Genomic DNA, 72,089 nt, shown 5'->3' with positions numbered 1-72,089 from the left:
ATGAATAGAGATACAGAAAAGCGTATTATCCTGCTCAGCGCGACCACTACCGCACTATTCTGGCTTGTCGATTTCACTGCCTTTGCCACGAGCGGTGGACTGACGAAACTACGAGTATGCGGTCTTGGTGAAAAAAGCAGTGCGTTCAGTTTCATTCTGTGAGTTCGACAGCTTGACTAAATGTTGTTATTTCGCCTTACGCGACTTGTTCTTTCTTTCTTTCCTTCGTTTTGTAACAGAGCATAAAATCACAGTATCGGACAGCACACGTGTTTGTAATATGTTCTCAAGTTATAGCTGCCTGAAGTTGGGATGTCATGCTTATGCTGTTGGTGAAAGAGGTTATGTATGTCAGTGTGATAATGAACAGTTCATGCAGGCACAGTGAATTATAGGCAGCTCCAATGATACTATGGAACCCCAAGTTTAAGACCTAGATAACTCAGATTTTCTGTTCATAGGCACTGTAAATGTACATATATTTTAAGACTCCCTCCTTTTTAAGACCTAATGTTCTCAGATCCAAAACACCAATAATGAAATTGAAAAGATGATATTTTTAATTGTGAACCGTTTGAGTTATTTACTTTGTGTTTTATTATTAAAAATAAAACCATATTAAATGCCAACATCGCGTTCGCGACAGACGTAGCTCTGTTTTTTTGTGCCTGTTATCAGACCTGGGAACACACACCATTTCGCTGTACGTTGTACGCATGATTGTTTAGAATACAAGCAGTACGGTCAGTGGAAAAAAATACCATGAGAAAAACTCCTCGACTACTTTTCTTGACAAGCGCATCCCGAAGTCAATCCAGTATTTTGACACATGATTACAGTTTTTGTCAGTAAACATTGAGAGAAGCATTTGTTTTAAACATATTGGTAAACTTAATAAACGGTGCAACGGCTGCATGTAAAACATGCAATCATGGATGTTGAAATGCTGTGTGGAGTAAGTTAATTTTTCTAAAAATACACCAAGTTTGGTTGAGAAAACTCCAAGTGCAAAACAGGGGTTCCCATGTCTGCTTAATACATCCGGTGTCTAAATTTATCTCTGTGGCCTTCTATTATCGCAAGGCTTTGTCTCCTGGAGACGGATGTTCAGCTTTAAGCCTGATCGTACAGAGTGCTTAGAACGCTGAGGTGACTGCAGCAGAAAGATTCAGTTTGCCAATGTGTTACATGTTGAAACATCTGCTGAACCATTTTGCTTCTTTGTGATAAATATATAGAACTGAACAGCTCAAGCGAGCTTTACATTTTTCAGTCATTAACCAGGTCACCTTTTGCATTCATGGCTGTGTTTGCTGTTCATGATTTTGTATGTGATCCTTTGATTGTGAAGGGCTTTTGGTGGTAATGAGTGATTTATAATTACATGATAAAACATAAGATAAAAGTTTCATTCATTCATTCAATCAGTCATTTATTCATTCATTCATCATTCATTCTGTTGTAAATACCTGCTGTGTGAATAAGTTTTTATTCTGTTTCTTTCTCGCATGTTACAAACAACCATCAACGGTTGCAGTTCAACATTTTTTTATTTTTTTATTATATAATTATTTCCTTTTACAATTTGAGGAAGATGTTTTATAGTTTTGTTTCAGTGATATAAACAAAGTATATATATATATATCATCTATGTATTTTTATGCATGAATAAACCGTAAACAATTGTACAGCTTTGTTGTTGTTGAACGTTCTTTTAGTGAAAGTTAACTTTTCGATGTATCTGAGCTAAACATCTTGTCACGACCTGTATTTTTACTAAATGCGAAAAGGAGATTCTAGTATAATTACTGTGAAAACAAGGCGCAGTAGGGTTTAGGGTACCTCCAGTGAAATATTTCAGGGAGTTAACAAATTTGGCTGATAGACCAAAGGATGATAGTGGTCAATAATTATGTAAACCTTTCATGTGGATTTATCCCAGGTCAACTTCTGTGCAGACCTACTAGTCTAGTGCCTTATCCCCATTTGTGTGTACATACAAGCACAAGACCAAGTACGCACGGAAAAGATGCTGTAACCTATGTCAGAATTTGATGGGTTATAGAAACTGCCAAGCGGCATGCATCCCCCCATAATTAACAAAAACAAAACACACACACACACACACACACACAAAACGGTGTGCAAAAGGTCGTACATGTAAAATTTCACCCGGGCAATCCAAGAGGGGACGTGGAAGATCAAATGCAGACCATGAACGTAGAAGAAGACGAAGACCAAAGGATAAAACCACAGGTACATGACACTGGTTTGGTGTGGGGGATGGGGTATGGTCTGCACCTTGCATTATTACAGCTCAGGACATAGCTACCAGACCTCCAACCCAACCCAAAATCAAATCAGTGTTGCATACCATTACCTGAGGATAAACATTTCCGGAAGGAAATACACACAACTCATTTCTTACACGTTAAAACATTGTATATGTGATTGGCAAGAAGAAGAAATCATTTTCACTCCTGCAGCGCATCTCATTCCTTGGAAAAGCGATTATGATCACCACCACAGCTCTCTCCTGTAATAACATCCGACGGCAGCGTCTGCAGTGGCCAAGTGGATAAGACGCCGGTGTAACACGAAATTTTTACTCCACGAAAAATTTACTCCGGAGTAAATATTTCATACGAAATTCTTACTCCGAGTACACTTTTCGTACGAGAAAAGAACTCCCCAAGGCACGAAAAAATTACTCCCTCCACGAAATATTTACTCCCCATTTTTATATTTAGTCAAGTTTTGACTAAATATTTTAACATCGAGGGGGAATCGAAACGAGGGTCGTGGTGTATGTGCGTGTGTCTGTGTGTGTGTGTGTCTGTGTGTGTGTGTGTGTAGAGCGATTCAGACTAAACTACTGGACCGATCTTTATGAAATTTGACATGAGAGTTCCTGGGTATGAAATCCCCGAACGTTTTTGAGTCACTTGAGAAAAAGTGACTCTATGTAATCGGTCAGTGTTAGTCTGTCCGGCCGGCCGGGCCGGCCGTCCGTAGACACCACCTTAACGTTGGACTTTTCTCGGAAACTATCAAAGCGATCGGGCTCATATTTTGTTTAGTCGTGACCTCCAATGACCTCTACACTTTAACGATGGTTTCGTTGACCTTTGACCTTTTTCAAGGTCACAGGTCAGCGTCAAAGGAAAAATTAGACATTTTATATTTTCTCGGAAACTATCAAAGCGATCGGGCTCATATTTTGTTTAGTCGTGACCTCCAATGACCTCTACACTTTAACGATGGTTTCGTTGACCTTTGACCTTTTTCAAGGTCACAGGTCAGCGTCAAAGGAAAAATTAGACATTTTATATCTTTGACAAAGTTCATCGGATGTGATTGAAACTTTGTAGGATTATTCTTTACATCAAAGTATTTACATCTGTAGCCTTTTACGAACGTTATCAGAAAAACAAGGGAGATAACTAGCCTTTTCTGTTCGGCAACACACAACTTAACGTTGGGCTTTTCTCGGAAACTATAAAAGTGACCGGGCTCAAATTTTATGTGAACGTGACTCATTGTGTTGTGAATAGCAATTTCTTCCTGTCCATCTGATGCCTCATATAATATTCAGAACTGCGAAAGTGACTCGATCGAGCGTTTGCTCTTCTTGTTTTCATTTTTTTGATAAATGTCTTTGATGACGTCATATCCGGCTTTTCGTGAAAGTTGAGGCGGCACTGTCACGCCCTCATTTTTCAACCAAATTGGTTGAAATTTTGGTCAAGTACTCTTCGACGAAGCCCGGGGTTCGGTATTGCATTTCAGCTTGGTGGCTTAAAAATTAATTAATGACTTTGGTCATTAAAAATCTGAAAATTGTAAAAAAAAAATAAAAATTTATAAAACGATCCAAATTTACGTTTATCTTATTCTCCATCATTTGCTGATTCCAAAAACATATAAATATGTTATATTCGGATTAAAAACAAGCTCTGAAAATTAAATACATAAAAATTATTATCAAAATTTTTTTTTCGAAATCAATTTAAAAACACTTTCATCTTATTCCTTGTCGGTTCCTGATTCCAAAAATATATAGATATGATATGTTTGGATTAAAAACACGCTCAGAAAGTTAAAACGAAGAGAGGTACAGAAAAGCGTGCTATGCAGCATAGCGTAACCACTACCCCGCTCTTCTTGTCAATTTCACTGCCTATGCCGTGAGCGGTGGACCACGAGTATACGGTCTTGCTGCGTTGCATTGCGTTCAGTTTCATTCTGTGAGTTCGACAGCTACTTGACTAAATATTGTATTTTCGCCTTACGCGACTTGTTTTTACTTCCAGTAAAAATCTCGTACGCAAAAATGAGATGCGGGCGAAGGGATAATGCCAATAAGTGATCTCGCGCACACGAATGTCGCGCTACCCTCCTTCCACCCCTTCCACCACCAAGACTAACAGGGGACAAGGGAGTAAAAATTTCGTACACCTGGCATGGGAAGTTAAATTGCTCGTGTTGGGGTGAAGTAATTTATTCGTTATTTATTTGTCAGGGGAGTAACATTTGTGTACGAAATGTTTACTCGGAACTCACCTGTCTTGGGGAGTAATTTTCTCGTGCAATGGGGGAGTGCTTTTTTCGTAAAGGGAGTAACTTTTTCGTATGAAATGTTTACTCCGGAGTAAAAAATCTCGTGGGAGTAATTTTCTCGTGTTACACCGGTGTGGCGTTTTCATCTTTCGCCGTGTTGATATTTCGCTTCTCGGCCTCGTTGATCTAGTATAAACTCTAAACTGAACAAAAAAACACCCTTCGATAGTACTGATGAGCGACCTTGTGTACCTTACATTCATGGGGCCAAATTTGTGCAACCAATTTGTTTTATTTAACTTAGAAATTTGATTTATCCTAAAATGTTTTCCTTCTTACTCAAGGCCGGACGTAACCACTCAGTACACGTTTTCGAAGAATTCGATTTTGGGGGTGAAATCTATTAAATTTTACCACCAATTTTCTTCACATGCAAGAAACTGACATGCTTTTCGTCCATAAATAATTTCACTTCTTAATTTTACCAGGAAACAACATTTCAGTCTTGAGTATAATGTCAAGGGGGAAATATGTACACAGGCGAAAGATGAAATCGTGACACCGGCCTCCCATGCGGAAGATCGTGGGTTATAATCCCGCCGGGTGGGTTAGGGGTGGAGATTTTTCTGGTCTCCTGGGTCATTTTATGTGCAGACCTGCTAGTGCCTTATCCCCCTTCCTGTGTACACGCCAGCCCAAGACCAAGTGCGCACAGAAAAGATCCTGTAATCCAGGTTAGAGTTCGGTGGGTCAAAGAAACACAAAAATACCCAACATGCTTCCCCTTAAAGCGGCGTATGGCTGCCTGAATGGTGGGGTAAAAACGGTCATACACGTAAAAGATCGTGGGAGTTTCAGCCCATGAACAAAGAAGACAAATTAAGAGCATCCTTCCTCTGGTACTCACCAACAAGTCGCGTAAGGCGAAAATACAACATTTAGTCAAGTAGCTGTCGAACTCACAGAATGAAACTGAACGCAATGCCATTTTTCAGCAAGACCGTATACTCGTAGCATCGTCAGTCCACCGCTCATGGCAAAGGCAGTGAAATTGACAAGAAGAGCGGGGTAGTAGTTGCGCTAAGAAGGATAGCACGCTTTTCTGTACCTCTCTTTGTTTTAACTTTCTGAGCGTGTTTTTAATCCAAACATATCATATCTATATGATTTTGGAATCAGGAACCGACAAGGAATAAGATGAAAGTGTTTTTAAATTGATTTCGACAATTTAATTTTGATAATAATTTTTTAAATATTTAATTTTCAGAGCTTGTTTTTAATCCAAATATAACATATTTATATGTTTTTGGAATCAGAAAATGATGGAGAATAAGATGAACGTAAATTTGGATCGTTTTATAAATTTTTATTTTTTTTTTACAATTTTCAGATTTTTAATGACCAAAGTCATTAATTAATTTTTAAGCCACCAAGCTGAAATGCAATACCGAAGTCCGGGCTTCGTCGAAGATTGCTTGACCAAAATTTCAATCAATTTGGTTGAAAAATGAGGGCGTGACAGTGCCGCCTCAACTTTCACGAAAAACCGGATATGACGTCATCAAAGACATTTATCAAAAAAATGAAAAAAACGTATGGGGATTTCATACCCAGGAACTCTCATGTCAAATTTCATAAAGATCGGTCCAGTAGTTTAGTCTGAATCGCTCTACACACACACACACACACACACACGCACAGACACACACACATACACCACGACCCTCGTCTCGATTCCCCCCTCGATGTTAAAACATTTAGTCATAACTTGACTAAATGTAAAAATATACAGTACAGCTGCTTTCTGTGCAAAGTAAGTATTTTGTATGAATTAATTTTGTGAGTGACACCTATGGCAAAATTAATGTAGGCACAGTAAGCAGCCAGACTAGATTGAAGATTCTTGGTAGTATGTATGTGCCCGAGTCAAATGATGATCTTATCTCATGTAAAGGCCTGGACACATCATTTTTGGGGTACAGATTCAAATGGACATGACGGGTGATTACCTTTAACGATTAAAACGAACTGGTTTTTTTTAAACAAGTATGAGAACAGAGTTCAAACACCTCCGTGCCTAACCAGCATGGCACGGTGCGTGGCACTGATTCCCAACAAAAAGATGGCCGTTTTTCCTGACTGTATCAAGGACACCCGTGTCTGATAAATTTGAACACGAGCTTGTGTCGAGGAAAATTTTTGTGTTGAAGCCTAGATAAGACGAGACAGTTTTCCTTCCCCTGATAACACAGTGACGCTATAATATGTAATCAGGGACACACAAACTGTTATCGAATTTTTGATAGTGCCATTGTGGTGCTCAAACGATATTTTCCATAAATCCCATGATATATAACTTTTAGTCAGGCACAAACAGCACACCAACCTAAGATCTTCAAGCGAAGAGAATTGGCTTTCAGGGGGAAAGGACCAGGTCTGCATTCAGACACTAGAACACAACTTCAGTACGTGACATATGCACACTTGTACATCTTCAGCTAACAAATAAGATCAAAAGTCCAGGACTGAACTGTTACATTAAGAGATATGTCAGAATACTTAAACTACTGAATCTCTCTTTGCGGTTATGTTTTTGTATTCAGCAAAGGAAAAATACTAACAAAAACAACCATTTGAACAATAACTGATGTCGTAGTTTGTCATTTTAATACACAATACGTAATGTGGGCACTTCTAGCTTCATTAATGACGCTAACATTTAATTTTTACCTAAACTCAGAGCGTACGTAACCTCGTATCTAACGAAAACAGTTCATTTACCGCCGTGTTTAGATGTGAGAAAACTCGTAAGTCGACATACGAAGTTTTCATCGGCCAAAACTGAAAAACACGCGAACGAAAAAAAAACTCGTAACTCAAGTTACGTGTAATTTTGGTTCGCGGTTTTGCCAAAATGATATACGAGGTATTTTTGTACCCTTTTTTAACTGACTTCCAGCGATCTCAGGCTTTCACCACAATAACCAAAAAATAGAGAAAACATCGTAGATTATTTTGATGTAGGGGAAGGGCTCCTAATATGGACCGGCTCCTAATATGGACCACCTCCTGTTCTGACAAACAAACGGCGCTAGAGCGCTCAAAAAAGTTGTATTCGCTGTATTCACCCTCTCTGGATAACTTGCACATGTCAAAACAGTTGCAGAAACACAAATCTCAAAACCGTTGGCAGCGTTCACTCTAAATTTGCCGCCTAAAACGGACTCGTTTCTCTCCACAGCCAAAGCTTTTATCACACAAAAATTGCTATATATGACAGCTAAGACCGCATTTGTTACATTTTAGCAGTGTTGACCCCGAGTTTCTACTGCAAACAATAAATAATACATGTAGCAAAATCTCAAAGTATGTGCGAGTCCCCTAATATGGACCACCTTCAACAAATCAAAGAAAATAAAAGCTAAAGGCTATTTTTATTAAATCATTAAGAAGCTTGCTGGAAATAACCTATAACTAGCCCTCGAGATTAAAAAAATATATAACAAAAAGTCTTCTTTTTGTGGAAGTTGATAATTTCACGTATTTTCACTTTGTTTTTGATAAGCTTCTTTAGTTTCCTGGTGTGCTTCAAATAATGCTCTCATCAACCCGAAACAGATAAATCTAAAGCATATTTGAATTAGTCTGACTTGTACACTAAGTTGTATCATGTTATATCAAGTTGAAGTATAGGGGGCTTTTTACAGTGATTCGTGCGTGAAGGCCGCTTCACTGGTCCATATTATGCGCCCAGGCTCCTAATATGGATCATTTGTGATTTTTTCTGTATTTAATTTTTGCTGAATGTCTATCAAAGCTATTTCACTAACGGTTAACCTAAGAGAGAAGGACTACCAAACACAAAATGAAACTTCTCCGCAAGAAAACAAGCTAGTTATCAGCATAAAACAAAAAGTGGTCCATATTAGGAGCCCTTCCCCTAAAAAAGTAGATTTCGCAAAAAATCGAGTTACGAGGTTTCAATCGGACAAGGATGAGTTTCAACACTGGGTATTGTTGCGGACTTCAGCGCACTGTCCACGATTTGTTAAAAGCACGAAATGCATGATGTTCGAAAGGAGTTTTGCCCTACTTTGATACGTGACGTGGTACCTAACTAACAGTTTTGGAAACATTCCTCTGCGTGACTTGTCTCGATAGGGATAGGTGACGCCGGGGTAGGTGACGCAATATCTAAACCTCCCTACTATTTTTCAAACCGGATGTTATCACTGCAAAATTCAAGCGTTGACTGAAGCTCTCAAGGTCATACACGCCGTATAGCCTGGGTTTCGGGTAGCGTTTGCTGTACAGAATTCTGTGCATGATTTTTAGCCCTACCTTTTCAAACTCGTAGCCCCGGAAAGTCATAAATAGACCACAGCTTTAAGATACAAACACACACGCTGAATACACAATTCAGCCTGAGTGAGATATCAGGAATGATATTTAGGCTAAAGCTAGACGAAAGAAGCAGTACTCACATTGACGACTGGATCCACAAAATCTAAAACTCTTTCGACCTTGACGTCTTCATCAGCAATATCTTTCCGCAACATTTTCTTTTTTTACTCACGACCAAAAATCTTAAAAACAAAAGAAACACTCACACCGGCACACACACACGCACGCACTGACATCATTAACAGAAACAGACATACACAGCCACAGAAATACACAGACACACTGTGGTAGACACACTGTCACACACACACACACACACACACACACACACACACACACACACACACACACACACACACACACATACACACGCGATTTTGTTCAACAGAAATTTTAATCAGTAATCAGTGTACCGAATCCTCTTGAACTTAACTTGGAGCCTTCTATCGTTCTCGCAAAATAAATTGATAGACACACTATGCTTTTGACTGGAAGCCAATCACTTTATTGCAAAGAAGAGGCCGACGATGACAAAATAACATTGCACAAAGTTTTATGGTGTTCAAAGTACCTAAAACTGCTGCTAACCAAAAACACGTTTCCAGTTTTGCGAAAATGGTGTGTCACCTCTGTTCAGAAGCTATACATAGGTAATGCACACAGTTAAGGGAACAGGTCCATAGCCCCCTTGATACGGGTCGCACGTGCATGTTTCCCCTGTTGCCAGCTCCACTGTCTCCCCCTCTGCCACCGTAGAGTTGTCAGGGGCCCGGCAGTTGTTCCCTGAAATCAGAGTGATATGTTTCCTTATGGCGGTTGATAGCATTATTCAGTTATTCCCCAGAAAAACAGGGGTTTTTTCGGCAGCATTTCTGTTTTTCCGCAGAATAATTGAATAAAGTCATAATCCACTAAGGATCGGTATGCCCCGATGACCCTGGTCAAACAATCTTGTCCATCGAGCGGTGCGATAGCTGCAAGCACTTTGACGATGAGAGTGACAATACCCTGGTCACCCTAGTCGAATGATATTGTCCGTGGAGAGTTAGCAGTTGATAGATCAAAAAGATGTAAGGGTGACCCTAGTCGAATGTTATTGTCCGTGAAGAGTTAGCAGTTGATAGATCAAAGAGAAATGAAGGTGACCCTAGTCGAATGATATTGTCCGTGGAGAGTTAGCTGTTGGATAGATCAAAGACTGAGAAGTAAGGGTGACCCTAGTCGAATGATATTGTCCGTGGAGAGTTAGCTGTTGATAGATCAAAGAGAAATAAAGGTGACCCTAGTCGAATAATATTGTCCGTGGAGAGTTAGCTGTTGATAGATCAAAGAGAAGTAAGGGTGACCCTAGTCGAATAATATTGTCTGTGAAGAGTTAGCTGTTGATAGATCAAAGAGAAGTAAAGGTGACCCTAGTCGAATAATATTGTCCGTGGAGAGTTAGCTGTTGATAGATCAAAGAGAAGTAAAGGTGACCCTAGTCGAATTATATTGTCCGTGAAGAGTTAGCAGTTGATAGATCAAAGAGAAATAAAGGTGACCCTAGTCGAATGATATTGTCCGTGGAGTGTTAGCTGTTGATAGATCAAAGAGAAGTAAGGGTGACCCTAGTCGAATAATATTGTCCGTGGATAGTTAGCTGTTGATAGATCAAAGAGAAGTAAGGGTGACCCTAGTCGAATGATATTGTCCGTGGAGAGTTAGCTGTTGATAGATCAAAGAGAAGTAAGGGTCACCCTAGTCGAATGATATTGTCCGTGGAGAGTTAGCAGTTGATAGATCAAAGAGAAGTAAGGGTGACCCTAGTCGAATGATATTGTCCGTGGAGAGTTAGCTGTTGATAGATCAAAGAGAAGTAAGGGTGACCCTAGTCGAATGATATTGTCCGTGGAGAGTTAGCTGTTGATAGATCAAAGAGAAGTAAGGGTGACCCTAGTCGAATGATATTGTCCGTGGAGAGTTAGCTGTTGATAGATCAAAGAGAAGTAACCGGGGTGACCCTAGTCGAATGATATTGTCCGCGAAGAGTTAGCTGTTGATAGATCAAAGAGAAATAACGGTGACCCTAGTCGAATAATATTGTCCGTGGAGAGTTAGCTGTTGGCTTAGGGATAGTGACCCTGATTCAGCTATCGCAGGGGATGGTTTTTCTCATGTTAGACTTGATCGGGACTTTGAATCACTGGAAAGAGGAAGGGAGGTGGTGTGTGTGCTTACATCAATGAACAATGGTGCCATCCTAGTCATGTGACTGTGAAGGAGAAGATTTGTTTACCTGACATCGAACTTTTGTGTGTAGGCTTACGGCCTTACTATCTGCCGCGCGAGTACAGCCACGTGCTTTTGTGTGTCGTTTACGTTCACCCCGCAGCCAATGAAAAGACCGCTGCTGAAGTTGTGGCTGGGGTGTTAGCCAACCAGCAATCTGTGTCGCCTGACGCACTGTGTTTGGTGACAGGGGACTTCAATAAGTGTAATTTGAAGAAAGTTTTGCCTACTTTTCGCCAGTATGTTGATTGTCCAACTCGCAAGGATAAGACTTTGGATTTGTTTTATTGTAATGTAAAAGAGGCTTACCGTTGTAACAGCTTGCCACCTCTGGGTAAGTCTGATCACTGTTTGACCCACTTGTTGCCAACGTACACACCCCTTGTCAAGCGTAACCCTCCTGTTGTAAGATCTGTGCAATGTTGGACACCCGAGGCGGGTGATGCACTGAGAGGTTGTATGGAATGTACGGACTGGGATGTTTTTGTTGATGCATGTGAGTCACTTGATGAACTTTCTGAAACAGTGTCTGATTATATCAATTTTTGTGTTGATAATGTTGTGCCAGTCAAACAGGTCACACAGTATGCCAATGTCAAACCTTGGATAACAGGAGAGATTAGAGACTTGTTGAAACAGAAAAGAGCAGCTTTTTCAAGTGGGGATAAGGATGATTTAAGGAACGTTCAGAAAGATTTGAAAAATGCCATTAGAAAGGGAAAAGATCAGTACAGGAAGAAACTAGAAGCAAGATTGGAGAGTAATGATGTTAAGGAAGTGTGGCAGGGGATGCAGAAAATAACTGGTTGTGCAAAGAAAAAGAAAGTGGATGGTTCTGGTACAGGTTCTGATTATGCTAATGAGCTCAACACATTTTATGCAAGGTTTGATGTCCATGATTTTAAGGATGAACAGGATGAGATTGTTAGTTCTGGAAATTTTTCTGATTCTGTTGTACAGGAGCCAGTCACACTGTCAGTTGATGATGTTTGTAAACAGCTGAAAAAGACCAAGGTAAACAAGTCAGCAGGACCTGACGGTGTCAAGCCTAAGGTATTGTCCATCTGTGCTGATCAGCTGTGTAAGATTTTTCACACCATGTTTTCCATGTCTTTGTCTTTGTGCAAAATTCCATCTGCTTGGAAAACTTCTTGTATTGTGCCAGTGCCGAAGAAGCCTAAGGTGTCATGTTTGAATGACTATAGGCCTGTAGCTCTCACTTCTCACATTATGAAAGTTTTTGAAAGACTGGTGTTGACTGTTTTGAAGGTCCAAGTTGCTGCTTTTCAAGATTCTTTGCAGTTTGCATACAGGGCCAAAGTAGGGGTTGATGATGCACTACTGTTTATGTTACATTCTGTGTACACACATCTGGAGAAGAGCTCTGCTTGTGTTAGAGTTATGTTTTTTGATTTCTCTTCTGCCTTTCAGACTATTCAGCCTCATCTTCTGGCTCAGAAGTTACAAAACATGTCTTTGCATCATAGTACAGTGAAATGGATTCTGGATTATTTAGTAGATAGACCACAGTTTGTACGATGGAATGGTACTTTTACATCTGACATGATTAACACTTTCACCGGAGCACCACAAGGAACAGTTTTGTCACCCTTTTTGTTCACCCTGTATACATCTGATTTTAAAGTACAAGGAGAGTCATGTCATCTTCAGAAATTTTCTGACGACTCTGCCGTGGTTGGTAGTATTCTTGAGGGTGATGAGAGCTTGTATAGAGAACATATTGATGATTTTGTGTCTTGGTGTGATTCCAACTTTTTAGTATTAAACGCAAGCAAGACGAAGGAAATGATTTTTGATTTTCGCAAAAAGAAAGACACTGTCCATCCTGTAGTCATCAAAGGTGATGCGATTGAGATAGTCAGCGAGTACAAGTATTTAGGTGTAGTTTTAGATAACAAGCTAAGCTGGTTTAATCATATTGATGCTGTTTTTAAGAAGACGCAGTCAAGATTGTTTTTCCTGCGCAAGCTGAGATCATTTCATGTGTGTAACAAGATGCTGTACATGTTTTATCAGAGTATGGTGTGCAGTGTGATGGTGTTTGCATCAGTGTGTTGGGGAGGGAATGCCACTGCAAGGGACACTGGCAGGCTGAACAGGCTGATAAAGAAAGCGAGTTCTACTGTAGGCCAGAGCCTTGACACCCTTGAAGTCCTTGTTGAAAGAAGGCTTGCCAGTAAGTCCAGAGCTATTCTGTTCGACCTAGGGCATCCCCTCCACGACGCACTGATGGACCTCCGCATCACACGGAACGCTCGGTTTCTCATGCCTAGGTGTCGAACGGAGCGTTTTCGGCGTTCTTTTGTTCCTGCAGCTGTGAGATATTTTAACAACAACCGAGCCATTGTCCTGGCCACAGACTATAAGTGATGCCTTTTAAATGTACCTCTTAGTGATAGATTTAATATGATTTGATGACTGTTTGACCTTTGATCATAACTAGTGCTGTGATAATGAGCTTTAGCACTGTTGTGATGGTGTTGACACTATATTTGCCCAATTGAGTCTAACTACCTGATGGCTAATCTACTGTGATACCTGTGATAACTGATGATGATTACTGTGATTGGTTTTATGTGTTTGGTTGGTCTCTTCTTTTGGTAGTGCAATAGCGTTAATTATGGATTGTTGTTATCATCATTTGCATGGGGACTTGTCTGTTAGTCCAAACAGTGATATGGTTATTGTGATATTCTTGGCTGCACTTTAACATGGAATGTATGTATGTATGTATGTATGTATGTATGTATATATGTAGGTATGTATGTAGGTATGTATGCATGTGTGTTGGTGTGTCGGTGTGTTAAGTGTGCAAGTAAAAAGGGTATTGTAGTTGTACATATATTACTTTAGATATTTTTTTGTTATCATGGGTTTTATGAATTTTCTTCTCTTATTCTTTTATAATTATTAATTAATGACCTATATGTGCTGATGACCAATTTAATTTCCTTTGTTGGATCAATAAAATGTTATGAGTTATGATAGATCAAAGAGAAGTAAGGGTGACCCTAGTCGATTGATATTGTCCGTGGAGAGTTAGCTGTTGATAGATCAAAGAGAAGTAAAGGTGACCCTAGTCGAATTATATTGTCCGTGAAGAGTTAGCAGTTGATAGATCAAAGAGAAATAAAGGTGACCCTAGTCGAATGATATTGTCCGTGGAGAGTTAGCTGTTGATATATCAAAGAGAAGTAAGGGTGACCCTAGTCGAATAATATTGTCCGTGGATAGTTAGCTGTTGATAGATCAAAGAGAAGTAAGGGTGACCCTAGTCGAATAATATTGTCCGTGGAGAGTTAGCTGTTGATAGATCAAAGAGAAGTAAGGGTGACCCTAGTCGAATACTATTGTCCGTGGATAGTTAGCTGTTGATAGATCAAAGAGAAATAAAGGTCACCCTAGTCGAATTATATTGTCCGTGGAGAGTTAGCTGTTGATAGATCAAAGAGAAGTAAGGGTGACCCTAGTCGATTGATATTGTCCGTGGAGAGTTAGCTGTTGATAGATCAAAGAGAAATAAAGGTGACCCTAGTCGAATAATATTGTCCGTGGAGAGTTAGCTGTTGATAGATCAAAGAGAAGTAAAGGTGACCCTAGTCGAATGATATTGTCCGTGGAGAGTTAGCTGTTGATAGATCAAAGAGAAGTAAGGGTGACCCTAGTCGAATGATATTGTCCGTGGAGAGTTAGCTGTTGATAGATCTTCTTCTTCTTCTTCTTCTTCTTCAGCGTTCCAGAATTTTCTGGTTACGTGTGAGCTCGTTTGCCCATTTGGGTTCCCCACACTATACTCTGAGAGCATAGTCAGCTTCACTCCGATTTCGTTGAGTAGGCATGCTGGGTAGTTTCGTGTTTCCATAAGCCACCGAACTCTGACATGGATTACCGGATCTATTCCGTGCGCACTTGGTCTTGTGCTTGCGTGGAGAGTTAGCTGTTGATAGATCAAAGAGAAGTAAGGGTGACCCTAGTCGAATGATATAGTGTTCGCGGAGCGAAAGCTGCAAGTAAATGATGAGAGGTGATATGTTCTGTTGACCCTGGCCGAATAATATTGTCCGTAGAACATCAGCTGCAGACAGATGAAAGATAGGTGATATGTCCTGGTGACCGTAGTCGAATACTATTGCCTGTGGAGAAATGGCCGCACATAGATTAAAGAGAGGTGATATGTCCTTGTTACCCTAGTCGAATACCGTATTGCCGGTGGAGATTTAGATGCAGATGTGCCTTTCCAAAGTGTTTTATGCAATATTTTGCACTATCAAACTAAAGTCAAAAAGGCCACGACATCGCTCACAACTCCAATGTTTGTGAAGCTGTTGGAGAGGAACTCTTCCCAAAGATTGCCACAGATGTGATCAAGCCGTGCCAAATTTCAGGCGAATCAACATTCAAAGGCTTGTGCTGTGATCGATCACAAGTGTGACGGAAGAAAAAAGGCTTTTTTTATGACAAAGATAGCGAACGAGGAAGAAATCATTTAATGGGTGTCAAGAACTATTCCTTCAAATGAACTAAATAATAACAAGTCGCGTAAGGCAAAATTACTACATATAGTCAAGCTGTGGAACTCACAGAATGAAACTGAACGTAGTCCGCCGCGAGTGAAAAAGGCAGTGAAAGTGACGAGCCTGTTTGGCGCGGTAGCGGTTGCGCTGTGCTTCACAGCACGCTTTACTGTACCTCTCTTCGTTTTAACTTTCTGAGCGTGTTTTTAATCCAAACATATCATATCTATATGTTTTTGGAATCAGGAACCGACAAGGAATAAGATGAAATAGTTTTTAAAACGATTTCGGAAATTTAATTTTAATCATAATTTTTATATTTTTAATTTTCAGAGCTTGTTTTTAATCCGAATATAACATATTTATATGTTTTTGGAATCAGAACATGATAAAGAATAAAATAAAAGTAATTTTGGATAATTTTATAAAAAAAATAATTTTAATTACAATTTTTAGATTTTTAATGACCAAAGTCATTAGTTAATTTTTACGCCTCCATGCTAAAATACAATACCGAAGTCCGGCCTTCGTCGCAGATTGCTTGGCCAAAATTTCAATCAATTTGATTGAAAATTGAGGGTGTGACAGTGCCGCCTCAACTTTTACAAAAAGCCGGATATGACGTCATAAAATACATTTATCGAAAAAAAGAAAAAAAACCGTCTGGGGATATCATACCCAGGAACTCTCATGTAAAATTTCATAAAGATAATAATAATAATAATAATAATAAAGTGTATTTATATTGCGCCTATCCCTTACAAAAAACAAAAATATTTGGCTCTAAGCGCATCGGTCCAGTAGTTTACTCTGAATCGCTCTACACACACACACGCACAGACAGACAGACACACACACAGACACACACACACACACATACACCACGACCCTCGTCTCGATCCCCCCTCTACGTTAAAACATTTAGTCAAAACTTGACTAAATGTAAAACCATTCCTCCAAAAGAAGTCAATAAATGATATAAAAACAATATATAAAAATACCAACCATTGGGGCAGACAGGGCAGCACTGCTCAGGGTCATGGACCCAGTCGACACAGGGCGTGTAGAAGCAGTCGACCAGGGCGCAGTTGACTTCTCCGCCCCTACATAAGCACGAGCTACAAGGGTTGAGCCAAAATTCTCCTTCTGGGTACGTCTGGCCCTCGTACTCACACACCTCTCCTGCAGGGACGTCCGTTCCCTTCACACCCGTCAAGCATACGATCACCACGGCAAATACAAATGCTGCTTTCATGATTCTAGCTTTCTTCTTCTCTTCTGCCGTGAGGTTTGAATCTGAGTAAATTAATTTCGACGCGATTGTAGAGAGATTGTACGGATTATAGCAGCAGTTTAGAAGGCCGGTTTCATGCGAGCCGATTTTTTTCTCTCTCGCAGAAACAGCCATGTACGCCAGCCGTTATATGGATGGAATACAGGCAAGTGACATATGTTAAAAACAAAGAATAAGCCTTTCATAATTGGTAATTGTCAGCAATTTTATTTATGATGGCCACAGGTAGTAAACTGCAAGTAGTTTTAAAGGTCTGGTTTGCAACAACAAAAATGCTCATTTACTGCTGTAGAGGTTGAGATTCTGATTGGCTAATTTGCTTTCGTTGAACGGTGCTCTCAGGTGGTTTATTTCATGGATATTACCGTATATCCCATGATCTTTCTTATTCGTCTCTGTTATTCTAGGGAGCAAATATTACCCAATATTGACGGACTGTGTGATGATATCTTCTGCTATGGTCTGTTGAGACAGTGATATCAAAATCGAGACCTCCGGTCTCGATTTTGATATCACTGTCGAAACAGACCAATAGCAGAAGATATCATCACACAGTCAGTCAATGTTAGATATTTTACTAATTCTCTGGACATTTTGTATTTACTGTAAAGAAATTACAAAAGTATTTGTCTCAGTTTTGGCTGTTCCATATCCCTCCCTCTGATTATTATTTCTTTTTGTTCACTCTTTTCTTGTACTTTTCAGTATTTTAAAATGTCTTTCCTATCAAAAAGTCTTTAGTCACTTGCTCAACTAAATTCTGGAGTAATTACATTTTCATATATATTTGTTTGTTTTTAAATTTAGGTGTTTTTGTTTTTGAAGTGGGGAAGCAATAAAGAGGTCGTCGATATCAAAACTGATATCGACGGAAATGTCGTCGATATCACTTTTGCACTGAGCTCAGTTTTGCCCAATTGACCAATGGAAATACACGTAACATATGAAATAGGAATATAGCGCGATATTTTCTCAGTAGGCCTAAACTTCGGCCATAACCTAGGCATATAACTTGCGCAGCCGCAGTAAGGAGAAGAAGGAAATCTTGAATGAAATGATGACGTTTCGAATGAGAGCCAGGCAAATTTGACCTTGATTCCGACCATGAACCCCTCTGTTCACAAGGCGGTGATGGAAGGTCGTACCGATTCATAGTTTTAACCTACAAACTGCGACCTCATCTGTGTTACCTTCCTTCAACAATGCATGGAAGCTTTTATTTCAAAGCCTTTTGGCTCGTTTTGACATACATTACACGGATGAATTTAACCGTACAGACAGTTCATTTCTGCAGCGAACTGCAAACGTATCATTGCCCACTTGTTGGGTGGTGTTTCTTTACAGAAATTACTTTCACAAGGTAGATTCACAGATTTTTTTCACGAAACCGTCATCAACAAGAACAAAACGACCGCAGAAGCAAACTATGTACCTACACGACTGAGGCAAACAAGCAATTGTTTCACAGCTGTAATGCCAAAAGAAAACGAAAAAAAAGAAGTGTTCGGTACTATAACGCCGTGACCAGTCTAACCACAGACCATCGCCATTTACAGGACGGAGTTGATGGAACAAAAACAAATGACGTCAAAGACTCTTTCGTTTTGCGTGTATTTTCATCATGAAGTATTTTTATGACAGCATGCGCGTCAAATGTTTGTCGTTTCCGTTGTGTCTGTCTTTGGCTGTTCACAACTCTTGTCTTAGGCCTAAAAAAAAAATAGGTGTGGTTACGGTAACCCGACCTACCCTATTTTTGGGGGCCGACCCTATAACTTTTTATTAGCCTACATTTGTCAAAAAAATACCCCAAAAAACAAGTAAACGAGTGCAGAAAACGCAATGAAAGCGAAAGCGCCCGAGTCGCACACTTATTTCCCTGTGGCAAGTAGGTTTAATTTGTACACATTAGAAAAAAAAGTTTAAAAAAAAAATAAAAGTGATTGCCTACCTTCCTACCCTATTTTTTGTGGCTATGTTACCGTAACCACACCTATTATTTTTTTGGGCCTTATCATGTTAGAATCATATAGACGCTAATGCGGAGCAAACCACTCGAAAGTGGCAGCTAAACCGGTGACTTGAAACAGCTAAAACACTCTTATGGGATGCTGTTACAATGTTAACAAATAAGTGAAAAGAAGAAACAAGGACCAGTGGCAAAATGACAGCGGATTGTGCTTTTTTGATGGTCAATGAAGGGACGATTGGAGCTTCTACACTCAGTGTCCAGCACCAGAGCCAGAGACGACAAACAGTGATGACGATTTTGACGTTATAAATTATTTGTTCGTTGTTAAGGCATATCAAAGCAAGAATTAGCTTTGATGGGTCATGGGATATATACGTTACATCTCCGATTCATCCATTGAACCGCGTGGTATCTTGTCTAGACGGGGTGAATGAATATAATGACGTCACTCTCGGCTATCATATTCATTGACCCAGTCTCCACAAGATACAACGCGATACCGCGTGGATGGACGGAGGTGTAACTTGTACATGCCATATGCCTTTTGGATCTTAGAGTATTATCATTTGGGAGGTTTTTTTGGCGGCTGATGTTAGCTAAAAGGGAGAATTTGGTTATTTCCCTTCATCACTCGACTCGATGATGTCAGTTGCATGGCCGCTGGGTCTACCGATGGTACAACCGATGTAAAAAGACTAAAACTGTGTTTAAACGGACACGAGAGGAGCAGCACCAGGTTGCTCATTCACTCCCTTTGATTTGATTAATAAGCATACTTTTGGCTCTTATGAGAAAATCGTGCCATATGCTTCTAAATTACAGTACAATAGATTCCCCAAACTATTCAAATTCGAGTGAAATTCCACCAAAACGCCGGTCAGGTCAATAGTATCCCTTTAAACAGCATTTCACCTTTTCCATTATATAGATGGGATCCAGGCGGTAACCATAATGTTCTAAAAGGTCATCTAATTATCTCCTGTAGGCTATCTGTGTCAGCCTCTTCAGTTCTATGCTGGCGACTCGGTATTAAATAAGCCAAACAAGCTAGGACAAAAACATCTGCCGTTTTTTGCGTCGTGTCAGTTACAACCGGCAAATCGGTGGCCCATTTTCTTACGGTTTGCCATCATTGAAATTGTGCATGCTTAAGAAGTGGTTGTATCCCTATACGTGTCTTAAGTTTCAAAAGCATTCTTTCTCGGGATCAAAAGTTGTGTCCGTTTCAAAGGATACACAAAATCCTATGATTGGTGAATTTTTAAAGGACACTTTTTAATGATTTCGTCGCCCGTCTTCCGACAGGACGTATATATATATATACTAGATGAATACCCGCTTCGCCGGGTACGGCTTCGCCGGGTACGGCTTCGCCGGGAAGAAGTAGAGCCGAATACCCGGCTTCGCCGGGACCCGGCTTTGCCAGGTGTACGCCGGCTTCGCCGGCGCCCCGCACGAAGGAAGGGAGATAAACGCGCAAAACACTGGAGAAGATAAGGAAGAGTAACAGTGACCTTCTAAAAATAGTAACGGGAATATGGATTGAGCGTTGTCGACAGTGACCTTCTAAAAATAGTAACGGGAATATGGATTGACGCCACACGAAGGAAGGGAGATAAACGCAAAACACTGGAGAAGATAAGGAAGAGTTACTGGGAATGGATCTGGGAAGATGAACAGAAAAACTAAAATCGGTTCAGCGCTGCGCGCTGAGAGCACGTGTTGAACATTCTCATCGACCAGGTTGTGTCCGGGGTCTACCTGAATATGCCCACCAAATTTGAAGCAGATCCATCGAGAACTTTGGCCGTGCATCGCGAACACACACACACACAGACACACACACACACACACACACACAAACACACAAACACACAGACACACAGACACAAGTCGTATATATATATAGATATATATATATAGATACGACCGTCACAGACAATGGACAGCTAGCTCATATACAATACAATACAATACATTACTCTCGCGAAAAAGTTGAATGGCATGGAAGACATATAAATATACTTTCTAAATTGTTTTGTTGTGGAACTGAGCAGTAGCAGCGTCAATTCACAATTCGAAAGCAAAACATCCCAACGACACTGAGCACAAACAAGTTTATTAAACAAACACACGGAGGAAAGACATGCAGAGCTGTTGTTCACTGTTGCTATTATCTTTCATCTTTTTCTTTTTACATTTAGTCAAGTTATGGCTAAATGTTTTAACATCGAGGGGGGAATCGAGACGAGGGTCGTGGTGTATGTGTGTGTGTGTATGTGTGTGTGTGTGTGTGTGTGTGTGTGCGTGCGTGTAGAGCGATTCAGACCAAACTACTGGACCGATCTTTATGAAATTTGACATGAAAGTTCCTGGGTATGATATCCCCAGACGTTTTTTTCTTTTTTTCGATAAATGTCTTTGATGACGTCATATCCGGCTTTTTGTAAAAGTTGAGGCGGCACTGTCACACCCTCATTTTTTCACTCAAATTGATTGAAATTTTGGCCAAGCAATCTTCGTGGCTTAAAAATTAATTAATGACTTTGGTCATTAAAAATCTGAAAATTGTAAAAAAAAAACAATTGTTTTATAAAACGATCCAAATTTACGTTCATCTTATTCTTCATCATTTCCTGATTCCAAAAACATATAAATATGTTATATTTGGATTAAAAACAAGCTCTGAAAATTAAAAATATAAAAATTATGATCAAAATTAAATGTTCGAAATCAATTTAAAAACACTTTTATCTTATTCCTTGTCGGTTCCTGATTCCAAAAACATATATGTCTGTCCGTCTCTCTCACTCTGTCTCTGTCTTTCTCTCTTACTTATTTAATTACCTCAACTCTCTCTCTGGCACTCTCTCTCACACACACACTCTCTCTCTCAGTCTCTCTCTCTCTCTCTCTCTCCCTCTGTCCGTCCGTCTCTCTCACTCTGTCTTTCTCTCTTACTTATTTAATCAGTTACCCCAACTCTCTCTCTCTCTGGCACTCTCTCACACACACACTCTCTTTCTCTCTCTCTCAGTCTCTCCGGCTCTCTCTCTCTCTCTCTCTATCTCTTCCTCTCTCTCTCTCTCTCTCTCTCTCTCTCTCTCTCTCTCTATCTCTTCCTCTCTCTCTCTCTTTTGCTATTCTTTCTCATTTTTTTTCTTCTTTCTTTCTCTTTTTTTTTTCAAATAACACGGAGGAACTGTTTTAACGGTTTCTTTTATCTCTATTTCTTTCTTTGTCTGTGTTTTGGGTTTTAACTGTGTGCTTATCTGTCTGTCTGTAGGCTGTCTGTCTGTCTGTCTGTCAGTCTCTCTCGCAGGTTACTTCCAAACACTATGCATACAAGCAATAATCTCAGTAGTGCTGCTCATCCCAGTTCTTCTTATCTCTTCATTGTTCTCAAACTTTCGGTCTGTCTGGCTGTCTCTGTCTGTCTGTATTTCTCTCTGTCTCTATGTCTGTCCCTCCTGCCCCCCCTCCCCCCCCCCTGTTTGTTGGTCTGTCTGGCGGCCTTTATCTATTTCTGTGTGTGTCTCCCTCTCCCTGTATCCCTGTATACTGCTGACTGTCTGTCTGTAGTTCTTAGCTTATCCCCGAGTACGCGAGTACTTGGGCTCAGCAGACTTTAATTGTGTGTGTGTGTGTGTGTCTTTCTCCACTTAACAGCTTATCTGGGGGGGCAGGAGGGACAGACATAGAGACAGACAGAGACAGCCAGACAGACCGAAAGTTTGAGAACAATGGAGAGATAAGAAGAACTGGGATGAGCAGCACTACTGAGATTATTGCTTGTATGCATAGTCTTTGGAAGTAACCTGCGAGAGAGACTGACAGACAGACAGACAGACAGACAGACAGACAGACAGACAGATAAGCACACAGTTAAAACCCAAAACACAGACAAAGAAAGAAATAGAGATAAAAGAAACAGTTAAAACAGTTCCTCCGTGTTATTTGAAAAAAAACCGAGAAAGGGAAGCTACTGGGCGCAGTGTTATCACGGTCTTTGTCTGCTTGTCTCTGTGTCTGAGTCTGTCACTCTCGCTGTCTCGTACACACTCTGTCAGTCTATCAATCTGTATGATTATCTGCCTGTCTGTCTGTCATTGTCTCTCTTTACACCCCTCTCTCTCTTTCTCTCTCTGTCCCTCTCTCTCTCTCGCGCACGTGCGCATTCTCTCTCTTTTTCTTCTATTTCTTTTCTTCTTCTTCGTTTTCTTCTTCTTCCTCTTTTTCTTTTTTTCTTTTTGTTGTTCTTTTTCATCTCTCTCGGTTTATTTCCACAGACTATGCAGAAGACAAATTCTGCAGAGCTGCGCTTCACTCAACTTTTTTGTCTGTGTCTATTTATCTTTCTCTCTATGTCTCTGTCTCTCTCTTTCCGAGTCTCTCTCTTTGTCTGTCTGTCTGTTTCTTTCTCCGTCTCTCTTTCTCTCTCTCTGTCTGTCTGTCTGTCTGTCTGTAAAGCTGTCATAACTGTTCCTTTTATTTCTATCTCTTTCCTTGCCCGTTCGGCATTCACGACACCGCCCTCTCTTGGTTCCGGAACTACCTCCAGACGGAACCGCTCTCAGACTGTCACCACTGATTCGTTCTCTTCTCAGCCTGTCCCTGTCCGCTTCGGCGTCCCACAAGGGTCTGTCCTCGGCGCTGTCCTTTTCACCCTGTACACTCAACCCCTCTCCCTGGTCATCGAACGCCACGGCTTGAACTACAACTCCTTTGCCGATGACACGCAGCTCCAGAACAGCGCCAAGCCGGAGGACGTTGACCATCTCCTGGGATCCATCTCCAGTTGTTTCACTGACATCAAGAACTGGATGACTGAGAACAAGTTGAAGCTGAACAGTGAGAAGACGGAGGCCCTTCTCGTTGGAACACGACAGAAGATTGCTTCCCTCACTGTGACCGACCTCCAGCTGGATGACGCGACTGTTCCATTCTCCCCTGCTGTCAAGAGCCTTGGCGTCTTTCTCGACTCCACTCTCTCCATGCAGACACACATCTCCTTCATCATCAAGACCTGCTTTTTCCACCTACGACGCATCGCCTCCATCCGTCGCTACCTCACCCACCGACGCCTGTGGAGTCAAGCTGGTTGTCTCCCTCATCTTCAGTCGTCTGGACTACTGCAACTCCCTTCTGGCTGGCCTCCCCGCCTCATCCATTCATGGCCTACAACGAGTCCAGAACGCTGCTGCCAGGCTGACGTTGAGGAAGACGAAGCGAGACCACATCACCCCCCTACTTCGCTCCTTGCACTGGCTCCCTGTCAACACCCGAATCTCATACAAACTGTCCACTCTCGTCTACAAGTGTCTCAACGACTCTGCTCCCGAGTACCTTCAATCCTCCCTGGACCTGTACACCCAGCCCTCCGACCGTCCCCTTCGTTCTGCTGCTGACCCACTCCGCCTTCACATCCCTCGCTCGAAACTCGCATCTGCTGGTCAGCGTGCATTCCCCTCCGCGGGCCCCTCAGTCTGGAACTCCCTGCCGCTTGAGCTTCGCCAGAGCCCCTCTCTTGACGCGTTCAAGAGTAGGTTGAAGACTCAGTTCTTCCCGTAGCTGGCTGCGACTTTCATGTTCGACGTGATGTGTTGTGCCCCAAAAGACATTCTTGTGCTGTGCTCTGTGAGAGGTGTTTTCTTTGTGTTTAATATTATTTTGTTTGGACCTAACTATTGATGTATACATTATTGTTAAACAGTTGTTTGTTGTATGTTTATCAGGGTTTGCTAGTGTGTGATAGGGTTCATGTCCGTCTGTAGATGTTAGTTTCTTTGTTAGTCCTGTGTTGACAACTCTTCGACAAGCGCTTAGAACAGTACCCACGGAATACGCGCTATATAAGCTTCATATTGATTGATTGATTGATTTTGTTTCGAATTTTGACTGTGTGCCTATCTGTCTGTCTGTCTGTCTGTCTCTCTCGCAGAAATCTGTAGTGCTGCTCATTACTGTTCTTCTTATCTCTCCATTATTCTCATTGGCTCTCCATTGGTTAGTCTGGTTGTCTCTGTCTATCTGTATGTCACTCTCCATCCATTCGAGTCATCTTTTAAGTCCAATTTGAAAACTCACTTGTTCCAACAACATTACGGATAGTTCCTTAGCATAGAGTCTGGGGATGTGAGATGTGCATGTGTTGTTTGAATCTGACAGTGACTATGAATTTTGTATACATGTACATGTATTGTTGTCATGCGCTTTGAACTTCTGATAAGGCGCTTTATAAATGCCCGTTATTATTATTATTATTATTATTATTATGTCTCTCTCCCCCCCCCTCTCTCTCTCTCTCTCCCATCTCTCTCTGCCCCCCCCCCCCCCCCCCCCTCTCTCTCTCTGTCTGTCTCTCTATGTCTCTGTCTGTCTCTCTCATTTATTGTCTGTGCCTGCCTGTCTTTCTGTTTTTACACCCCCGGTATAGGGGTGTGTATAGGTTTCGGTCGATGTGTTTGTTTGTTTGTTTGTTAGTTTGTGTGTTTGTGTTCGCATATAGATCTCAAGAATGAACGGACCGATCGTCACCAAACTTGGTGAACAGGTTCTATACATTCCTGAGACGGTCCTTACAAAAATTGGGACCAGTCAAACACACGGTTAGGGAGTTATTGGTGGATTAAAATTATACAAGGACTTATAGAGGGACATCTTAATGGTCAAAGGGAAATAACCATTCTCACTCAGTCACTGCCACCAACTGAGAAGGTTATTTCCCTTTGACGGGGGTGTTTTTCCTACCTCGGAGGAATTTCTTGTTATATCTGTCTTACAATCTGCCTGTGACTGCCTGTTTGTTTCTCTCCACACCCCGTTTAATACTGATACTTATACTGTTTACAAAATGGCCTCAGTTATGGCTGCTGTCATTAGCACATTAAGGTGGTGCCTCCTTTGAAAAACAACCTGCCTGGTGAGCACAACGAAGGTAATTTATTTGTTAATGGTTCAGGACAGTTTTTTTTTTTAGAGATTTTTTTTGTATTAAAGGTGGTCGTCAACATTTTTGTTTTTTTTCAATAATCTTATGGATAGATTTCGATAAAAAGTTATGTTAGATGATGAAAGAACCATGTGGAAAAAAATTACAGAAAAAAATATGTGTAACAAAAGTTTATTTTAGGGTATTGTGTCTCTGACACTTCCAATATTTTGTTTTCCGTTTGCTGAGAACATGTGCTTTGCCTAAAACATCGACCAATTAAATTCTTGTCACTATGCTGACAGCCACACCCACACAATCACAGCAACAGTTTGACACTGGGTATTGGAGCGCTGTCCACGATTTTTTTTAAACGAACGAAATGCACGGTATTCGAGAGGAGTTTTGCACTCGGCATTTCCCAAATAAGAATATCTTATTATGCTGAAATACTACAATGAATTTTCAAACGGCTACCCTTGCTTCGTCCTTCTAAATCGAAGGGGGGTGTATTTTTGATATTTGTAGGGAATAGACTCTGCATTTTAATGGTCAAATGGAGATTTCTTTATAACAAGAAGAGCAAACGCTCGATCGAGTCACTTTCGCAGTTCTGAATATTATATGAGGCATCAGATGGACAGGAAGAAATTGCTATTCACAACACAATGAGTCACGTTCACATAAAATTTGAGCCCGGTCACTTTTATAGTTTCCGAGAAAAGCCCAACGTTAAGTTGTGTGTTGCCGAACAGAAAAGGCTAGTTATCTCCCTTGTTTTTTCTGATAACGTTCGTAAAAGGCTACAGATGTAAATACTTTGATGTAAAGAATAATCCTACAAAGTTTCAATCACATCCGATGAACTTTGTCAAAGATATAAAATGTCTAATTTTTCCTTTGACGCTGACCTGTGACCTTGAAAAAGGTCAAAGGTCAACGAAACCTTGACGGGCGCTGTGGCGTGGTGGTAAGACGTCGGCCTCCTAATCGGAAGGTCGAGGGTTCGAATCCCGGCCGCGGCCGCCTGGTGGGTTAAGTGTGGAGATTTTTCCGATCTCCCAGGTCAACTTATGTGCAGACCTGCTAGTGGCTTATCCCCCTTCGTGTGTACACGCAAGCACAAGACCAAGTGCGCACGTAAAAGATCCTGTAATCCATGTCAGAGTTCGGTGGGTTATAGAAACACGAAAATACCCAGCATGCTTCCTCCGAAAGCGGCGTATGGCTGCCTAAATGGCGGGGTAAAAACGGTCATGCACGTAAAATTCCACTCGTGCAAAAACACGACTGTACGTGGGAGTCTAAGCCCATGAACAAAGAAGAAGAAGAAGAAGAACGAAACCATCGTTAAAGTGTAGAGGTCATTGGAGGTCACGACTAAACAAAATATGAGCCCGATCGCTTTGATAGTTTCCGAGAAAAGTCCAACGTTAAGGTGGTGTCTACGGACGGCCGGACAGACTAACACTGACCGATTACATAGAGTCACTTTTTCTCAAGTGACTCAAAAATGTAGACAAGGACCTTTAACTATGGTTGTCTTCCTGTATGATAGGACTGATCTTGCACACTGTTATTGACAGAGAGCAGGCTGAAAAAGATTTGAAGTGTTCATTTTTTAAATTATGTTCCAATGTTTTAAGATGAAAACTTAACCTTGCATAACTTTCCGGAAGCTCTCTTTCTCTCTTGCTTGCGCGCTCTCTCTCTCTCTCTCTCTCTCTCTCACTCACTGCTTTTGTATATGTTTACTGTCCTTGTGTTTTCCTCATGTTTGACTATATTACATAAGCAGTGTGTGTCACTGGAGCTTCATGTTTGCAATACACTTTTAACCAACCTACAAACACACTCAGAGTCCAAATTGTCACGTGGTAGAAGAATCTTGAACAGCTGAACATTACTTCTTCTTTTTTTTAATCATAAATGTATAAACATTACATGAACACGCTATGTTCATTTCCATCCTTTCCATCAGTTTTAATAAATGCTTACATTGTTACATAGTGACAATGTTAAAAACATCTCAAAGTATTTCACGGTTCACTCCACTCAAAAAGCACAAATCTGACCCAACAAAAGCTGTGAACTCTCTTATCTGCTAACCCTTGACTGAAATTTACCAGAACAAAAAAAATCCTCAATCATTAAAACTTTATCACAGATGTAGAAAACCCCTTTTTTGATTAGCTTTTCAATTTGGTAAAAATCCCACAACAGAGACAAAAGTTCTGAACCAAAAATTCATCTAATTCACCAATCACCACAACAACTTCATCAAGAAAAAACCGCAAGTTACAGCATTCTGCTACCCTGTACTAGCAAAAACCTCTCACAATGGTTCATTTAACACATACAAGGTTAAAATATACAATATTGTTACTAATTACTGACGAAAGTAATACATGTAACAGTACAATGCCAAGGAAACTGTTTTTGCAATGCTGCAAAAAGTGTTACAAAAGTTCAAATGGGAGTGTTTAGTTTCACAAACAGAGATTTGTTCCTTTTCCTTTTTTTTCGACAGCACTCAAGGAAAGCAATATATGTGTGCTGACTCAACTGTTCAAAAACAACTGCATGTATTCACAACAGGGAAAGCAGATGTGTCCCATCTATACACAACCTCAAATACAACACATATAAAATGCATTAAAAATGCATGTTGGTGGGGTAAAACTAAAAACAACAACCTTTTCTCATACAAATCTGACACCAAGAAACACAAACTGGTCCCATAATAACGATTAATATCAAGAATAACAAACAACAAAATGTCTCCAAAACTATGATTTTGTCATACCCATGATTTTGTCAAGCAACCAGGTAACTTCAAACAAAACAAACATTGAGTGCAAGAAAAATTGCACATATACAATAAAATGCATTAAAAATGCATATTGGTGGGAAAAATGCACACAAAAGAACCCTGATGAAAGACAAGCACAGAAAACCTAAAACAAAAATTACTTTGGACCTGCTACAATGTTGAATTAGTGTTGTGTCACTTTATTTTAAACAAAATACCATGAACATCTGAAGATTCCTAATCTGTGACAGTCGAACAGGAATTATATCATAATGCAAATAATTGCATCCATTGGTTAATATCTTAAAAATAAAAAAATTGAAAATTAGAAAATTAACAGTCCTGAAAACATACTGCCTTTCAAAGCAGTCACAAGCAAACAAAAAAACAAAAAAACAAAACAAAGGAAATAAGCCCAAAATATATGAGTATTGCGATGCTGGATGGGATCCAAACAAAGAAATTTCAAGCATTGTGGAAAATGTAAAAGCAGGGGGAAATAGCTTGGTTCTTGTAGCAATTATTACAGAGCTCCTATCACAGAAAAAAAGGCCCAAATTCTTTTCATTGTGAACAGTATCAGGGGTTCTATGGCGGCAAAGTACCTTTGCATTCAATATGTGTAGTAAATACAAGAAAAATGCATCAATAAATTGTATACACGCTGCCTGGCTTCTACAGGGCCACTGAAGCTACTATAAGTACTTTAAAAAAAAATCATGTTATAAACAAAGTATTGTGAGGTATGTGCATACATTTGTATGAGGCTATACAAGTATTAAGTAACAAATAAACTTGTTCTTCACTCCAAAACAGACACAACCTTTTCAGATAAAAAATGTATATCTTCCTAAATATCTGGAAATGATCACAACCAAAACATTTTCATCAAAATAGTCCAGAATGATAATTTTTCTTGAAAAAGCTTCAAGACAAATGTGCTTAATTTCAACAACAACAGCAAAAACAACAGTAACAACAACAAGAACATCACCTAGCTGTATCAAAACCAGACAAGGTGTGTTTTATTCAAATTCTGAACAGAATTGTGAGGTCTACTGCTTTCAGTAATGCAGATTCAGTTTCTTCATACAAAGACTTCTTCAAGCAGATTCAAATTACTTACTCCTGAGGAAATATAAGCAAAGAGAAAGGGAGAAAAATGCAAGCAGAAAAACAAAGAAATACCATCAATACATTTCATTTTTAGTGGCTTGTTTCTCTGACCGTGATGCACAAAAGTGTACAGAAACGTGACAGAATCTGGCCTTTGGTCAAATGAGTTGTCAAAAACAAGAACTAAACCACCCAAGAAGAATCCTATACCAGCCAAAATCACGCTGTTTCACCGTAACAAATTATTTTGGCCTGATGAAGTGTACTTGTACAGAATCAGACAGAAACATGGGATTGCATCTGGACTGATCAGCAAAACGTTATACCCTGTACTAAACAAAAGGGAAAGCCTAGAGCAGCCAACAAATAATACACACAAAGACCTGCATCAAGCAAAAGAACCACTCATAAGCCTCAGAATTCTTTGGGCATGACGCAGTTCCTAGGTGCAGAAATGTGTAAATCTGGTTTGCAAGGTGAAATGCTACATCATAAAGTAAGAAGATCTTGCATCTGACTTGACCAATGATCTTCATCCCTTAGCAGTTCTTCGTGGACAATATAGTCCACTGGCATTGAAATGCATGTCCCTGATGTGTGACAGTACAGTGAAATATCAAATCATTCAAAATATTTCCTCTCCAAGGTTTCTAAAGTGCCAGGAGACTTTTCACTTTGACTTCTAATAGTCTCTTTCTTGTGTCATCATTTTCATCTCATTTCTGAGAAATTATCTTGCCCAGTGCCAGATCAACGCACTTCATCTTCAAGCAGTTCCTTGGGCACAACATAGTCGACGGGTGTGGAATGCGGCCCCGATGTATGGCGGAATCGAGGCTGAACGGTGAAACGATACGTCCTGGCAGGCAATAGCCCGTGGGTTACCGTCGTTAGCGTGTCACCGGATACCCGCACACGCAGCGTCTGTTCGGCTTCCACGTCTTTTCGCACTAGGATGTAGTCTGTTGACAGCAGAAAGCATTGGGAAAAGTGATGAGAACCAAAACGAGCAGACACATAGCCTCACACAGACTGATGAAAAAACAGACATGCAGACACAGACATACACATTTACACTCACACACAGACAGACACACACACATGACATCCACACATACGCTCTTCTCGCCTCTTCCTCCCCTTCGCCCCCCCCCCTCTTTTTCTCTCAAAAGACTAACAGCAATACTGACGCTGAATTCTGCGATTGCCCTTGGAAGGAGGTTGCCAGCTGATAATGGCAGAGTAGGGGTCATCAGGGGAGGTAGCCACTGTCACATCTTCCACAGGGCCTCCATGCACTGAAATTGCAAAATGTAAGGTGAGAAAATTGAATGTGTCATGCAAAAAGTTTGTGAGAGTAGTCTTCTAAGTCTTCTAAGACTTTTAAGATGTAAGATTTTACTCCCCCATGTGACCCTGTGGGGACGCAGAACAAGATGCAGCCCACATCCTGCAGGAATCTCCAACCCCTGAGGAGAGAGATTTGGACCAAGCCGACGACCCTCCACGAGAAGCTGCATGGACCTGTGGAGGCTCTACATAAGACCACCAGCTTCATAACCAGAGCTGGACTCCAAGTGTAAAGGCGAACGGCAAGAAGAAGAAAGAAGACTTCAGTCAGCTGAAAACTAACATCTCTTCCACTATCCTGCTAAGTTTCAAATTACTAATACACAAGTATACAGAAACATTATAGCTGTTTGTGGCACTACTACTTTGTACATTTTCAGCCAGCTTTATGTGAGAGGTGAAACAGAACTGTAGAATGGGGGGAGGGTTCAACTGTAGTACATCGGTGTTGAAGTCTGTCTGTTCCTCTTTGTCTGCCTGTGTAACTGCTTATTTCTGTCTGAGTTTGTTTGTGTGTTCCGGCATGTGCTTTTACACCCCCCGAGTCAATTATTAAGAAAAATCTATCTGCCCTCTGAACATCTGATGGTCGCCCTACACACACACCTCGGCCCCAATCCCCAACCCCCTAAAAAACTTCCTGCTCCTAGCCTGAGATTCAGACATATCATATAAATCAATGGAGCCTGCAATACAGTGGGCCCCGAAAACACACCAACCTTTAGGGGTCTTATAGGGAACGACTCGTGATAGAGGACCGTATCCTTTGACGTTTCGAGCCTGCACCTTGAAGAAATACTTGGTGCTGGGCGAAAGGTTACCGACGGTGAGTGAAGTCTGCTCACCGTTCATAGCTTTCACCTGCCACTCACCGATGGGCTGTTTGCGGTGAATGGTTGAGAACACCAGGTACCCTGTACATTGAAAAGTGTATGGAAATAATACTTGAAAAGATCAGAATAAAATGTCAGGAGCGGAGAGAATCATCACAACTCTGTATCCTTTTAAATATCGCAAACAATCCTTCTCTTTCAAACCTTCTAAAAAGCAAAGAAAGTCGCCTGCTTTGTACACACTTGCAGCCTTTCATACTCAGAAGTGGAGTACTTAGGATCGAAAAACGTATCTGTTTCTTTCTATTCTGCTTTTCTCCTGTGTGAAAAAATGCAGGCAGAGAGCATTTGAATGTGATAACAGAAAATTCATTATTTTGAAATCTTTAAACTGATAACAAAATAGTCATGATTTCAGAAACACAGGTGTAATATGAACAAACACCTACAAAGCACATCTAATATCAAGCAGTCTTACCAATAATTCTTCTTCTTCGTTCATGGGCTGAAACTCGAACGTTCACTAATACTTTTTGCACAAGTGGGTTTTTACATGTATGACCGTTTTTACCCCGCCATTCAGGCAGCATATACGCCGTTTTGTGGGGGAATCTTACCAGTAATGATGCCATTGGGTGTTGGTGGGGGGTTCCATGTGATTTTGGCCACTGCAGGGTCATCTTCTGCCAGCATCACAGTCACATTCACAGGAGAGGTTGCAGGTGCTGTAACATCACATATCATGTACACTGGACTGGTAACACTATACTACACAGTGGTATAGTAGAACCCCTGTTTTGACCCTCCAATTTAAGACTCCCTCTCTTTTAAGACCTTGTTTTCTCAGATATTTTGTTCATAACCTCTGTACATTTACCCACATTTTAAGACTCCCTCATTTGAAGACTCCCTCATTTGAAGACTCCCTTTAAGACTCCCTCATTTTAAGACTCCCTCATGTTAAGACTCCCTCATTTTAAGACTCCCTCATGTTAAGACTCCCTCATTTGAAGACTCCCTCATTTTAAGACTCCCTCATTTTAAGACTCCCTCATTTGAAGACTCCCTCATTTGAAGACTCCCTTTAAGACTCCCTCATTTTAAGACTCCCTCATGTTACGACTCCCACATTTTAAGACTCCCTCATGTTAAGACTCCCTCATTTAAGACTCCCTCATGTTAAGACTCCCTCATTTTAAGACTCCCTCATTTTAAGACTCCCTCATTTTAAGACTCCCTTTAAGACTCCCTCATTTTAAGACTCCCACATTTTAAGACTCCCTCATTTTAAGACTCCCACATTTTAAGACTCCCTCATTTTAAGACTCCCTCATTTGAAGACTCCCTTTAAGACTCCCTCATTTGAAGACTCCCTTTAAGACTCCCTCATTTTAAGACTCCCTCATTTTAAGACTCCCACATTTTAAGACTCCCTCATTTTAAGACTCCCACATTTTAAGACTCCCTCATTTTAAGACTCCCTCATGTTAAGACTCCCTCATTTTAAGACTCCCTCATTTTAAGACTCCCACATTTTAAGACTCCCTCATTTTAAGACTCCCTCATTTTAATACTCCCACATTTTAAGACTCCCTCATTTGAAGACTCCCTCATTTGAAGACTCCCTTTAAGACTCCCTCATTTTAAGACTCCCTCATGTTAAGACTCCCTCATGTTAAGACTCCCTCATTTGAAGACTCCCTCATTTGAAGACTCCCTCATTTGAAGACTCCCTTTAAGACTCCCTCATTTTAAGACTCCCCCATTTTAAGACTCTCACATTTTAAGACTCATTTTAAGACCTGATTTTCCTAGATTTGTATATATGTCTTAACAGGGGGATTTCACTGTAGCTCTGATGAGACGAAAGCCTTGGGACCAGCCAAATGTCCCTACGTGCTGCATGTGTTCTCTCAAGGCAGATGGACTTTAGTCGGGTAAATAAACGAAAGGACAGCAGAAGGTGTCCTTTCTTAAAAGGTGTCATCTCATCGGAGTTACCACTGTACTTTTTTTTAACCTGAATTGCTGGCAATGATTTTTTAATTTTTTATTTCCAAACAGTTGTGCATGCATAAGTATATTTTCCCAATGACAGAGAAACAGACTACAAAAATCATAAGTGTTTCATTATATGTATTAGACATTGCCCATTTTAAAAGAATACCAAAGAAAATGACATGGAAATAAAAGCACCCATGAATTTATGACTGAGAAAATAATGTTTAGAAACATTAAAGATAAAGAACATGTCTTATAACCGTGAAAAAAGCTAGCTAGCATCAGGTGACATTAAGCATTATAATATCCATCATGACGCGCCATCATTCCTTACTTTTTACCAACCTGAAGAAGGTAGCAACAAGATTTTAAAATATTGATAAAGAATGTACCAAACCTGGTAACTGTTGTGTTCTCATTTTGTTTAAATATTAAGCCTTTTTGTATAATTCCAAACAAAACTGTGTCTGTGTCAACGTATGACACTAAGAATAGCATCTGAAAGTCACCAAAACAAAGCATCTGTGCAACAACAAAAAACTGTTTCCCTTCCGACCAACCACAACCGAATCTTCCACTCACCAGCCTCCAAAGTCTTGTTATACACAGGTATGCTCCATTCGCTGTGCCGATCCCCTCGATTCAGGCGCACAGCAAACTCGTAAAAGGTGTTTGGCACCAAGTCCACCAGGTAAAGGCTAGGGAAGAATGGAGGGCTGAGGTAGGTGTAGTTGGAGACATGGTGACTGTTGCCGCTGCTGTTGACCACTGCGCCGTATCGGACGGTGTAAGTGGACGACGCATCGGAATTGCCGTCAGTGTAGCCAATCCCGTGCATGGAGTCACGCCAGCTCATGATGGCGGATGTGGAGGAGAGGATGATGACTTTCAGGTCTGTGGGAGCTCTCAGTTCTGCTGTTAAGTCTGTTGAATGAAGGAATGATTGGAAGTGGTCAGGTGAAATTTGGATTCCAAATATTTCATTGGTTGGGGAGTATGTTTAGATGTAGTACGCACACACACATGCACCCCTGCACGCATGCATGCCTGCGTCCACACACACACATGAAGCCACATAATACTTTATTTCTAGTTATCTCCCCTCTGTTGCACTCAAGCCTACCTCTAAATCTACACCCTGCCTTCTCTCTATGCAGAGTGTGAATGTTTCCTGCACTGACTTTATCAATGACACCTACATCAATCTGCAGAATTAATTCATTAATAAAAAATCCCCACTCTGCACAGGCAGGAACCAGCTTGTTGATTGTTCATACATGTGCAAGTGCAAGGATACTCTTATCCAATGCGAATGTCAGGACAGATGAACACAGCATGTAAGGCCTAAAAAATAAAAATCTGTTTACGGTAACATAGGCCCAAAAAATAGGGTCGGTAGGTCGGGATTTTTATTTATATATTTTTTTTCTTCCAAATAACCATATTTTTTAGTTATTCTGCCAAAAAACAAAGACTTTTTTATTTATTTTTTTTCCCAAATGGCAAAAAAAAGTCTAGGGTCGCGCGAAAAAATAGGGTCGGTCGGGATACCGTAAACAGACTATTTTTTGGGGGGGCCTAAGGTATCTTTTAACTGACCAGCAGGTACAGTGTAGCGAATGAGGTGAGAAGCCGGTCCAAATCGCGTGTCCGTGCGCGCCTGGACCTTGATGTTGTAAGCCGTGCTGGGTTTCAGTTGGTGCAAGACCAGGGAATTCTTCTCCCCTTGGATGCCTTCTGCTGAGAACTGCAGGGACTGCTCCTTGCTGTATAGCACAATGTAACCTGTGGGGTAAAAAGAAAAAATTCAAAACAAATCATGGATTAACATGTGTCACAGTCCCGAAGGAGAATGAGGTGTTTGGCGAACGGAGCGAGGCACAGGCAACAAACCAAACAAATGTAGAATGGGAAATAACGAACGAGAAAGAATAAACGTTAACAAGACTTTATTTACAAATTATCGATAGAAAAGAAACCTACATAAACCTACCGTATTTGACGGATTACAAGACGCACCGTTGTATAAGCCGCATCCCCGACTGTTAAAAAAAAAAATTGGGACGAGCCACGTATAGGCCGCGTCATTATATTAGCCGCCGTCAAAAACAATATAATCAGATCGTGTCAATCAATCAAAACATCCAGTCAAACGAAAGTACGGTATTTGGCAAAATCGGTTCCGAGAATAAACAAGTGAAACAAAGAAGAAAAGTGAAAAAGTTTGAAGAAAAATATCACACACACAATTGAATTTGTAACCAACACACACATGTAGTCCCGCCCGGAATTAGCTTTTTTGGGATGATTTATGACTTTTGCACACATTTCGAGCAGACGAAAACACAACATGGCGGCTCTCGCTCCTCCAACTATCGGCGAGACACAAAAAACCAAAATCTCACACACGCGAGATCCTGATACATCCGGTGTTTCTCTGAACGCTATCTTGTCACGACGACTTGTTGACAAACGAAGATTCGCGAAAGAAAGAGAAAAGTGCCGACTCTTGAGTAGAGAGCTAATAAAGTATCGGTAATCGCTAATCGAGCAAAATGAAAATCCGCGGCGACTTCCATTAGGTGAAGGCTATTCAAGTTTAGGTAATGTTTTAGCCGCATCTTTTTATAAGCCGCAATGCGATTTTTTTTGAAAAAAAGTCGCGGCTTGTAGTCCGTCAAATACGGTAACCTAAGAGAGAAAAGCCTACCAAATGAATTAACCAATGAAAGCAAAGAAGGCAAAATAAGAAAACAGGAGTGTTAGTCTAACCTAAATATTCTACCATATACCCTACTGCACATCCATACCTTTCGCTGTCCTAGCCTGCACTGATTCCTACACAGCTCACACACATTTCATTCGCAAATCATTCAACCACGACTATACACTAATTCATGTGCATCCCGAATCTCTCCTCACAAGCGTACTCTGATCACAGGCGGAAGGTATCGTCCACTGGACTACTACTATCACAGAAAGACTACAAGGTCTGTCACTCACCTTCGAGTCTTCTGTGTTCTTGGAGTCGCTTCCTGGGGAAAAATATTGTTCAAGACGGTTTGCCTCTTCCTACAGTCTGTGTAAGGTCAAATAAATACAGTTGAATGATTGTTTGAACTATTATGTGCCTTTAGTTTTCAGCTTTCGTCCGCTGCAGGTTGTTATTATCCATCATTTGGACGAATCTTCGTTCGCGAGCCGCTAATCCACTTGGGGGACAAATCATGTATCCGCACCGAATATGCATACCAGCGCTCATTGGTCTAAAACATATGTAAATATTGTGCAGCAAAGGGAAGCTACCCATGAGAAAATAATCATCGAATATCCTGTTATTAACCAATGAGCGCTGGTATGCATATTCGGTGCGGATACATGATTTGTCCCCCAAGTGGATTAGCGGCTCGCGAACGAAGATTCGTCCAAATGATGGATAATAACAACCTGCAGCGGACGGAAGCTGAAAACTAAAGGCACATAATAGTTCAAACAATCATTCAACTGTATTTATTTGACCTTACACAGACTGTAGGAAGAGGCAAACCGTCTTGAACAATATTTTTTCCCAGGAAGCGACTCCAAGAACACAGAAGACTCGAAGGTGAGTAACAGACCTTGTAGTCTTTCTGTGATAGTAGTAGTCCAGTGGACGATACCTTCAGCCTATGCTCTGACTCAGCAAATTCATACCCCGTTCATTCCTAACACAAACACTTGTGACAAAATGTTTTAAATGAAATAAGAAACAACATTAAACAACAAAATACAGAAAAAAATACAGTTTTATGAATGACTTATCGAGTAGGTCAAGCAAAAAGAACTTTTTGTGTTTGTACCAACAGAGCAGACAATAAATTTGTATCGCATTGTATGGTTCTCAATGTCTTGTATTGTATTCACTATTGTACATGTATTGCACTATATTGCATTGTATTGTATGGTGTTGTTTAACATTCTAGAGGATACCAACCTCCATTTCTGACTCTCTTCTCAAGCACCTGAACTTGTCATCATAGGGCTCTGTCAGTGCATGTTAGCAAATCAGTGGAATTTAAATCAAAAATTTTAGTAATAAATTTTCATTTGATTAATATACTTACCCAACTCACATATAGCAATTAACCCTAGTTCAGTGCTGGTAACGCTGTACGCGTCCCCTTGGTAACAAGGAAGGCGCCTCTAAAAAAAGAGTGACATGAGACCCGTAAGGGTGTCTAAGCCAGCCCGGAAACGAGACTGCCTTCCGTATGCGCGCGCATACACCGCCATATGCAATTCATTCTAAAGCGAAGCCCAACTCACTCCTTTTTTAGACCCAAACACCCACCACAGCGGGGAGGCGGGAGGGAATAAACGATGTGAGTTGGGTAAGTATATTAATCAAATGAAAATTTATTACTAAAATTTTTGATTAAATTACATATCTTACCCAACTCACATATAGCAGATTGCTACTATAGGTGGCGGGTATATAGAGAAATCATGAAATTAGAACCTGTTCCAAGGCTACCATAACCGGTAACGCGGAACTGCCGTCCTGTCCCAAGACGTCTCTGAGGGAGAGGTTAATAAAAACCTCCTCAGACCGCCCGTAAGCCGACTCCAGTACTTCAGCCAAACGGCCCGACCAGAGGACTGTCAAAGAGGAGGCCCAAGGCCTTGCCTCATACGGTGAGAGGCAAAACTGCCCTAACATCTCCAGACTGTGTTAATCACCAGGTAAGCACCTGTCTGATCAAAGTGGAGACTCACTTGGTTAAATAAACTTTCGCAATATCCTTACACCTTGCTGTGCTAAGTGATATCATAAAAGCTTCAGATTTTCTGACCCAATGCCGAGTCCGTGACAGGTACCTTCTGAGAGTCCTCACGGGACAAATAACCACATCAAGCTCCCCAGGAGCAAGAGTCCAGTGTAGCAGTCCATCTAGGTAAGGTTGACTTCAAAAAGTCATACCCCTACCAGAGTAGATAGACCTGTACCCACCCTAAAACAGTGTTTAACGTCATTTCCAACCGTTCAAGGTTAAATCAAGACGGAGACGAAAGATAAGGCAAATGGCCTTTAAATCAACGATCTAACAAGGTCCGTGAAAGTCAGAAAATTTTTCGAAAATCGAAATATTAAAAGAGCCAAACCTGACTCTAAAGGAGCCAAAATCTTGCTTCCTGAATTGAAAATACAATTGGAAGCTGGTTTTCCCCGTTTTCCGCATAAAAGCCAAGGTAGAATCACGATGGAGATGAAAGATAAGGCAAGTAACCTTTGATTCAATGATCTAACAAGATCCGTGCAAGTCGGAAAAAACTTCGAAACCCGAAAAGTTTTAATTGACTAAACGTGACTCTAAAGGAGCCACACCCTTGCTTCATGAATTGAAAATGCAACTCGAAGCTTGTTTTCCATTTTTGCTTAAATGCCAGAAAATTTCGAAGGAACCCAAAAGCCATAGATCAGTCTTTCTTGAAAAGATGTCCATATTCAAAATAGCCAGAAAGTATGCTTACTCCCACTTCTCACAGAAGCTACTAGAGTAAGCTTGGCCGTTTTCCGTGTAGATCCGCCAGGCTAGCCTTGAAACGGGTTAAAGCAACGCTGCACCAAGCCGTACCAAAGTGACAGAAATTACATAAAGTCTTAAAAATAAGACATGAAAGAAAAACGGAAACCCAGAATAGGTGGATCGCCACCTCATTACACGTAGAGAAGAGGAGTTCATTCCGTAAGAAATAAGCGCTTCGAACCAAGCCAGTCTAAGTGACAAGCGAACAAACACGCCCAAAACCCCTATAAAGACTCTGAATCAAATCCAGAGTTGAGGCGGAAGCCCCTAAGTATCCCAAGAATATCCTTACAGAAGACATCCGTGTAACTGGAATGTGAGAAAGCAAAGACGCCTTCTTGCCAGCCTTAAGAGGTCTGGAACCAAGATAGCAAAGACCCGTACTGTGCGACCAACAGGTCGCCAAAACGATCTATGAGAAAGATCCTGTGAAAGCGAGGGTATAGAGCCAAAAGCTAAAGTAGATAACAGCCAGCCTGAAGCTTTTCGTTTGGAAACAAACGACAGCCAAGGCCTGCCTTGCGCTTCCCTTTTACCGTGAGCGTCTCTTAGATAGATAAAAGCCCGCGTGCATAGAAGGGGTCTCAAAAAGAGACCTTTCAAACAAGAAAGAGATTAAAGCCTAGCCAAAAGAACAAAACTTTAAAGGCAGAGGCTTACCCTCAGGTAAAAAACCGGCAAAGTTAACTCCTTTGTATCTGCGTCCTGTCAGACCACAAAGATATCCAGTTAGAACGTAACCACCCAGGCGAGAGTAAAAGCGCGTTTTGTTCAAACGAGCCCATCATAAAAACCCGAAGCCACAAACTCCCCGAGCTAGGAGATCTTGATCTTACAGACACTTTCTCCTAGCTATCCAAATCCAGATGGATTTTAGCCAAACCCGAGGGCGGTTCCGTAGAACAAAAACAGAGAACCTAAGTTCTTAAGTTTGGAGTTAACCGAAGCCTACAGAAAGCGCTCCGCGAGTGACACGCTCTTAAGCGTAAGACACAAGCTAAAGCAACGCCGCCGCAGGTATAAAGTCGAACGTTGTCTACACAGGTAGTGGTGACAAAGAAGACTCGCTTGTGAAAACTCCACAAGTACAAAAAACCCCGCCAGAGGATCTAAGAACTTAACACTCAAAGATTCTCCTCAGAAGGCTCAAATCAACCTCAAAATGCCGCGAACAGCGACACAGCTGAAGTATAAGCCTCCCCTCGTTCAAAAGCATCATAACAATCATCGAAATGATGAGAACCAGTCACCAATCCCGATAAGGCAATACTTGCCAAAAATCGGAAAAGTTTTGAAAAAATTCAACACCGGAACTCCATGACCAAAACTCCATCCACCTGTCTCCTTCCAGCGGGAAAACTGGAAAAGGAAGTGGACACAGCCTGAATAACAGCAAAGGAACCGCAGCGACGGAACCGACAGCCAAAGGCTGAAAGGTGCCGACTACCAACACCCCAGTGTTAACGGTAGAAGGCTATCCCATCCTGTACCGGAAGCCACAGCCACAAAAGCGGAAGCGAACCGGCCGTGGATTAGTAAACATCAGAACCCACAGGTAGCATAAAAACACACCGGACGATCCCGTAGTCCTCAAACCATTTCAGCTGCGAGCACCACTGCACTTGCTAACATGAAACGGAACCTAAAATCAGGGCTCTTCAGTAATGCGTAAGCACCTTCATCTGAACAGCCGTCAAGCACAACCGTGCAATCCGGAAGCTGACTCCCTGTTTGACTTAACTGTCCAACAAAGAACCAGCCCTCCGTTCGCTACCTGCCCCCCGTTCCTGTCAAAACCTAAATGCCGTTTTCCACTGACCAGGCCACTGCGCTGGACAACTTAAACGGCAAGTTAAGCTGGGTGTCACCCACCACCGTGGACACACCCTCACAATCCTCTCCTTCCTACTTGGTTACAAAGTTAGGAAGGTGACCCCCAGAGAGACTTGCATGGTCAATCCAAGAATCACTCAGACCAACAACCTCCTGCCCCCAGGGCGGAAGCTTACGTTGCCCAGCCACGAAAATGCGTGCCACATTCCTCCTGCGAACGTACACCACTTTCACCGGAGAACCCGGCTACACGCGGCCAATTGCCAACTCCAGGGCAATGGACAACAAATCCAGGAAGCTGAAGAGAACATCCTGTTCCTCCGAACTTCCAGAAGTCGGAACCAGATAGAGGTAGAGTAAGTTACCCCTTTGTTCTCAACCACCCCTTCCGGTCAAAACTTAAATGCCGTTTTCCGCCGCCCACGTCACTGCGCTGGACAACTTGAACGGCAAGTTAAGCTGGGTGTCGTCCATCCCCGTGGACGCACTCGTTATCCTTTCCTTCATGCTCGCAATGGCAATCAGGAAGGTGACCCCCGGAAAGACGCTCCCGGCCAAGCCGTTCGCGGTCGATCCCAGAATCACCAACTTCCACAATACCTAAATGCCGTTTTCCGCTGCCCACGTCACTGCGCTGGACAACTTGAACGGCAAGTAAGCTGGGAGTCGTCCACCACCGTGGACGCCCCCTCGTTAACCTCTCCTTCATGCTCGCAATCGCAATCAGGAAGGTGACACCCAGAAAGACACTCCTGGTCGATCCAAGCACCACCTAGTTTCGCACACAGTGCCTAAATGCCGTTTTCCGCTGCCCACGTCACTGCGCTGGACAACTTGAACGGCAAGTAAGCTGGGAGTCGTCCACCACCGTGGACGCACCCTCGTTAACCTCTCCTTCATGCTCGCAATCGCAATCAGGAAGGTGACACCCAGAAAGACACTCCTGGTCGATCCAAGCACCACCTAGCTTTGCACACAGTAAACCAGTCGTCTTGCACTACCATGCAATCCGAAAGCTGACTCCCGTACTGACACCATTGTCTAGCAGAGAACCAGCTTTACTGTCTACCCCCCGCCCAGAGGGCGGGGTCGGAAGCCACACACACTCGCCCCCGTCCCCAGACTGAGCAGAGTGCAGTGGAACTTCCTTACGTGTACCAGGGCTCTTACTCCCCACTGAAAGGCCGCCAAAGCGGGTTGAGTCAGCCGAGAGATAAGAACTTTCGCCCGGCCGCCATGCGCCTGAGGCTACTCGCTCCTGACCACGTGCCGAGTTTTGGCCGGAGAACCCGGTTACTAACTCAGCAGACATACCTTGTGTACGAGACGGAACGCCGGAATGCGAACCCAAAAGCGGACACGGCACAATCTCCTCATCCTGAGAGGCATGCACCTCCGCTCTCGTGACTGTAGTGGCAGGAGACGAGCGAACGCTGGCAAGCGAAGAGACGCCAGCCACACCCGAGGGAAGAGAACGAAGCTCCGCTCTCGTCGAAGTAATCTCGGCCGCTAAAGTAGACACCTGCGAACTAAGAGATAACAACAAAGCAGCAACATCAGCGGATGCCAACCCCGGCACCACAGGGGGAGAATCCCCCTTAGCAGGTTTATTCACGTGAGCGGTCTTGTCAACCGGCTTAGCCGACAAAATGGCCGCTGTCTTGTCTACCGGCTTAGCGGGCAAATCAACAAACACATCAAAAGATTTTTTGCAAGAGTATCTTCACCAGAAACGGATTGTTTAGTCTTCCTAGAAGATTCTTTAGAAGAAGTGGGCGCAGCAGCTACCTTTTAGGCGTACACCTCTTCTTGGCATTGTCGGCCATGACACAACAAAGACTCACGAAAAATTTTTGAAAAAAATTTTGCAAGTCCAAAAAGCGGCCAACAACGCTGCCAAAATCAAGAATAAACAAGAACGACCTCACCCCAACAGCAGTAGAGAAGTCCAGATGCAAGAAGATACCAAGAGGAACAACAAAGTCAAAAGACTAAGTCAAAACGGCTGAAACAGCCGGAGCGTACATCAAATGCGACCAGTCTCACTGGCGCTGAGCTTTGGAATGAATTGCATATGGCGGTGTATGCGCGCGCATACGGAAGGCAGTCTCGTTTCCGGGCTGGCTTAGACACCCTTACGGGTCTCATGTCACTCTTTTTTTAGAGGCGCCTTCCTTGTTACCAAGGGGACGCGTACAGCGTTACCAGCACTGAACTAGGGTTAATTGCTATATGTGAGTTGGGTAAGATATGTAATTTAATCATTCTTATCGGAGGTTTTTTTTTTTTAGTCTGGGTTGAAAACTTATTTCCATTCCATAGAATTGTAAAGCAAAACACTCTCCAACAATTTCAGCCTGAAAGCCTTTACACCTTTGCATTAGATGTCCTCTGCACATTGCAGACAAATACTGAAACAGTGACTAAACATACCTATGATGGGCTCTCCCATGTCGAGAGGTGGTTTCCACTTGACCACAATGGCGCCAGGAAGGTTGGGAAATTCCGTCACTGACACATCTCGGGGAACAGAGGGCGCCACTGGAAAAGCAAACAACCAGACCATCATCACACCAACGTCAAAGTCAAGAGAAAAAATAAAATAATGAATTATACATTCCTCTTCTTCTGCCACGCACGTTAATGATTTTTTTGTAAGGTTTTACGTGTGTGACCGTTTTTACCCCGTTATTTAGGCAGCAATACGCCGCTTTCGAGGGAAATAAATTATACATAAAAATTATGACTGTCTTCCGATTACCCATCTGAAAATCACATAGAAAATCAAACACTTCACTCACCATCAGGCACAACGTGAGAGATAGGGTTGGTTGTCGGGCCCAAACCAGCCTTATTCTTAGCCTGAAGTTTGAAGAAATATTTGGCGTTAGGCTGGAGGTCAGTGATAGTGTTGTTGAGAAGGTCCCCTCGGACACCATGCACAACCCACGATTGGTCCGGCAGGTTTGGGTCATCCGTGTAGAAAATGACATAACCTGTGGTACAGCAGGAATAGCCATTAAAAACAGTGTGGTCTGACCAACAACAAAAATGAGACATGATAATAGAGGGAGTCTTAAAATGCGGGTTCTTAAAGCAAAGGTTTTACAGTATTTGTTGTTGTGTTACTATTTCTTTACTCTAATTTACGGCACTCTCTGATATCGGATTTCTGATTTCAGTGTTTTCAATTATTAAATGTTCCCTGTGCCATTCTTGTTTTGTGACCCTCCATCCCAATTTGAAAACTTCCACATTTAATCCTCTGGGTACAAAGCAGAGAGGGAGAGAGGGACGGAGAGAAAGAGAGAGAGACAGGGGTGGGGGGTGGGTTGGTGGGGATTGAAACACTGACCGGGCGGGGATGTAGCCCAGCGTGCTGGATTTGTATCCAGTTGGCCGCTGTCAGCGTGAGTTTGTCCCCACGTTCGGCGAGAGATTTATTTCTCAGAGTCAACTTTGTGTGCAGACTCTCCTTGGTGTCCGAACACCCCCGTGTGTACACGCAAGCACAAGACCAAGTGCGCACGAAAAAGATCCTGTAATCCATGTCAGAGTTCGGTGGGTTATAGAAACACGAAAATACCCAGCATGCTTCCTCCGAAAACGGCGTATGGCTGCCTAAATGGTGGGGTAAAAAACGGTCATACACGTAAAATTCCACTCGTGCAAAAAAACACGAGTGTACGTGGGAGTTTCAGCCCACGAACGCAGAAGAAGAAGAAGAAGAAACACTGACCAGTAATAGGTTCCAGAACTTTCTCAGGTCTTTGCCACCTCAGCATGACAGCACTAGGGTTATGCTTCAGACCTATGGATGTGAAGTTTCGAGGCACCGACGGGAGCACTGGAAATAAGGAGAGAAAACCCAGATTTCATATGATATGATATAATACATTTTAAAGATCAAATGATAATAGACAATGTAAAAGAAAACTTTGCATGCAACACTGCCATACCAGATCGCTTAAAAACATTTCACTTGCAGCAGTGACTGAGTTCACAGCACATCAAAACAAACACAACCAGATGAAAATGTAAACTACATGATAGAGAAGATAAGTTTTCTGTACATATACCTGATCTTATTGTTTACATTTTTCATTTGGTCTCTAGCCAATTACCCACAACTGTTACCTCTTTTGAAAAATGTAACGGTCTTGGCAGAAGACAAAGGTCAAAACACAATTTACTATGAATTTTAGAACAATTAGCAGTTTTGGATTTTGATCATTTAAAATTTCATTTTGCGTGAAATATTGTAAGATTCTCTTCCTCTTCAGTTTGTTGGACTAGCTGCTCTAAATATCACAGTTTTGCTCGGGCGGGGATGTAGCTCAGTCGGTAGCGCGCTGGATTTGTATCCAGTTGGCCGCTGTCAGCGTGAGTTCGTCCCCACGTTCGGCAAGAGATTTATTTCTCAGAGTCAACTTTGTGTGCAGACTCTCCTCGGTGTCCGAACACCCCCGTGTGTACACGCAAGCACAAGACCAAGTGCGCACGAAAAAGATCCTGTAATCCATGTCAGAGTTCGGTGGGTTATAGAAACACAAAAATACCCAGCATGCTTCCTCTGAAAGCGGCGTATGGCTGCCTAAATGGCGGGGTAAAACGGTCATACACATAAAAGCTGTGGGAGTTTCAGCCCATGAACGAACAAACAAACAGTTTTGCTCACCATCTGGAACAGTGACAGTCACAGGTGTGGTTGTGGGCCCAACTCCCTCATGGTTTCGTGCCTGAATCTTAAAAAAGTAGGCCGAGTTGGGGTCAAGGTCTTTGACCAAGGTGAATAGTCTGTTGCCCTTGATGACAGAAGTCGCCCACGCAGCGCCAGAAAGTATTGGGTCCTTGGAATAGAAAATGACATAACCTGCACAGAATAAAGCATGCATGCGTCACACAAATTATTGCGAGATGAAATGGCAACATGTACTGCATCAAATCCAAATGGTCAAGCTGTTCAAGGCCATATAGTGTGCCTGCTCAAGCAATGATTGTCATATTGTTGATTTTTGTTGTTGTATTTTGTTTTTTTAATTCCCTGCAATGGGATCATAGTAATGACATTCATGAAACTGAAAATGAAATGAAATGACCATGAATTTTTACCACTAATCATTCTGCCGTCTCAAAACTAAAAAAACATTTACTTTGTAGCCAAAACAAAACAATTGTCAAAATCTTCACCAGCTTTTCCTGGGAGTAAAGTCACTACCTTTTAAAAAGTTAAAATGTAACTGTCAGTGATTTCAAAACAATCAATGAAAGCCAACCTGTGATTGGCCCATTTGGCTTCTCAGGGGGCTGCCATGTAAGCTTCACTGTGGTTGGGTCAGACTGATCAATGTCTGCAGTGAATTCTGCTGGCTTGGAGGAGGGAGCTGCAACCCCCAAATAATACTTTTAACACATTCATGTATTCAAAAAAGCACTTGATACATATGTGTCTATTTCTGAATGCAGCATAGCACTAATTACAAATGGAACCTAAAAGTATATGTGCAATGATACAAAAAGTCTAAATATTTTCTTGTTTTCTGTTATTTACCAAATACATGTACAGCAATCTTAAGTTTTTACCACAAATTGCGTAAAACTACTGACTCATAAAAACAAGAATCTTATGCCTGGGTAAAAACAGCAGTAGCCTCATATTCCTCCGAGTTCACAAACAACAGAAACACATATTAATTATAATTTATTTTAGCTAGCCCTTTTCACAAAAAAACAAATAAACTTAGCCTCAAAATTAGAAACGGGTAAAATAAAAATAAAAGTCGTGTAAGGCGAAATTACTACATTTAGTCAAGCTGTAGAACTCACAGAATGAAACTGAACGTGGTCCGCCGCTAGTGCAAAAGGCAGTGAAAGTGACGAGCCTGTTTGGCGCGGTAGCGATTGCGCTGTGCTTCATAGCACGCTTTACTGTACCTCTCTTCGTTTTAACTTTCTGAGTGTGTTTTTAATCCAAACATATCATATTTATATGTTTTTGGAATCAGGAACCGACAAGGAATAAGATGAAATAGTTTTTAAAACGATTTCGGAAATTTAATTTTGATCATAATTTTTATATTTTTAATTTTCAGAGCTTGTTTTTAATCCAAATATAACATATGTATGCGTGAACAGCTCAGATCATGGGTAATTTTAACACCTTCACATTTAAATGCTTATTTTATAGCCATCCATTGAATTGAGAAGAAAACAAAGCATACTAAACTGCTAAGCATGAATCAAACAATAAGAAAATAAAAAGAACCAACAGCATCGTTTTGTATGTGTGGGTAGTAAACACGTTTTATTTACAAAACACGGCGGAAAATGGCGACAAATTTGTTGCACAGCGACAGGTCACTTTCTTCAACCAAGGCCAGTACTTTCATACATGACAAAGGAAAGCAAATATGGCCTGAATAATAAAGTTATAGTGTTCCTTTGCGTGTCTGAGTGATAAGATGTTTTAACCAACTATCTTCTGAAACGTAATTGCACTCAGCAGATTTGTCTTCCGCTCATAACTTTCGTGTCACACGGTCTTTGCTACAAACAGATAGATCGCATTCTCGCAGAAAATCATTGACAACACAGACCAGTCATTTTTAGCATTGCATTTGGAAAGGGCTACTATTATAGTGTGTTTTAAGAAAGAAAAACATTACAGTATCGGCAGAACACGACCAAATGAGTTTTCGTGTCATAGCGTTATGGGCGTGAGATTGTGTTCTCACACTGTAGCAAAATCATTGACAACACAGACAAGTCAGTTTTAGCATAGACATTGGGAAAGGCTACTATTATAGTGTGTTTTAGGAAAGAAAAACATTATAGTATCAGCAGAACACGACCAAATCATGACAAATGAGTTTGCGTTTTGGGCGTTATGGGCGTTTTTTCACACTGCAGATCATATCTCAAAAACTACGGAGTGGATCTTTATGAAATTTGATATGGATATTTTTGACTGGATTTTCTCATAGAAGGTTTTTCCGTTTATTGATAGGACAGTTTGATGACGTCATATTTTACCGTTTGCCAAAAGGTCGAGGCAGCACTTTCACAGTTACAGTTTTTCATCAATTTGATCGAATTTCTTATCACACAATCTCAGATCTAGGCCGGATTATGGGATTGCATTTCAGTTTGGTCACTTAAAGTTTTGTTATTGAAATGTTTGTTCGAAATATGTCATTTTTTCAAATTTTTAAAAACTAATATTTGAAACAAAAAATTTATATTAGTGTATTCCCTATTGCGTCCTGTATCTAAAACTATATAGTTTTGTTGTTTTGTATTGATAATTATGCTTAAAAATGAAGAAAACCGATAAATAACCACTATCTTTATTTATGAAAAAAGACACTTAAAAACAACTTCTATCTATTCCTTACCATTTTCTGATTCCAAATATATATAGTTTCATGGTGTTTGACGTTGAAAATAGGCTAAAACTTAACAAACTCGGATCGTTGAATGGAAATTATACTTCCAAGCTCCGTGCAGCTGACAACATGATAAAAACACGTCATTTCAAGTGTGGAACACGCTCATGACGTCATACTGAAAGGTGATGAATTATGGCTTCACCTTGCGATGTTTCATTTCAAACATGGTAACATTTTTAAAGGGGTTTCTTTCTCAGATTTCTGTTTGCCCTCTGTCTGTCTCTCTATGTCTCCGTCTGTCTGACTGATTCAATTAAATGTGTAATTACTTAGTTTTGCAAAAGTCAAACTAAGTATGATATACCTAATTGATTCAGGTCTCTAAATTCTTATTGTAAAATTGTGAGTTTTATTCAAAACAAATTTAATTGGTGTTTTAAACTCAATAATGGGGCATGCTGTGATGAGCAGAAGAATGTGTGTTTACGAGCAGAAAAAGCCCATCAAAGTCAAGAATCGTGTTTTTCTTTTTTCTATTTTCACCGTGTAGCTTCCTACAGACACTAAGCAACAGTGTGGTACCACTTACAGTGCAATATCTTGTACTTTGTTTTTGACGTCTGTGCAACACTTCATTGACCCATGATCTGAGCTGTTCACATATGTTTTTGGAATCAGAAAATGACGAAGAATAAGATGAAATTGTTTTTGGATCTTTAATAAAAAAAATAATTTTAATTACAAGTTTCCAATTTTTAATGACCAAACTCACTCATTAGTTTTTAAGCCACCAAGCTGAAATGCAATACCAAACCCCGGCCTTCGTCGAAGATTGCTTTGCCAAAATTTCAATCAATTTAATTGAAAAATGAGGGTGTGACAGTGCCGCCTCAACTTTTACAAAAAGCCGGATATGACGTCATCAAAGGTATTTATCGAAAAAATGAAAAAAACGTCCGGGGATATCATACCCAGGAACTCTCATGTCAAATTTCATAAAGATCGGCCCAGTAGTTTAGTCTGAATCGCTCTACACACACACACACAGACAGACAGACACACACACCACGACCCTCGTCTCGATTCCCCCCTGTGTTAAAACATTTAGTCAAAACTTGACTAAATGTAAAAAAGGAAAGAGAAAAGGAGATGCAAAGGGCTGACAGACAGGACTTGTACACTTTATCAACCAAGGATTGTAGCATTATATATCGGCAGAAGTACATTATAATTAGAAGCAGTCTACCACCATTACATGCAGTCAACGCGCGGTGATACAATCGGCCATTGGGCTTTTCCCAGAAGCAGATGTTACTAAAAAATAGAATTTTTAATTCTTGGAAATCATTAACTGAAGCACTCGATAATTATGCAACCCTTTGATAAATTTGATTTTCAATACATCACTCAAAACCTTTGGACTTAAATAAAATTAAAAAAATACAAGATATATGAGTTCAGAAAATAAAGAAATAGTTGATTTTTTTTTCTAAAGTTTGAAAAATATTATTACCAGTTAAAGGATTTGAACCCATGATCCCGTCTTACAGATAGTTCCTGCTAATCCTAATCTTAACAGAGAGGGAGAGAGGGAGAGAGAGGGAGAGAGAGGGAGAGACAGAGAGAATGAAAGATGGAGAAAGCATTCTACCTGAAGCAAAAGTGGTATTGGTAACTGCCATGCTCCAAATGCTCCTAGCTTCACCCTGCGAGACTCGCACCGCAAACTCATATCGTGTGAACGGCATAAGACCCTCAACCAGCACGGAAGAGTCTGTCGTGTTGATCATCACAAACTTGGGCTTGGCGTCTTCACTGAGGTGGTTTAATTGCATGAAGCGCACCGTGTATATTTTGCCTGCAGATGCAGAAGAATCGTATTCATTACAGAAATCCCCCCAAAAGAAAAACTGCCAACGTTCCAAAATTCAAAGACCTTTGGGTCGACGTACTAGTAAATGTAACGTTTTGTTTTGTCAATAATATACATTTCAATTAACTACCATTTTTGTTTTTTTTATTCTGTATTCATTACAGGTTTCATGCTTGTTCAGGGGTGGGACTCTCTTGTGATGAAAAAAGAGGAAATCCCGTTTTTCTTGGGGGGTTCGGGGGCATGCTCCCCCGAATTTTGTTTAAATGGTACATTAAAATCTGTGCAATCTAGTGCATTCTGAGACTTAAATTCAACTCGTTTGGATCGGGTAAAAAAGACATTCTCCACACACCCCCCACACACCCCCCAAAAAACCACTTTCACACAACTATGGTAACATTGTAATGGTGCATACTTACGTAATGAACCATAATCCAATACTGGCAATAGTATGATCCAAGTGACGCCCCAATGCATTGAAGCTCAACATGACTATTACAGGGCCTAGCATTGGAAAAAGTGAGTTCAGCTTACAAAGGCGGGGGTCTGGAAGATCTTTTAGAGATTTTTTTTACCTAAAATGACCCCCCTCCCCCAAAGAAGATTGAGCAACTAAATTATGCCATAGTCCATATCGGCACATTACTTCTTCTGACTTGCCTTCCGCCTTCGGAACGAAATCCAGCCATTCCCACTTCCAGGAATACCTGGATTCTTTGTCACTGAATGGCTGACCACGTTCAACAATGTCGCTTCGAGACATTATTTCAAGTCTAGAGCCACAAAACACCGGCACAAAGCATGCTCGCACGATGCCAGAGGAAGTGCGTGCTCAAGCAAACTGTCAAACCGATTGAAAATTGAACTGAACGGTGCACAAAACGAAAGCTGGGACTGTTTGGGTTTACCGTTTGGGAATAACAGGTTTTTGCATTTCGGCGTACACCAAATCGAGTTCCGCGTACTGGAGATGTTATTTCGGCGTAAAGTAAGCCGAACGGCTTACAATGCTAGGCCCTGCTATTAGTTATCAGGAGTTTTCAGTCAGCACAATTTAACTCTCAAGCCTTCAGTGTTCTGTTCCATCTTCACTTCTCTCCATATCATTCAGTCAACAAGTTATAGATACTGTGATGAAATGGGACGCGGAAAAATAGATTACTGCAGCGGAATTCGTAAGTTGTGTCCACGGAAATCGCAGAAAAGTCCCAGCCCTGCTTGTTACAGGGATGCATTATCCGCCAACTGAAGTAAAAGCTTTTCATGAAAACCCTAGTGCAGTCTTGCAAAGCTTGTCAAGTGTTACAGTTGTTCTGCAGGAGATTAAAAAAGATAACTCTTCTTCATAAGCACTACACCCTCACTGATTCTTTCTTCCAGACTTTCATGAAAAATTATTGTGCATAATTTTGTATCATGGTATAACAAATAATGTGTCCATTTCAAAGCATATTGTTTCCTGTCACTACTGAGCTTCTGTAGGTAATGAAGTTTGTTTGTTCGTTCATGGGCTGAAACTCCCACGGCTTTTACGTGTATGACCGTTTTTACCCCGCCATTTAGGCAGCCATACGCCGCTTTCGGAGGAAGCATGCTGGGTATTTTCGTGTTTCTATAACCCACCGAACTCTGACATGGATCACAGGATCTTTTTCGTGCGCACTTGGTCTTGTGCTTGCGTGTACACACGGGGGTGTTCGGACACCGAGGAGAGTCTGCACACAAAGTTGACTCCGAGAAATAAATCTCTCGCCGAACGTGGGGACGAACTCACGCTGACAGCGGCCAACTGGATACAAATCCAGCGCGCTACCGACTGAGCTACATCCCCGCCCGGCAATGAAGTGAAAATCCTTCAAGATGTCTACAAATCTGAGAAAATCAGGTCTTAACAAGAAGGGCAAAGCCCATACGACTCACATGCTTGACCTCGACCTTTAGGGTAACTAAACCTAGCAATGACATCATACACTAAGAACTGCTTTACACATTTTTCCTACCAAAATACATGTGACCTTGACCCAAGGTCAAGGTCATCCAAGGTCATGCAACACAAAGCTGTTAATTCAAGACATAGGAAGTACAATGGTGCTTATTGGCTCTTTCTACCATGAGATATGGTCACTTTTAGTGGTTCACTACCTTATTTTGGTCACATTTCATAAGGGTCAAAGTGACCTTGACCTTGATCATATGTGACCAAATGTGTCTCATGATGAAAGCATAACATGTGCCCCACATAATTTTTAAGTTTGAAACAGTTATCTTCCATAGTTCAGGGTCAAGGTCACTTCAAAATATGTATACAATCCAACTTTGAAGAGCTCCTGTGACCTTGACCTTGAAGCAAGGTAAACCAAACTGGTATCAAAAGATGGGGCTTACTTTGCCCTATATATCATATGTAGGTGAGGTATTCAATCTCAAAAACTTCAGAGAAAATGTGAAAAATGTGAAAAATAGCTGTTTTTTAGGCAACATTTATGGCCCCTGCGACCTTGACCTTGAAGCAAGGTCAAGATGCTATGTATGTTTTTTGGGGCCTTGTCATCATACACCATCTTGCCAAATTTGGTACTGATAGACTGAATAGTGTCCAAGAAATATCCAACGTTAAAGTTTTCCGGACGGACGGACGGACGGACGGACGGACGTCCGGACGTCCGGACGGACGGACGGACGGACGACTCGGGTGAGTACATAGACTCACTTTTGCTTCGCATGTGAGTCAAAAAAAGAGGGTGTCTTTAAATGGAGATAAACTTCAAAGGCTATGACACAGACAATCTGAGAAAGCAAGGTCTAAAGGGAATCAGGGGAGGGGGTTCTTTGAAGAGGGTTTACTGCACTGTCTGTGATAAATGACACAGAAGCCAGAGGTACTGAAATTCACCAACAAGAAGAAAGCACCAAATTGAAAATAAAATGGATTTCCTCTAAATTTAAACTCAATAGTGTGGAACCTACCTTTACTGTCTTCCATCCCTCCTCTCAGCTTGAGGATGGAGGAATCAGTCCAAGACACTTCAACGCGATGTGCAGACACTGTGCTGGCCTTCACTTCCACTGGGGCCAGCAAAAGCTGTCCTGAGTTGCCTGTATCTGAACAAATGTACACATTGTTGCAAGCTCAATTAACCCTTGTTTGAAAGGAAGAAAGAGCACACCTACAGTCCTTGTGTGTTAAAATACATGCACAGACACACAAATGCCCACACAAACACCACCACCATAAAATACAACACATGAAGCATATCTGTTCAGCAGCAGCAAGCCCCCTTAAGTAACAACCAAATCTATGTTTAAAAGTCCAAGATGCTAAACCTTTAGCTCTGCCGGTTCTCACAGTTTCAAACGTTAAAAGATCAGAGGAAAGCATGACAGTAGAGTAAGAATCTTTATCTGGATATAGTACCTTTAGCTCTGCCGGTCCTGACAGTTTCATACAGAGGGCTTCCTAGGCCAGCCTTGTTCCTTGCTCGCAGACTGACAATGTATTCTTGCTCAGGTTCTGAAAGGGAGATAATGACAAACTTTTAGCTCTACAAGTAAGGAAAATGAAGAAGAAAAAAAGAACAAAGACAACAATAGGGGAAGAAAAAAAGAAGTCACACTAGAAAAACAACTCAAAGAAAATGTCAGGAAGAGGCATAAGACAAAACAAAACACAAGATTGAAAGGAAGATTTAACTGCATCTACAAACACAATTTGTTTACTCTCAACTGTTAAAAAAAATAAAAAAATAAAAAAATTCACTATTACAACAAATATGAGAGAATTCAGATTTACAATCATTTTCCACAAAACCGTAAGTATCACTGTACTGATGTCAACAATAAATACAATGGAACCTCCCTTTTAAGACCCTCCAATTTTTAAGGCTTCCTCCTTTCTAAGACCTTGCTTTATTAGATTTCCTGTTCATAACCTCTGTGAATTCACCTCCAATTTAAGACTCCTCCTTTTATGACTTGATTTTCTCAGATTTGTTTTAGGTCTTAAAAGGGGGGTTCCACTGTATGTTCAACCCTGCTCCCTCTTTTCCCCTAGCCTGCAACACTCACCCAATCCCTGAATGATGTAATGGAGCACAGTGGCATTGACATCAGTTTTGTAGACATCAGGGATGCTGATTCCATACCCGACCTGGTAACCACGCACCGTACCAAGGTCTGGCGGCTGCCACGACACTTCCACTGACATTGACAATGGCCACACGCGCATCTCTGTCAGTTTCGGAGGAGCGGCATAGAAATTTGCTGAAATATATGGAGAAAAAAAAGAAGAAAACTTTGGTAGAGAAAACTTTGCTGACTAGCTTAAACTTTCATTAACCAAACAAACCCACTCAAAACAACAATCCCTTAAGTAGTCTAATTTTTCAAAATGTCCAAACTGCCTCTAAACTTCAAATCAGAGTAATGTTTGTATGACAGGGCACTACCAATAAAAGGATGCACTGAACTATATGTATTTAAAAAAAAAAAAGAAAAAAGTTGTCTTCAAATAAGATGCTTTTATGTATTCAGCATTGTTCTCAGGTCCCGGTCTTTGGTCACTGATGCATGTTGTTTTAATCTAATGATTTTTCTGAGCCCTGGCTGGTCAACCATATAATGGTTTTGACAAGTAGGAGGTCTTCTGACAGTACTCTTCTTATGTGCAAGGACATTTGAACCTCTACGATATTTTAAATCCAGGTCCAACTGATCTATTTTTCTCTGAGTCTGGGACCAACAGTGAGTTTAAGGTGCACTACATGACGAAGATTTCAGTCAAGTAGATGTGCACTTTTGGTCAACTACGGTACTGCATGTGCGATATATGACGGATGGGGTTGTAATCAGCTGTGGAAGTAAGCAAAGCATGCAATACCAATTTAGTCACAAATTAGATGCAACAAAGTATAAAACACACTGTTTAGGATGGAGGAAAAAAAAGAGGACATGCCTCACCTCCTAGTCAAAAAGTTACGGTACTTTTGGTTCAGTCTTTTTTCACCCTGATGATGATTATAACAAAATACAATGTGATTTTAACACAGTGCACCTCTGCTCTAACAAAATACTCACCAGCAGAGTTTTTCTTCTTCTTGTGTTTCCTCCCCTTCTTCTTGCTTTTGCCTTTACTTTTACTCTTGTTCTTGGATTTGGACTTCTTGGGGTTGCACTTTTTTGAAACTTTTTTCTCTTTCTGGCATGACGACGGACCCCTTTTCAATTCCAAGGTTCGAACCTTCTTTCCTGCCAGTGGGTCGCAGTCACTCCATTTCCCCTTCTTGTACCTGCAGTGCCTTTTACCTGTTAAAAAAAAGAAAAAAGAAACAAAATTAACATCCGCATGAAATAAAAGTCACATTTGAAACTTCTGTCCGGTCTGATTGAAACTCCCGCAAAATTATTCGAAAACACACATGGAAATTTGATTTACCCTTGAATTTTCTCAGGAAATCTTTATTTGATAAAAAAAAAAAAAGGAAAGAAGGGAAAAGGAAAAGGCTACAACCAAAATTATCAGACTTCTTTAAAATAAAGACAGAAAAAAAAACCAGACAGTGAAAGACAAATACAGAAAAAATACACACACAGACAAGCTATCATTTTAACAATTGGACCCTCTAAATCAGGAGCGACAGGGAAAAAAATCAGCTGTAATCATGTTTCTGCTGCTCCTCTCCTCATTCACAACCCTTATTCCTCCTCACCTTTACGCTTTAATTTCTTTTCCTCCTTATTTCTTTTGTCCTTTTTCTTTCTCCTTGCGTCTTTCGAATGACCAGCATCTTTCCCACAATCCTTGCTCTCTACCTCATTGTTGTCACAAAGATCGGAGGTACGGGATTTCAGTTCCAAGGTACGTGTGGCTGTGTTGGTGTTGGGGTCACACTTGCTCCATCTGCTGACCGGAACGTACACACAACCTGGAACAACAGGCGCTATCATCATAATTCAAGCAAGTTTGATTTTGTTATTTATAGTATTTGGTACATGTAATGATGTATACTTAATGTCCTTAATGTCCTAACTGGATATAACGTCAGCGTTAAACAGAGCCTCCAGCCCCTGAGGAGTGAGACTTGGCCCAGGCAGATGCCCATCCAAGAGAAGCTGTATGGACCCATGGAGGCTCTACACAAGTGTAAAAGGTGATCGACACGAAGATGTCAGTGTGCTACTGACTGAGCTTTGAATCCCTATCCTCTGTTAATTCCATTCACAAGCTTACAGCATCTCAGATCATTTTCAGCTTAGTAGCTAAGCATTTTTTCGTTAATTTGAACAAGTTTGATTTTATTCCTCTATTATTTCAATTCTCCAGTTACTAGAACCCCAGTTTATTTTCTCCTTTTTTTCAATTACTTTTGGTTCATAACAAATAGATCCATGTATGCCCACAGAATCTCAGTTTATTTTCAATTTTATTCATTACTTTTTGTTCATAACAAACAGATCCATGCAAGCCCTTGGTAAACCAAAATATTGTCTGTTCCCTTCATCTTCCTCTGCCATATTCTTACTCTCCTTTAACCTTTGTTTCCAAATCTGGTTTAGTCCGTGTAGTTATAAGTTGCCAAACTCTTTAAAGTCTGACATTATTTTTTCAGTCATCTGAGCTTAATTTATATTTCTCTCACATAAAGCCAAACACAATGTGCACGTGTATATATATAAATATATGTGTAAACCACAAAATCTATCCACCAAAGTCTTTCTCTTCCAGGTTACAAAACAATTCAGTGAAAAAGGCTCATAAGAAAATACAGTTTTTGAAAATCCTACTTCAAATAACCTCTTCTACTCCCAAACCCGGCGCTCTCTTTAAAAAAAAAAGGTGTAATTATGCCGGGCTACTTGAATTACGGCCAGATTAACTGAAAGAGAAAAATACAAAATTGTCAAATCATACCGTTTATTTCTCTACCAGCCTTGCAAGGGCGGGTAATGGTTTTGGTCTCCGGACAGCCTTCTTTTCCCTTGCGCAGAGGGGCCGACTTGGTTCGGACATGAAGGACAGGGTCACATGATGACCACTCGGCCCCCTTCTTGTCATACTTGCAACCTGAATAAGGAACGATATAGCATAAAGTGAAACTAAACGCATTCCCTGACAACAACACAAATGCTACAGGCTTTCATTTACAAATAACAACACATACACCCTCTGTAAAATTCTCGCCCTAACCATTCGTTAAAAAACATGCCACCTGGCTAAACTCACAAAAACCTAGTTTTCTTACATGTGAAAAAAAAAAGATATCTCATGTTTGACTGTGCAGGTAAACTCACAGTCAAACTCCCCTTTTAAGACTCCCTCCCAAAACCACTTTTAAGAATCTGTTTTCTGAGACTTTCTGTTCATAAGCTCTGTAAATTGTTCAAGGTGGTTGTCTACATTTTTGCTTTTTTTCAATAATCTTATGGTTAGATTTTGCTAAAAAGTTATGTCAGATGATGAATGAACCATGGGGAAAAAAGTTATAGAAAAAAAAATACATGTAAAAAAAGATTTTATTTTTGGGTAGCGTGACTCGCGCTTCCAATATTTTGTTTTCTGTTTGCTGAGAACATGTGCTTCGCCTAAAAATACTGACCAATCAAATTCATGTCACTATGCTTATAGCCACGCCCAAACAAGTGCAGCAACAGTTTACACTGGAGCGCTGTCCACGCTTTTTTTTAAACGCACGAAATGCACGGGATTTGAGAGGAGTTTTGCGCTTGGCATTTTCCAAATAAGGATATCCTACTATGAGCACTACGCTGGAATACTACAATGAATTTTCAAACGGCTACACTGGGTTCGTCTTTCCTGATTGAAAGGGGGTGTATTGATAATTGTAGATAATAGACTCTGCATTTTAATGGTCAAATGGCGATTTCGGTATAAAAATGTAGACAAGGAACTTTAAGACCTTTTCCTTTAAATACCCGATTTTCTCAAATGTGTGGCTGTCTTCAAATTAAAGAGAATACCTATGCACCTACGTAAACATACTTGTGAAAATCATGTTCGACTGTGTAGGTCCACTCATTTCTATTACTTACGCTTTCCAGCACTGACTCCATCAGCAACACAGAGCAGTAGCAGTGTTAGAGCTGCCACTGCAGCCTGAGACAACCTCATTGTCTAGCTTCGTCCCATGACTGTAACAAACACAAGAAAAAAATGTGCATAAACATTACTTTGTTAAAATGTAGCCTTTAAATTAAATGCTTGATATAGTGTGAACCATTTTTTTCTTTTCATAAGAAGTCTCCTCCCTGCTATGCAGTACATGTAATACAATGTTGATTCTTTTAAATCCTTGCCATGTAAAATGATCGAGACCTACTCTTTCTATCTTTGTGGTATTTGGCATGCATGGATCAAATGGTTTTGTTATTTGTTAATTGCTTGATACAATAGTACCCTGTATCATTCAAAACTGCTCTGCTTGTCTCAGAGAGAGAGAGAGAGAGAGAGAGAGAGAGAGAGAGAGAGAGAGAGAGAGAGAGAGAGAGAGAGAGAGAGAGAGAGAGAGAGAGAGAGAGAGAGAGAGAGAGAGAGAGAGAGAGAGAGAGAGAGAGAGAGAGAGAGAGAGAGAGAGAGAGAGAGAGAGAGAGAGAGAGAGAGAGAGAGAGAGAGAGAGAGAGAGAGAGAGAGAGAGAGAGAGAGAGAGAGAGAGAGAGAGAGAGAGAGAGAGAAACTCGAACTCGAAAACTTTATTACCGAGGGATGATAGCATTAGGTCCATAATTATGTTCCTTTCTTAGAGCTAGTATGAAGAATAAAAAGAAATCAAATAAAACACAATCATGTAGGGAAAAGTATAACCAAATTTATAAAAAAAAAAGTGTGCTTGTTAATGTAAGCATACTATACACTTTCTCTTTCACGCATCCCCACTCACACACATTGTACACCGACTTAGTCGTTAGAGAGGTGCTTTTGGAGCTGTCTTTAAAGGCACAGTAAGCCTCCCGTAAACCATCACAGAGCTCCCCGAGCGTCTAAATACAGTACAAGCATACTTCCATTTGAACGCTCACCGAACGGGAACATCCTGGCTGCTTTCTGTCGAGCGTGAGACATTTTCAAAGAATTTATTTTCGTAGACTTGTTCCGTTAACAACAACGGCGCCTCGTTTTTGCGCTAGACCTAACTTTTAAAATCTATATAATAAATTGACAGCTTGTTACACAAACATTCTTTAATCATAAAAGAATTCGTTTTTCATCAAGACAAGATCAGAACAATTCGAAGTTGTGAAAGTTTAAAAAAAAGAAAAGCCCGGAAGCAGGGTCACGCAAGGGTCGTAGCAGACGACGGCCGGTTTATCAGTGCAAATCGCCGTTCCTCTCAACAGTCAAAAGCCATCGCTAGAGTTCTTGTGAACCACAGCCGTTGTTTCGTGCATAAAAAAAACGTGCTATTGTAGATAAGCTCACGTCGAGTCGCATTCAAACGACTAACTATGACGACTGCATTGTGAAAAGGGAAAACTGGATCACACGGGTTCACGATGGCTCAGGGGTAAGATAAACCACGCAAAAATAAATTCTTTGAAAATTGTTCGCTCTTTACGGAGGGCACCTAGGATGTTCTCAATTGGTGAGTGTTTAAATGAAATGGTGTTTGTACTGTGTGTAAAAGCCTGACCGTATCTGTGATGGTTTACGGGAGGCTTACTCTGCCTTTAAAAGAAGATAATGACAGACATGACTTGATATTTACAGGTAGTGAATTCCAAAGGAACGCACCAGAATAAGAAAAACTAGTTTTAAACAAATCAATGTTTATTTCGAGTGTTTGAATAATATGACGGAGATGATTTGAAAAGTTGTATAAGATATGTTGGGGCGTCCTGATAAACGACTTTATACATATATGAACATTTATTATGCAAAACTGCTTCTTTAAGCTTAACATGCCAATACTTTTCATCTTTTCCTTTGTAGAAAGAGATGGACTGGGCAGAACTAGTTTAGCAGCTCTACGCTGGAGCGAGTTCAGCTTCTTCAAGTGAACTTCACTACACCCGTCCCATACTATGGAAGCATAATCAATATGGGGTTTTATGTGGGCATTGTGAAATAGTTTTCTTCTGTCCAGATTAACAATGCTTTGTAACTTTGACAAAAGAAACAGGTTTTTAGCAATTTATTTGCAGATTCCATTGATGTGAGTCTGTCATTTGAGATTATTATCAACAGTAAGTCCCAGTAAACGGAGCTCAGCTACTTGCTCAATGGAGTGCTCATTTAGGGACAGACTCAGAGTCATTTCTGAAAGTTGATCGATGTTTTTGGCGAGTGCTGATTATCATAGGCTTTGTTTTAACTGGATTAATAAGCATAAGATTTGCAGAACACCACTCAGAAACATCGTTTAGGCTCTGTTGCAATTCATCGTGAATTTGTGCAGGGCTTTTCCCTGTTGCATGTAAGGTAGTATCATCTGCTTACATATGACACTGAACAGATTCAGACTGTAGGTACAGGGGCAAATCATTTATATACAGCAGTACCTGCAATGTGTGGACCCTCCCATGAGAGGACACCTTCCTTAAAAGGACACCTTCTCTTGTCCCTTTTTATATCATCTTTACCAAAGTATACCTGTCATGAACAGGCATGGGAATTGAAAATTGTAAAACAGGCTGAACATTTATAAATGTGAAGTCGACGGCGCGAAGCGTCTAGCCTTACTAGGGGGGTCCGGGGGCATGCTCCCCCAGAAAAAAATTTCTCCAAAGAACCCAGATGGTGCAATCTGGTGTCATCTGAGCTCCAAGTTTGCCATTAAATTCTGTTGTTAGAATCAGAGTTTTTAGTACCAATTTTAGCTTTATTGAAGAAAAAAATATTTACATGTATTACATGGTTTAAATTTGTTAAAAAATTGATCTGTTGAGACAAACAGGAAAATGTAACTTGTAACACAATCTGTGCAATCTGGTTTACTTTCAAACATAAAAGTTCAAGTAACTGAGGCGGGCGATAGCAGTGCGTGAACAAAGGCAAAAGTAACCGGTGCTTTTTTTGTGTGCCTCCCCTCTTTATTTTTTCGGTGGACACTTTTGCTTTTTCGGCGGAACAAAAACAAAAAAATCTGCAGAATTCCGCCGTTTGGCAGACAATTCCCATGCCTGCATGAAAGGCCACCTGCAATGTAGGGACACTTTTGGCTGGTCCCAAGGGTGACCTTTCATTGCAGGTACCACTGTACATGCAAAATAATACAGGTTCCAAAACAGACCCCTATGGCACTGCACATTTCACAGTGCCCTGAGAAGAGTACGAATCGTGTACGTATACAGATTGAACCCTCTCTCTAAGATAAGAGTAAATAAAAGCGACAGTGCTAGAACCTTTCAAATAACATTTTAATTTCTTTAGAAGGATCTCATGATCCACGAGGTCAAGAAAGAAAGAGAGAGAGAGAGAGAGAGAGAGAGAGAGAGAGAGAGAGAGAGAGAGAGAGAGAGAGAGAGAGAGAGAGAGAGAGAGAGAGAGAGAGAGACAGAGAGAGAGAGAGAGAGAACCTTCTCTTGTTGTATCCGGCACTGGTAATTAATAGCTCAGAATCCAGTGACATTCTTTACTTATTTTTGATACAAGTCCATGTAAGCAAGCCAAAGAATATTTGTCGTGAAATTAATTGCATAATTAATTAATTTGGTTGTTCAATCGACGAAAATGCACCGAAAATGGCGTACGTTGTTAACCATGGGATATAATTTAAACGAAAGAGTTGTCTTCCTTGTCCGCTCATACGAATAATTCCTTCTTTGACCTATGTAAACGAAATGCATTCGTACAGTTCATCGGAGTTCATTCCATAACTTCAAAGGAATCTAAAATGACTTGTTATGATTAAAAGTGCAGGTTCTACAAATTTGGAGACTTTAAATGCCTCTGAATTATGAGCTATGAATTTAACACGCTAATGTTCAAGATTACCAACATTGCAACAAAGCAGCAAGCAGACTTCTTCGTCACAAAAAGCCAAATAACATTGAACAGAGACAGACATACGACAGACGCACACAACAAGCTCGATGGTCACAAAATCTGTACCAGCAAAATGCGTTCTGGTTAAATCTTTGGAGCTGCGGGCAAGCTTGACCACTTATTGTTCTAAAATATATCAATCGTTCAGACGATGCTTCCTCTGGGTAAACAAGCGGAAAGTTCTCACACTGTTTCTAAACTTCGGAAGTGAAGATGCTTGCAAGGGGGATGATCCCCCTTTCACATTGTTCAACTCGCTGATCAATCTAAAAACAAGTCGCCTGAAAGCGGACAAAGACTCAAGTCCTTAAAACCGTATGACTTTTAATATTAATTTTAAGTAATATTAAACAAGTCGCGTAAGGCAAAAATACAACATTTAGTCAAGCTCAGTCGAACTCACAGAATGAAACTGAACGCATTGCATTTTTTCCGCAAGACCGTACACTCGCAGCATCGTCTGTCCACCGCTCGTGGCAAAGGCAGTGAAATTAACAATCCAGAAAAGCGCGGTAGCGGTTGCGCTGAGGAGGATAGCACGCTTTTCTATATCTCTATTCTTTTTAACTCTTCGAATGTGTTGTTAATCCAAACATATCATATCTATATGTTTTTGGAATCAGGAACGGACAAGGAATAAGATGAAATTGTTTTTAAATCGATTTCGGAAATTTAATTTTAATCATAATTTTTATATTTTTAATTTTCAGAGCTTGTTTTTAATCCGAATATAACATATTTATATGTTTTTGGAATCAGACAGACAATGATGAAGAATACGATAAACGTAATTTTGGATCCAAACTTGATTGTCAAAACCAATGCCTACCTTTTAATGTTGTCCACAAAACTCAATTTAAAATAAAAAGAGAGAAGAACAAGAAAACCTTGCCACTTGATGAACAACACACGGCTAATCATTTCAGGTGCCTATTGTCAGGGGAGGTAAGTCCAGAACGGAAGTGTTGGGCGCAAAGTAAGAATCCGGGGCAGAGATGGAATAATCGGGATTTCCCGAAACCTCATTTTGATTTCCAACAAAGCGTCGCATTTCCGGAAACGAGCTGCCTCGTTCTAGAAATGGCAACCCTTCGACTGGCACAAAAAAGTATACCCTTTTCACAGGTCATGAATAAGGTATATGAAAAAGCAAGGTCTTATACAGGGGAAGTCTTGAATTGGGGGGGGGGGGGGGGGGGGTACACTAAGGCACGCACATACGCACACACACACACACCGGCAGCCGGGCACATACGGCACACACACACGGCACACACACACACACGCCGCACGCACGCCGCGGCACACACACACACACACGCGCGCAAGTACATGTGGCTCTCAAAAACGTGTAAACCAATTTTCACCCACAATAAAACGTCCAATAGTTTTTGAGATATGCTTTGTACACACACACACACACACGGCACCGTACACACACACACACACACACACACACAGTGACGGCACACACACACACATACACACACACACACACATACACACACACACACGAGGGCCCCAGAGGGTTTTAAATCGTGATCGTGATTGGTGTTTTTTGACCTTTCTGTGACCGTGATTGCCGAAATTTCCATTTCTGTGATCGTGATGGGACCGTTTGCCCGTGACAGTGATTGAAAAATGAAGGTGTGACTGACAGTGCCGCCTCAACTTTTATGACGTCATAAAAGACATTATTTTATCGAAAAAATGAGAGAAAAAAAACGTCTGGGGATATCATACCCTGGAACTCTCATGTCAAATTTCATAAAGATCGGTCCAGTAGTTTACTCTGAATCGCTCTACACACACACACGTACTCTCGATTCCCCCTCTATCATTGTTAAAACATTTAGTCAAAATTTGACTAAATGTAAAGAAGAGAAAGAGGGGGGGGGGGGGGGGGGGGGGGAGGCTTCACACTTTGGTGGTTTTTGACACCGAACCACAACTCACACATGACTCGGTTCTAACTGCCTTGTCGCACGTGACTCAGTTTCGCGCATGTCACTGGCAACTTTAGCCCATGGCTCAGAGAGCGATAGTCACTCAGCTGAAGCGCACAGCGTCAATTTGCAGTGTGAAATGACCGCGGGTGCGAGACGTGTAAAAACATTGATGGCTGTAAGTACAGGAAAAATCTTCAAGGAACAATTACAGGTAAGGCACAGTATTTATCAGTACACCTACCGGCTTCAGAAAGATATTTTCATTGCGAACTCCTCGCTGGCAGCAGAGACATGCTGGCAGCTAGTGACTGCCATCAGATTTTTGAATCCTACTTTGAGTTATGGTCCCATCATTCATCGGAGTGGCCACAGCATGAAAACTGTCTAAGTTTTAACCACCATGCATTGTCACGGTGGGCTAGATCAATGATACCGTCTTGCATGGTAGGAAATCATGGTAATCTTGAACTTTTAGTGTGTTAAAAATTAGATTCATAGCTCAGAATCCAGTGCCATTCTTTACTTATTTTTAATACAGGTCCCTGTAATTACAAAGAACATTTGTTGTGAAATTAATTGACGTACATTCTCATTTATTATATTCTCAGTTCAACATTTTCCACATGAGACATCGGGTTTCCATAGCCTACGTGTGTAAGATTCAGTGCCAGATCAACTAAAGTTTAAAAACAAATCACAAACAAAAAACCTTCGCTTGTATTTTTAGATTGATTTTTATGGTTCATTTGCTCCCATAGTTGAGTACATTTACATTTTGCAGAATGTAATTTTGTTTTAAACCTTTATAACGGCCAATAACCGCAGTGAGAGTGAATGAACACACATTCTTAAAAGAGCGCAAAGTGAGAAGTCATTGTAGCCAGTCATATTTACTGATCAAAGCAATCTGAAAAAAGGAGTTCGGTGTCAAGCAATGCAGACCTTTTCAAATTTCTCTTTGGGTTGGGCCATCCAGATACTCCAGTGGCAATTAGAATATGAAATCAACATTTTAGCTGTCTCTCAGCATATCTAGTAATATTCCCTTTGATGAAGATGTCTACAAGTTGCACAACTGTACAACAACAACAAAATAACACAAAGTCAAACATACAAACAAATTCTAAGAAATCATTTTGATAACTTTGATTTAAATGTTGAGGAATAGCGTTTACTCAATACTAGGCGCTAACAGAGACACATTGAAGAGATGCAAAGCGAGGGCGCTCGCGTGAACTCTTGGGGTACCGCGCTCGGTCAGCGTGACCTCGCGCGATTGTCAGCCATCATCCCGTACTACATGTGTATGTTGTTGTTCGCTTGCTCTCTGACACTGATTTGAAGTGCTTTTCTGTCATATTTCTTTGGATATATCCAGCTGCAGACGAGAGATATCAGTGATAAGTAAACTTGATTCATATTCTGTAGTTTCAATAGTGTGCACACGAACGCATTTGAGAGGATTTGGTTCCCGAAACGAGTCAAAAACACGGTTCCCTCGGTTCTTGCGGCCATTGTTCTAAGTCCATGCCTTACATTGTGCGTGGAGGCAATGTTTGGGAGCTAATATTTTCTTTTGTGCGCAACGTTACTTTCCCTTAAGGTCCCTGGCGACCACGTAAACCTCGAAAACCTCGTTTTGTGTTTGTATGTGTGTACTTTGTTAGTTTTGTTGTGTTTGTTAAAGGTCCTTGATCAGTCATGCCAACGTCACAGTCACAAGACAGTGTTGTATGGTGATCAGTCATGTCAACGTTACAGTCACAAGACAGTGTTGTATGGTGATCAGTCATGCCAACGTTACAGTCACAAGACAGTGTTGTATGGTGATCTGAGTCATGCCAACGTCACAGTCACAAGACAGTGTTGTAATGTGATCAGTCATGCCAACGTTACAGTCACAAGACAGTGTTGTATGGTGATCAGTCATGTCAACGTTACAGTCACAAGACAGTGCTCTATGGTGATCAGTCATGTCAACGTCACAGTCACAAGACAGTGTTGTATGGTGATCAGTCATGCCAATGTTACAGTCACAAGACAGTGTTGTATGGTGATCAGTCATGCCAACGTTACAGTCACAAGACAGTGTTGTATGGTGATCTGAGTCATGCCAACGTCACAGTCACAAGACAGTGTTGTAAGGTGATCAGTCATGCCAACGTTACAGTCACAAGACAGTGTTGTATGGTGATCTGAGTCATGCCAACGTCACAGTCACAAGACAGTGTTGTAAGGTGATCAGTCATGCCAACGTTACAGTCACAAGACAGTGTTGTATGGTGATCAGTCATGCCAACGTTACAGTCACAAGACAGTGCTCTATGGTGATCAGTCATGTCAACGTCACAGTCACAAGACAGTGTTGTATGGTGATCAGTCATGCCAATGTTACAGTCACAAGACAGTGTTGTATGGTGATCAGTCATGCCAACGTTACAGTCACAAGACAGTGTTGTAAGGTGATCTGAGTCATGCCAACGTCACAGTCACAAGACAGTGTTGTAAGGTGATCAGTCATGCCAACTTTACAGTCACAAGACGGTGTTGTATGGTGATCAGTCATGTCAACGTCACAGTCACAAGACAGTGTTGTATGGTGATCAGTCATGTCAACGTTACAGTCACAAGACAGTGCTCTATAGTGATCAGTCATGTCAACGTCACAGTCACAAGACAGTGCTCTATGGTGATCAGTCATGTCCACGTCACAGTCACAAGACAGTGTTGTATGGTGATCAGTCATGTCAACGTCACAGTCACAAGACAGTGCTCTATGGTGATCAGTCATGTCAATGTCACAGTCACAAGACAGTGTTGTATGGTGGGTGATCAGTCATGTCAACGTCACAGTCACAAGACAGTGTTGTATGGTGGGTGATCAGTCATGTCAACGTCACAGTCACAAGACAGTGCTCTATGGTGATCAGTCATGCCAACGTTACAGTCACACAAGACAGTGCTCTATGGTGATCAGTCATGCCAACGTTACAGTTACAAGTCTGTTGTAAGGCATCGGCCCGTCCCTCATCCCCCTTACCCTCCTCCGCACTGGAGCTACCGGCTCAACCAGCCTATAGCAATATGAACTGAAGAGACGATCAAAAATATTACCAGCCAACCCATTGGATCGGTCTCGAATAGCAATAACAGCTAAAGAGATGATCACAAATATTACCAACCAGCCCATTGGATCGATCTCGAATAGCAATATCAGCTGAAGAGACAATCACAAATATTACCAACCCAACCAACCAGCCCATTGGATCGATCTCGAATAGCAATATCAGCTGAAGAGATGATCAACATATTACAAATCAACCAATCGGATCGGTCTCGAATAGCAATATCAGCTGAAGAGACAATCACAAATATTACCAACCCAACCAACCAACCCATTGGATCGATCTCGAATAGCAATATCAGCTGAAGAGACAATCACAAATATTACCAACCCAACCAACCAACCTATTGGATCGATCTCGAATATCAGCTGAAGAGATGATCAACATATTACAAACCAACCAATTGGATTGGTCTCGAATTGCAATATTAGCTGAAGAGACGATCAAAAATATTACCAACCAACCCATTGGATCGGTCTCGAATAACAATATTAGCTGAAGAGACAATCACAAATATTACCAACCCAACCAACCAACCCATTGAATCGGTCTCGAATAGCAATATCAGCTGAAGAGACGATCACAAGTATTAGAAACCAAACAATCTGGCATTCTGTACAAACTTAGTGGCTAACCACAGATGGTTTGTATTACTAAGAATCCCGTAAACCTCGTTTTGTGTTTGTATGTGTTTACTTTGTTGGTTTTTGACTCGCATGCGAAGCAAAAGTGAGTCTATGTACTCACCCGAGTCGTCCGTCCGGACGTCCGTCCGGAAAACTTTAACGTTGGATATTTCTTGGACACTATTCAGTCTATCAGTACCAAATTTGGCAAGATGGTGTATGATGACAAGGCCCCAAAAAACATACATAGCATCTTGACCTTGCTTCAAGGTCAAGGTCGCAGGGGCCATAAATGTTGTCTAAAAAACAGCTATTGTTCCCATTTTTCCCATTTTCTCTGAAGTTTTTGAGATTGAATACCTCACCTATATATGATATATAGGGCAAAGTAAGCTCCATCTTTTGATACCACTTTGGTTTACCTTGCTTCAAGGTCAAGGTCACAGGAGCTCTTCAAAGTTGGATTGTATACATATTTTGAAGTGACCTTGACCCTGAACTATGGAAGATAACTGTTTCAAACTTAAAAAATTATGTGGGGCACATGTTATGCTTTCATCATAAGACACATTTGGTCACATATGATCAAGGTCAAGGTCACTTTGACCCTTATGAAATGTGACCAAAATAAGGTAGTGAACCACTAAAAGTGACCATATCTCATGGTAGAAAGAGCCAATAAGCACCATTGTACTTCCTATGTCTTGAATTAACAGCTTTTTGTTGGATGAGGTCACATGTATTTTGGTAGGAAAAATGTGTAAAGCAGTTCTTAGTGTATGATGTCATTGCTAGGTTTAGTTATTTGACCTTGACCCTGAAGGTCAAGGTCATGTAAAGGTCGAGGTCAAGCATGTGAGTCGTATGGGCTTTGCCCTTCTTGTGGTGTTTTTGTTAAAGGTCCTTGATTCCTGTAAACCGTTTTTTTGTTGGTTTTATTTCTTGTTGCTGTTTAAGGTCCCTGGCGTGGCATTGAATCCCGTAAACCTCGTTTTGTGTTTGTATGTGTGTACTTTGTTGGTTTTGTTGTGTTTGTTAAAGGTCCTTGATTCCTGTAAACCGTTTTTGGCTCACGTAAGTGTAGCCTATGCGATGATAAACTTTGTCTGTCTGTGCGTGCGTGCGTGCGTGCGTGCGTGTGTGTGTGTGTGTGTGTGTGATAGAAACTTTAACATTTCCGAGTCTATGGATTACGTCAGTCTCGGTCAAAAGTGTTTGACGTGTGTGATAGAAACTATTTGAAGACGTCACATTATGACGTAAGAGGGTTAGACGTCACGCAAAGGAATTACTGAACGTCTCGGTCATTGTTATTGTGAGCGGGCCGAGACTACTTGGCAGATCCAGGGTCTCGCTTTCTTGCACAGTTTCACCTATGCTTACTGTGTGTGTGTGTGTGTGTGTGTGTGTGTGTGTGTGTGTGTGTGTGTGTGTGTGTGTGTGTGTGTGTGTGTGTGTGTGTGTGTGTGTATGTGTGACGGAGTGATTGAGTTTGTGTTACTGTTTGTCGATTTCTTACGTGAGCCTTGAAGGCTTCGCCTCTTGTTTTGTTTTATTTCTTGTTGCTGTTTAAGGTCCCTGGCGTGGCGTTGAATCCCGTAAACCTCGTTTTGTGTTTGTATGTGTGTACTTTGTTGGTTTTGTTGTGTTTGTTAAAGGTCCTTGATTCCTGTAAACCGTTTTTTTGTTTTATTTCTTGTTGCTGTTTAAGGTCCCTGGCGTGGCGTTGAATCCCGTAAACCTCGTTTTGTGTTTGTATGTGTGTACTTTGTTGGTTTTGTTGTGTTTGTTAAAGGTCCTTGATTCCTGTAAACCGTTTTTTTGTTTTATTTCTTGTTGCTGTTTAAGGTCCCTGGCGTGGCGTTGAATCCCGTAAACCTCGTTTTGTGTTTGTAGGTTTTTTTTTTGTGTGTGTTGTGTTTGTTAAAAGTCCCTGAACCCTGTAAACCGTTTTTTTGTTCGTTTATTGTTGCTGTTTAAGGTCCCTGGCGCGGCGTTGAATCCCCTAAACCTCGTTTTGTGTTTGTAGGTTTTTTTTTTTGGTGTTGTGTTTGTTAAAAGTCCCTGAACCCTGTAAACCGTTTTTTTGTTCGTTTATTGTTGCTGTTTAAGGTCCCTGGCGTGGCGTTGAATCCCGTAAACTTCGTTTTGTGTTTGTATCACAGTGTGCGTTGTGTTGTTGGTGGTGTTGTTGTTAAAGGTCCCTGGTTCCTGTAAACCATTTTTGTTTTATTTCTTGTTGCTGTTTAATGTCCCTGGCGCGGCGTTGAATCCCCTAAAACTCGTTTTGTGTTTGTATATGTGTAATTTGTTGGTTTTGTTGTGTTTGTTAAAGGTCCGTGATTCCTGTAAACCAATTTTTGTTTTTCTTCTTGGGTCCCATCTCAAAATTGAATCCCCTAAACCTCGTTTTTTGTGTGATTGTTTTTTTTGTTTGTCTTTTTTGTTGTTCCGATTGTTTTGTTTTTGTTTGTATTTGTTGTCCCTAAACCCTGTAAGTCATCTTTGTGTTTGATTTTTTTGGTTTTTAGGTCTCTTGTATGTCATCTTTCAGACAGTTTTTTTTAAGATAGCTATATGTGTGTGTAGGGGGAGGGGGGGTAGGCAGTGTTGCATTAGAACTTATTGTAATAGGTTACAGGACCGTTTTAGATACATTATGGTAATGGGCTTTTTTTTAAAACTTTTTTTTTTAAGTACATTGTTAAAATGCGTAAAGAAAGCAGTAAGGACTGAACAGTACTTGTGGGTTCTCTCAAAACTTTAGTACTCTGTTAAAAAGCAAACAGCCGAGGGCTGAGCAGTACTTGTGGGTTCTCTCAAAACTTTAGTATTCTGTTGAAAAGCAAACAGCTGAGGGCTGAAATAACCAAACAGCCATGGGCTGAACATGCAGTACTTATGGGTTTTCTGAAAACTTTATTACAGTTTAAAACCACAAAGCAAACCTCCTATGACCAAACAAAGCAAACAGCCATGGGTTGAACAGTACTCATGGGTTTTCTGAACACTTTATTACAGTTTAAAACCACAAAGCAAACCTCCTATGACCAAAAAAAGCAAACAGCCATGGGTTGAACAGTACTGGTGGGTTTTCTGAACACTTTATTACAGTTTAAAACCACAAAGCAAACCGCCAAGGGCTGAACGGTACCCATGTGTTCTCTCAATACTTTAGTACACTGTTGAAAACCACAAAGCAAATAGCATGGGCCAAACAGTACTTGCGAATTGGATTCTTTCAAAACAAAACACTAGCATAGTACACTTGAATATTACAGGTGGAATCCTTGATATTATTGAACTTATTTGAAAGAGATGATACATAATGATCTGAAATGCTTAAAATGGCCTCATAATCACCAAAAAGTAATACAGTCGTAATTGTCATGGTCTATGCTACAATCATCAATGTCATAACTTATGTGGAAGGGACAAATATAAAGCAACAACTATTGATGCCACACATGATGAGTCACCCCCTGCGGGTTAGGGGGAGTCCCATATTGGTTGGGACGAGAAAGAATTTACCCGTTGCTACCCAGCATGTCGTAAGAGGCGACTAATGGTTCTGTTTCTCCTTTTACCCTTGTTGAGTGTTTCTTGTATAGAACATAGTCAATGTTTGTAAAGATTTTAGTCAAGCAGTATGTA

At 41.0% G+C, this 72,089-nt stretch overlaps 1 protein-coding gene across 1 annotated transcript; it reads right to left on the bottom strand.

The window, feature by feature from the left end:
- Positions 1-27,867: 27,867 nt before the first annotated feature.
- LOC138962268 (neogenin-like) lies at positions 27,868-62,929 on the bottom strand. The gene is made up of 20 exons (XM_070334017.1): positions 62,802-62,929; positions 58,787-58,885; positions 57,648-57,800; positions 56,446-56,661; positions 55,814-56,041; positions 54,806-55,000; positions 54,156-54,251; positions 53,708-53,842; positions 50,516-50,722; positions 46,753-46,860; positions 46,155-46,349; positions 45,216-45,323; positions 44,278-44,472; positions 43,910-44,017; positions 35,676-35,861; positions 34,659-35,000; positions 32,693-32,800; positions 31,962-32,156; positions 31,083-31,190; positions 27,868-30,854 (listed from the first exon to the last, which is right to left on the bottom strand). Exons 2-20 carry the CDS (start codon positions 58,863-58,865, stop codon positions 30,643-30,645), a joined length of 3,174 nt encoding a protein of 1,057 aa, XP_070190118.1. The 5' UTR covers positions 58,866-58,885; positions 62,802-62,929; the 3' UTR covers positions 27,868-30,642.
- Between the last annotated feature and the right edge of the window lie 9,160 nt (positions 62,930-72,089).

Source organism: Littorina saxatilis, linkage group LG3 (genome assembly GCF_037325665.1).
Source record: "Littorina saxatilis isolate snail1 linkage group LG3, US_GU_Lsax_2.0, whole genome shotgun sequence".
Taxonomy (NCBI): Eukaryota; Metazoa; Mollusca; class Gastropoda; order Littorinimorpha; family Littorinidae; genus Littorina; species Littorina saxatilis.
The sequence above is the reverse complement of the archived record's forward strand: the minus strand, read 5'-3'. Positions and strand labels throughout refer to the sequence as shown.

Bases quoted from the DNA above. Each gene is read 5' to 3' on its own strand.
- LOC138962268 (XM_070334017.1), bottom strand. From the start codon at position 58,865: ATGAGGTTGTCTCAGGCTGCAGTGGCAGCTCTAACACTGCTACTGCTC. The intron at 35,001-35,675 runs GTCAGTTAAAAG...TTCATTCAACAG, and splicing joins TCGCTACACTGTACCTGCTG to ACTTAACAGCAGAACTGAGA. The intron at 30,855-31,082 runs GTCAGTATTGCT...TGCTGTCAACAG, and splicing joins GGGCAATCGCAGAATTCAGC to ACTACATCCTAGTGCGAAAA.